The sequence below is a fragment of the Populus euphratica genome, unplaced genomic scaffold, assembly GCF_000495115.2.
Source record: "Populus euphratica unplaced genomic scaffold, PopEup_1.0 scaffold58.1, whole genome shotgun sequence".
Lineage (NCBI taxonomy): Eukaryota > Viridiplantae > Streptophyta > Magnoliopsida > Malpighiales > Salicaceae > Populus > Populus euphratica.
Window position 1 is genome coordinate 788723 of NW_011499864.1, and position 63501 is coordinate 852223.

A 63501-nucleotide genomic window follows, 5' to 3' on the forward strand; every position below is an offset into this window, starting at 1 on the left:
TGAATGAAGACATGTCAATAATCTACTTTGATGGTCCTAAGGTAGCGAAATTCGTTGTCGATTAAGTTCTGACCTGCACAAAAGGCCTAACGATTTGGGCACTATCTTGGAGAGAGACTAGGTGAAACAAACATGTCTGTGAAGAAGCGGGCCTGGACATAAAGACCCTATGAAGCTTCATTGTTCCTTGTTGTTGGCTCCGAGCCATCAGTGAGATACCACTGATCTATGGGTCAAGGGACAGTCATGAATGTGTATGTGTGTGACTGTGTGGATGCATTTGATTGGGTTGTAGAGAGATGATGGCTTTTTTTGCCCAGTTTTGATCCGGGTGCCAGAAAATTATCTAGTCCCGGAGAATGTGCATGTCTTAAAAAATATCCGTTGATCAAAAGCCTTGTTGAGAAATGAAATTTTATGTGCTCTTCAATTTTCACTGTTATACACTTATACTCTTACAACCATCTGGACAAACTGTTTGTTTCTGCCAGGGGGGGGAGGTTGGTTGGTTTTACTGAAGCGTGTTTGAGCAGTATGTTTTTAACGTTGTTAGGTATTGCTTTCTTCTTGAATAACAGGCTACGATGGGACTCGTATACTTCACATTCATTGCCTTGAACAAGGACCAAGGGCCAAAAGGAGGTGGTGGTACCACTTTAGAGGACCCTGAAGAAGAAGCAAGAAGAATAATGGAAAAGTACAAGTGAAGGTTTTAGGAGTAAGTGATCCAATCATCAAGTTTCTATGCATGAAGCATGGCGCTCTAGAATTGGGCATGCGTTTAAAATAGGAAGAGATATTATATATAAATGCAACCGAAATTGTTCTTTTGTTTAAAGTAGATTCAATCCTTTTGTTTTCTAGATAGGCTTCAAAATTCCTGAGCGGTGAAGTTCTGGTTTGGCTTAAACCAGTACCCCAAGAAGTGCTTTTTGAAATTAAAAGAAATTCTATAGATATGCACATTTCTGCATTCATAATAGCCTTCTGTTTGCTTATATTTATGCAGAAAGCGACACTGTTAATGTCATTTTCTGCCTACTTGGAAAGGCATGGACTGTATTTGATTCTCCTGGAAATAGGCATATGCGTGTCCTTATCGAGTCTTAATCCACTGTGCATTTCCTACCGGCCACCAAATTATCTTCTTTTGAGCCTCATGGCTGTTCCTTTTATTCTTTGACTCATGATGGCACATGAAAACTCTTCTTTCTTTTTTTCCAATTCCAAATTCTGCGGGACCTTTTCCTCTGTGGTTAATGATGTTACTATAAATGAAAGCCCAAAACCTGTGACAGCAAGGGAGTTGGTTACCTTCTGTGTGCACGGATGGGAGGTCAGTCCTTGGTATATAATTCCCAAAGAAAGCTGCCCTCCTCAACTGTTCTTTCGTTGAGCACATTGATGGTCTTAGTCATGAAGACTGCACCTTTCCTTGGCACACCAACAAGCACTGCCGCTTCTCATCCCCGCATAGTTAAATCCATGTTGCTTGATGAGTTGATAAATGCTGCATCTGAGTGAAACAGGACACTATAAATTATGCTGGACTAAGATTAAGGTCCAAAAAAGAGTCAGGCGTGACTTAAACTGAAAAATTCAAGTTTATTTGATCGGGAACTACATATTAAACTGTTGTTATGAATCAAATTGATTTGGTTTGCTAATCAAAATTTCTCTCCCTCTCTTCTCATCACAACATCAAATATGCACGCAAGTGTTTTAGCCAAATTCGTGAGCCCAATTGCTGCTCTTGGAATGCTATCATTAGAGCTTTAGCTGAAACCGATGATGATCATCTTCGTCATGTCAACTCATTACAGGCATTACTGTATTTTTTTTTTCCCACATGCTTACCGATGGTCTTGTGAAAGCCAATAAATTCACGCTCCCTTGTGTGTTAAAAGCCTGTGCAAAATTGGCCAGGTGGAAGAAGGAAAACAGCTTCATGGGTTTATTGTGAAAGCAGGATTGGCCAGTGATGAGTTTGTTCTTAGTAATCTCTTTAGAATGTAATTATTTGTGGAGGTCTTGAAAGATGCTCAAGTTTTGTGTTTCAAGCATTTCTTTGAATTTGGTTATTATAGCAAGTTGGTGAGAGATAAGAGGAAGGTACACGGTAATGGTGTTCTATGGAATGTGATCATTGATGGGTATACGAGGATGGAGGATCTTATAGCTTCCAGGGATTCCTTTGATAGTATGCCTAAAAAAAGTCTGGTTTCATGGAATACGATGATCTCTGAAATGCACAGAGTTGACATTTTATTGACCCAATGGAGATGTTTCGTTGTATGCAATTGGGAGATTGTATGTCTTTGGTTAGTGTTCTTAATGCGATTTCGCTGTTAGGGGCTCTTGAATTCTAGGCGAGGCTGGGAAGCATATGCTTGACATACCTCTTAAACCAGATGATGTGACCATGAAGGCCTTGCTTAGTGCTTGTAAAATACACGGCAACATTGAGATTTGATCTTGTATGGCTCTCTCCAGTATGTTTGTGAAGACATGAATTGGGAGGGGATTGCCGAGGTGCGGCTTAAAATGAAGGAAATGGGTGAAAGTAAAGTCCCTGGATTTTGCTGGATTGAGCTTGATGGGGGTGATATACTTGGATTCCTTGTGGAAGATGATAATTCCGGAATCTTTTTTAATAGCACAATTAGCAAAAATAATTTGCAAGTTAGCACGGTTTAAAAATAATTAAGGAACACGGTTTAATTGGCTGTGTTATTATAAAAAAACAATAATATAGGAGCGTTTATAATTGCATTTCAATTGATGTTTTATGAAAAAAAAATATTGCATTTCAATTGATGTTTTATGAAAAGTTTTTTTTTGCTTAAAATTATTTTTTATTTTTGGATTAGATATTTTTTAATATATATATATATATTATTTTGATATATTTTCAAGTAAATAATATTTTTAAAAAATCATTCCTACACTTTTAAATACTCTTTTAATAATTTAACTTTTTAAAATTTTAAAATTTTAAATGATTAAAATGTGTTATTTTTTAAAATAAAATCTCATGTTGTACTAGTTCGTTACAAAAAAAAAAAAAAAAACAAACCTGCTCATTGTATTATTTAGAAAAAACAAACAATTGCGGTGTTTTTTAAAAAAATTAATACTTTTTTACTTTTTTTAAATTAATATTTTTATTATTTTTATATTGTTTAAACATATTAATATAAAAAATTAATATTTTTTTAAAATAATAACTCTCTGAATTATTAATAAGTTTGTATATTAGTAAATATAGTTGAGATTTCTCTTAAAATATTTTTTACTTGACAGTTTGTTAAAATAATTTTTTATTTTTTAAAAATTATCTTTTAAAAAAACTTTTAAAACACAAAAGAATATGCTAATAATGTCACTCTTCAGTAAAACTTATCTCAAAGAAATATAATCTTGTCAGAGACGTCATTTCCAGAACGTTCATGTTCCTGTATGAACTGTTGGTGAGCCGCTGCCATTTTCCATCAGCAGTGGTTCACTAATTACTAGTACTAATTAATAAATACATCTGTATAAATGATTACATTCCTTGAAAAATACAACCAAAAAAGAAAAAAAATGAATTTTTCATTTTTTAGTCAAAAACTTGTATACTTTATTGATACATGCATAATCTATTAGGATAGTAATAACACAAAAAACACGGTAATTTTAATGTGTAAAAAAAATTAAGATGAAAATCCTAAATTTGCAATTTGTTTCTTTAAAAATAAAATTAATAAAATTTGTCTTTCTAAAGGATAACAAGACTTATAAATATAACATAAAATCTAACCTCTGCTAAAATACAATTAGAATTTTGTAAGCACAAAGAATATTAAAATAAAAAACCTCAAAAAAAAAGTCTAAATAATAATATTCAAGCTTAATTCTTCATTATAAGAGATTTAGCGGACGGATAAACAAAATACCCACTTCTAATATGAAAATTACTTATAAAATTATATTGAAAAATTTAAATTTAAATTAATAGTCAGATCTTGTTTTAAGTTATTAATATAATCTAGCATAACATGATCTTGTTTTAAGTTACTAATATAATCTAGCATGATATGATTTTTTTTAGATTAAACTTATCTTATTAACTTATTTTTTAGATTATTTTTATAATTTATTTAGGTCAAATTCTTATTTAGTCGAGTTAGATTTTTATTTAAATGTTTAGAGCTTTTAATTTTTACAAATTAATTGCATTATTTATTCTTTTATTTGGAGATGTGATAAATATTAATTTTTAATGTGATTTTTAATTAAAGACATATTAATATAATATATTTTTTAAGTTTATATTTTACACTAAAATATTAAAAAACTAATTAAAAACTAAAAAGGGAAAAGATTTTTAAAAACATGATGAGATTGGCATTGTACGGCATCAAGAACTTCCCAATCAAGTTTTTTTTTTTTTTAAACTCGCACTAACTTTTCTCACAATTCTTTTTTAAAAAAAAAAACAAATCACAGGGGACGGATAGGGTGACCAATGATTTCAGTGGACCGGCGTGAGTTGAAATAGTAAAATGTCAACAAACATGCTTCTTCCAAATCCTACCTAAACACGGGCATCATTTCATGATAACTCAACATCTCCTTCCCCATTTCCCCCTTGGCTTCATTGATGAAGCTCTTGAAAAAGGCTATGCATTGGCCCTTTTTATCTAGACTCTGCTTGTCAGAATAGACCAGCAAAGGGGCTGAGATGAACGAAGAGAGGGAGTCTCGATATATATATATATATAAATCTTATCCTTTCATTCCTTTTATTTTTTTCAAACTTTATAATATGGATTTTTATATTTCATTTTGTTTTAATTTGAAATTTTATTTTGTTTTAATTAATTTGAAATTAATTTATCTATTGTTATAACAGGAAAGGCCCTTTTATTTGAAATTAATTTATCTCTTGTAATTAAATTAAATAAATTGAATTTAAGTATTTTAAAAAAATACAATTTAATTCATTTTGTTTTATGTATCACCTTCTTCGTCCCCTTTATATTTATTCTTTCAAATGTCTAAAAAAAAAGGGTTAATGAATATTTTATGGAAGCTAGTTTTAATATTAATCTCTCATATTTAATGCAGTAAATCAGAGAAATTGATATATAATTTATTTTCACACTATTTTTAGATACTAAATTCTATTTTAAATTCAATTTTTACGACATGAAATTATACTAAAATCTCATACAGCATGAATTTGACACCCAACATGGAAATATGAACACAAATGTCAAGAAAAGCAGCCGTAGGCAGAGAAAATTTGGCAAAAAGCCAAGAACCATTTATTGAAAATCCTCTCCCTCTCAATGAACACTGGCTCTGCATAGCTGCGTAGCATTAACATGGGAAGTCTTGCACGCCATTAAAAAATTAGGTCGAAGGGGAGATTTTCTCAGGAGAGCTTTGAACTTTAATGCAAGCATGCTGTTACCAAAGCTGGTCTTGCTTTTTAACCTCATACACCTGCAAAGCATTAAGACTGCCATTAAAGAGAATAATTACCGAATTTCAGTGATATAATCACTTTCTTAGGGAGACCCACAGGAGGAATATACATGATTAACCTGTGGCTCTCGCATGAACAGAGCTTTTCATCATCATTTCACTGTTTTATTTACAAATTACAAAAAAGAAAAAAGAAAAAAAAAGTTTTCAAGATGTTGCCTCAAGGGCCCCCCCACTTCACGTCTCAGCTTTGGACCGGGCATAGATTCACCTTTTTCTTTCTTTTCCTTCCTCAGCTTGCTTTTCTAGACTGCCCCCCCAGGCATCTGGGCCTCCACATGGAAATCTCCCCTACGCACCTCATCAGTATCAAGGCTTGAGCTTGCTCGTGTGATTTTAAATGTAATTATCAATTAAAATATTATTTATTTATTTTATTTTTAAAATAACATTTTTTTATATTTTTTACATTAATATATCTACACCATCTAAAAGCATATAAAAAAATCAATAAAAAATAATTCACTACAAAAACAATTATTATAAATTTGAATCATGGATAATTTAATATCAAATACAGCTTGAAATCTAATAATTTATAAATTCAAAACTATATTTAAATCAAATTGCAAATTAAATTGAGTAGAGGTTACATGGCAAGCAACTCATAATCTAGTCAAAATTTGATTTTATTTTTTTAAATAATTCAAAATAATATTAATTTAAATTTATTTTAAAAAATTAAAATAATTTTATTTTAAATTAATATATATTAATCTATGTAACTCATAATTCAAGGTTTAAATGGTGGATTTTAATAATATCTATTATTATAGTAAAAAAAAATGTATTTTATTTTAACTCATTCGGTTTCAAAACTTGAAATTAGCATTAAGGATAATTTATCAAGAAAATCTTAATTCATCTGCTTGATGCAAGAACATGTTTTTTTTCTTAAAAAACATCAAGCTGCCTCGTCATCTCCCACCACCAATGGTTGATCGTAAAAGATCATGTAACATAGATGTAGGGTGATGATCAAAGGTGCACAAAAACTAAGGTAGTCCTCCCCTTCAACTTCATCACCTTGACGAGACAACACTCGGTGGTTCCAGCCTAGCTTTTCCACTTGAATGCGAGCCTAAGAAGAAAATAATAATAATAATAATAATAATAAAATAAAAATCTGGCAATTCCAAAGCAGAGCGTGCAGTGAATTGATAGACAATATAGAAAGAGCAAACACAATAATTTATCCATGCAGCATGCTGTTTTTGAGCTCTACCTTTTTCCTATTGCCTCCACCGTTTGTTCATCATATTGTTCTTGTGATATCAACGGTCACTAATAATAAAAAAAAAAAGAAATTAAACACGAGAATAATTTAACTGTTAAATTTTAAATTTATTTTTAAATAATCACAAGTGGGAGTCTTTTATAATCACAGAAAGCTTACATAATTATGATTTATAAGATTACAAACTAATGCATTTAAAATAATAATAATAATAAAATAAAAGAAGATTATATCATAGGAATTTCGAAAATCAACTTCAATCTCATATTTACAAGGAAATAAATCTTGACCGTAGAATTAGCAGACAAAGAGCTTACTCATAGTCAACACTGTGTCAGCTTTCCCAAAAAGAGGACACTTCTCCCACTGAACTCCTCAAAAACCACACCATCACCCTTACCTTTCTTCTCCATCTTCTTGTCTGCCCTCTGCTTCGTTCATGGCGGTTTTGAAACTTTACTCCATCTACATTTTCTACACCTTAATAAGCATAAACTTCTCTGCTTCCCCCACTCAGTCTTTGTTACTTTCTGCTTCAACAGATGTTGAGCTTCTGCTTGGAAAGATCAAAGCTTCACTGCAAGGTAACACTGAAAACCTCTTGCTCTCTTCATGGAACTCCTCTGTGCCTTTATGCCAATGGAGAGGCCTCAAATGGGTCTTCTCTAATGGCTCTCCTCTCTCTTGTATTGACCTTTCAGCGCCACAATGGACTAATCTTTCACTCTATAAAGACCCCTCTTTGCACCTTTTATCTCTACAGCTACCATCTGCTAATCTCACTGGTTCACTTCCTAGAGAGCTCGGTGGCTTCTCTATGCTTCAAAGTTTGTATCTTAACATTAATTCACTGGGTGGAACCATCCCTCTTGAGCTTGGTTACAGCTCTTCACTCTCAGATATTGATTTGAGTGACAATGTGTTTAGTGGGACTCTAGCTCCATCGGTGTGGAACTTGTGTGATAGATTAGTTTCACTCAGGCTTCATGGTAATTCACTTACCGGGTCTCTTCCTGAACCAGCATTGCCTAACACAACTTGCAATAATTTGCAGTTTCTTGATTTGGGTAGCAACAAGTTTTCAGGGAGTTTCCCTGAATTTGTTACTCGCTTTCAAGGTATAAACGAGCTTGATCTTTCCGGTAACATGTTTTCGGGTCCAATTCCTGAGACTTTAACTGGTTTAAAACTTGAAAAGTTGAATCTTTCACACAATAATTTCAGTGGAGTATTGCCTTTTTTTGGTGAATCGAAGTTTGGTGTGGAGGTTTTTGAAGGGAATGATCCCAGTCTTTGTGGGCTACCTTTAAGAAGTTGTAGTGGAAGTTCTAGATTGAGCCCTGGTGCAATTGCTGGCATTGTGATTGGATTAATGACTGGAGTTGTAGTTTTGGCCTCACTGTTAATTGGTTATATGCAAAACAAAAGGAGGAAGGGGATGGGAGATAGCGACGATGACATGGAGGAGGAAAGCGGAGATGATGGAGTTGGTGGTGTTGGTGGCGTAGGTGGGGAAGGGAAACTAATTTTGTTTCAAGGCGGTGAGCATTTGACTTTGGAGGATGTGTTGAATGCGACAGGACAAGTTATGGAGAAAACAAGTTATGGGACTGTTTATAAGGCCAAGCTTGCCGATGGGGGGACAATTGCTTTGAGGTTGATGAGGGAAGGCAGTTGCAAGGATAGAAGTTCGTGTCTTCCAGTGATAAAGCAATTGGGGAAGATTCGGCACGACAATTTACTTCCTCTGAGAGCTTTCTATCAGGGGAAGAGAGGGGAGAAGCTACTCATTTATGACTATCTTCCAAATAGAACCCTACACGACCTCTTACATGGTAAGCACATCTTCGGCCTTTCCTCTGATTTTATATACTCATGTTCCTTTGTCATGCACTTGTTGAAAGCACAGCTTCTTTTGGCTGGTAGAAACACAGTTCATTAGGACTCAGGCCTTTTGTCATTAAGGCCTTGAATTGTAAGACAATTTTGTTCAAGCACAAAATTCTGTTTGTTCCCAGACATTTCTCCATATTACCATTTATATTTATACTAAATCAAGAAAAAATGAGTGATTACATGGTTTGATGCTCTTGCCGACACCGATTAAAAACAAAATTTGTTTCAGTAAGAATAGCCTCCTTACTTGTAACACACCCCTTTGAGGCACCCTCAACATTGGAATGGTGGATCTTCTGCGATCCTCATGTCATCAAAAATTTTGTAATCTCCCAAGGGGCCTTTCTAAATAGATAATTGTAGAAACAAGAGCAGGAAAATGCATTACTTTGTGCATTATTAGATATGTTAGTGCTGTTTGAACATTAGGAAATACAGATCCATTACTCTTGTTTTAAGCATCTGGTCAATTGCAGAGGCCAAAGCAGGAAAACCAATGCTGAACTGGGCTAGAAGGCACAAGATTGCATTGGCTATAGCTAGAGGACTAGCATACCTTCATACAGGTCTTGAGACACCAATTACCCATGGGAATGTCAGGTCAAAAAATGTGCTTGTGGATGAATTTTTTGTTGCCAGGCTTACCGAGTTTGGACTTGACAAGCTAATGATCCCCACAGTAGCTGATGAAATCGTGGCACTTGCGAAAACTGATGGCTACAAGGCACCGGAGCTTCAAAGGATGAAGAAATGCAATTCTAGGACAGACGTTTACGCATTTGGAATCCTTTTGCTGGAGATTTTGATAGGCAAGAAACCTGGAAAAAATGGAAGAAGCAACGATTTCGCAGACTTGCCTTCGATGGTTAAAGTCGCAGTCTTAGAGGAAACAACAATGGAGGTTTTTGATTTGGAGGTTTTAAAGGGGGTAAGGAGTCCAATGGAAGAAGGGTTAGTTCAGGCACTGAAACTTGCAATGGGGTGCTGCGCTCCGGTGGCGTCGGTTCGACCAACCATGGATGAAGTTGTGAAGCAGTTGGAAGAGAATAGACCAAGAAACAGGTCTGCTTTGTACAGCCCTAATGAAACGAGGAGTGAAATTGGTACTCCCTTCTAAGCTCTCCTCTTACACCATGTTTTAGCTCCTTTTTTAGCTGTTTCTCATTAGCTGAGGCAGTGTAGTGGATTGATTACAATACTTTTCTGTTATATTAATGTGTATTTTAAGTCATTATTTAGCCACTAATTCTTGAGTATTTGTCCTTAAATATTATGATAATTAAATATGCTGAAATTGTGTTTATCATCAGTCCTTGAGAACAGGCCATTTTTGTCTCTAAAGAATTTGTGCTTTGTGGCGTTACTTTTTAATAAATACAGTTAAACCTCTATAGATAGATATTATATAAACTTCAAATTTAATTCGTTATAAAATGATTAATCATATTTTCCTGATGTTTATCATTACTGTTGAGAAACCGAGTTATTTATTAAAGATTAATGCTTGAAGTTTTTTCTTGGTATATTTTCTTAATATTTAGCATGCAATTGTTTTTAATTGGAGCAATTTGTTCTTGCTTTGGATTATTATAATTATAGTATTTTTTAGATATTTTTATATTTAGATCATTAAGCACTTTATTTTCATATGCATTACAAAAAGAATTTATTGAAAAAAATAGTTTATTTTTCTTTAGTTTGATGAGCTTTTCTTGAAAGTTGTTGCTCTATGATATGGTTATTAGACCTAATTTTGCAGCTCAAGTCGGACCAAGGATGTGACCTAAGCTGAGAATTAAAAAAATCAGCCTCGAGGTAGTTAATATACTTTTGGTTTTAATTTTAAAAAATAAAATAAAATGATGATTTTTTTAACTAATTTGAGTTAATACGGATTAAATTATTATCTCAGTACTTGCATTTTAATTTGGGTTATGGCTAAGAGCGCACCATGTTTTAAAAAATAATTTTTTTATATATTTTAAATTGTTTTGATGTATTTCAATACTAAAAACATTTTGAAAATTATAATATATAGAATTTAAATCTAATTTAATAATTTAAAAAAAAAAACTAAACATTTGTTTTCACAAAAACTTAATATGTTGTCTACCCAGCCTCAATTATACAAAGAAATATTGGAAGCTGAGATCGAGAGTTATTATTTATTTGCAAGGATCTCTTTTAATTAAGAAAAATAGATTTAATGCTCATAATAAAAGTGGGCAAGAGCTACTGTAGACATGTAATTCTGACACCCAAATTCAAGACCTTAAATTATTCTGATTTCAAAAGAAGAAATAACAAAGAAATTTGCCTATTGTATTTAATTTTTCGACGGCAAAAGTTCAAGATAACAAAGAAGAAAAGGAAGGAAATAAAGCAATAATAAGAAAAAAAATAAAAAGAAAAAATAATCTGACCTAAAACCATCCTATCCTAATTAATTATTATGTCTTGTGTTTTATGAAAATGTGGGTTAATTAATGGTTTTTTTTTTTTTAAATCCAACATGTAGTAGTCTATAACAAGTTTTCATAAGAAGTTTCACATCATTAACAGCTTAAATTTTATATTGGGATGATTTTTTTACATGATTTTTAAATTTTAATAGCTAGTTATATGAATATGAGTTCGGATCACAGTCGTTTTCTTTTCTAGTTAAACTTATTAATCACATAAGACACCTTGAAAATCTCAAATTCAAATGAATTTTACTTGAAATCTCAACTCACAACTTAATATAACTAAATCAGAATATAAGAAGATAAAAAAAAAAGGGGTTAGGAACTGAGCTCGATCGAGAATTCATGAATGATTTTTGCCATATAGCCTAGAGAAAAACAGTGTCATATGAAAATCATGTTCGCCACGAATAGAAACGTGGTCGGCTTGGAATCCTGAGCTCACAGCTTCTCTTCCATGCCCAGAAACCCGATCAGAGAACTTTGTCAACTTGGTGCCGGCGCAGTTCAAGCACGTTTATGTGGTTAAAAAAGGCAACCCATTTTCCAGGACGCCCGAGTAGAGGCTAGAAAGCATGAAAACAACTTTAGAGGTTTTACAATCTCACAAGTGCACTTGCTTTCTCAGCTCAGCAAAATTTGCCCTTTTAAATGGTTCCAGTTCCTATAATGTCATACAAAGATCTTTGCAACCAAATACACAAAAGGATGGGAAAAGATCAGCAGGAATGTATATATATATATAAGTTCAGCATTTGGTTGTTGTCTGTTCATAGGTTCCCATTCTCTTCTATTGATGATTCAGAGGCAGAATCATCCAACGTTGAATTTGAGATGGTCTCACTATCAGAAGTTCCAGATGATTTATCTTGATCAACAGGTTGTTTCAAATACCAATACATAATGCTCGCTGTCAACGTAAGAATCATCTTCTGATTTACCTGAAAAGGAAAAAAGGGCAAACTTGATATCCATGTGCTTATCTGAAACAAAGTAGGAGTTCCAGGGCAAATGAAGTTTCCAGTTGCAACAGTTCTGCTTATAAGCTGACTCTAGCCCTATGGTGACAGAGACTTTAAATGGACATCATCAGATGAGACCAGTGTTCCATCCACAAGATTACCAACTTACATTGATCCCCGGTGCTTGTGCATGTGTGTGAAAATGTCAGCTGAAAATTGCATCAAATACTGTCACTTGCTACAATTTGGCTCCTATCTAATTTCCAGACCGAAGATTTAGTGCAAGTCTTGCAGATTTACCCTTTAGTTTAGGCACACCACTGCTGTAGTTAGACATGAAGCATATGCCTAATGCAAACAAGTACTGAAAGATAAGAAGGAAATTACCTCAGTTAGGTCTTCGGGAAGCAAAAATATAGAACATCCTAGCTTCCTTGCAATGCTGATGATGTAGGTGGCATTCATCTTTTTCTCGTCATCTGCATCGCTCCCAAATTTTTGTGGAAACAAAATACAATGAGTATTATTTGAGTATAATCACGCCCTAAAATGTATTTCATTGAAATTAAACCAGTGAAGTGACAGAAAAGAGGAGTAAAGATCATTTGAAAAACTTCAGCAACATACAATTAGAAGAAAGCTTACCAGTTACTCCTTTCGTTACCAGACTCCAATTTACTGCTCTAGGCTGAACAGCGCTCAGCAACTCAAGGAAGAAGATGCCATCTGACAGACTTTTATCCTGAAGAGTTTTGAAAGGGAAAGCTTGTAACGTCCAAGGCAAACATGTTTTTCTTGCATCTTTGTATAATCCAGTACTAGATCTTGCAAGTAAATTATCAGTTTTGTGCTGCAGCTATAATTCCCTAGGATGTCTATGGCACAATCTTGTTAAAGCAAGATGCCGGTTTCGCACACTTAAAATAGAAAGAGTTGCATGAACAAAAGTAACATGCAGAGTACACGCAGCAATAAGAAAAATGGATCCGTACTCTATTCAGGACTTTCTTAACTAGGGGGAGAGAACAAAAAAGATGTAGCAAAATTGCCTCCAAATGAACCGAGCTAAAGCAAGTTCCTTAGTTTCAGGTCAGACGGGTGCCTTCGCCTTCGCCTCTATCTCGAAAGAGATTGGTAAGGTGAAAGGTCGTAGCACTTACCATTCTTTGTGATTGCTTATTCGAAGCAGGCCGACTTTCAAGTACATTGGTTGTCACATAACAACATCCAATGTTTCATATGTGCAAGAGGCTCCACAGCCAAACTAACCAATGATGTACTACTGTAATCAAAACAACCTAGCAGGCCTAGTTGAGCCTTGAAAAAGTAGCTAATTCAAAATGTATCTTATATGCAATGAAATCAGATATAGAATCACACCTTAAAACTTTTCATGCGACTTTGGGTTCCTGAGTTGCTGACTTTCGTGTTGGCCCATTGTAAAATATCTGCATCTGTAATTTCCTTTCCATGGGAATGGAATCTCAAGTTCTTTAGAAGTTGGAGAATGTTGTATCTCATCAGCTGCCACAGATAAGCTAAAGAGAATTCCAAGCATTAGTATGAATGAAAAAAAATGACTCAGCACACTGGGATTCAGAACAAAAATGGAGGGGAAGTGTAGAATAGAGTACATACCCAATATTAACTTCTTATTTCCTTGCACAATGTCATTTCCAGCAATGTTAACCAGGGAAAATTTTAACTGTTTTCCTATTTTTACAACTTGATTACAATTTTCTACTTTTCTGAAAGGCAATTTGATAGGTGGTTTATTTGCAACTTTCCAATTAACGATCCCTGGTGAAACCTTGTCAAGGGTCTCTAGAAGTAGCCACCTGCAGGGCAACAAATAGTTTCACTTCAGCTTCTGATTAAGGTGTTACAAAAATATTTCGAACTTACTATTTGACCAAGAAATTCTGATAAGAAACCATGGATATTATTAAGCCAGAATCCAGGACAGTTGAATAAACTATAACCTATTTGTGTCAAGAGATTTGGATGAGGAACCTTGCCATGATACTTGTGATTAAACGTACTGTATATATTAAGCTAATACTAACCCATTTCTGAGATCTTCAAACACATTGTCAATGTAGGTTGAATTCCCAAGACTATTCATCCAGAAGCGAAATGCTCTTTCTTCTCTAGAGATTTGAGCGTCGTCTGGTAAAGTTTCGAGAAAAGATATCTGTTTTGTCTGTGTTGACAGCCCATTCCTGCAGGAAAGAAACAGTAATTAGAGTATGCTTTTTTGGCTCTTTAAAGGTGGTGAATAGTGAGAAAACAATCCAAATTTCTGCTGGTGAATTACAGCCATTTGAAATGAAATTCATTTCTTGAGGAAGGGCCTATATTCTCACCTGTGTTGGAAAATATGAGCAACAAAGGCAAGGTTAAGATTCGGGGAACCTTCAACAATGTCCTTTGCAGTTAAGTATCTCTTGCAACCCATCCTGTCTGCATGTTCAAGAACTAACTTTGCCCTTGTCAATGGATCCTTTACTGTCAATGTAGATGGATTACTGTATTCAGGTGCAAGAACGTTGAGAAGGTGAGCATAAGCCTCTGCATCCTGCAGAAACCATATCAACGGTCAAGTATCAGGATAATTGCAATTGCATAAGCCTCCGAGTTGATTATTTATGTCATTCTACAATTGTATAATTTTTATTTATGTCATTCTGCAATTGTGTGCCAAATTAAGGAAGAGAACTACTGACATCTATATTAGCATCAGCAAAGAGAGATGTGTCAGAATAAAATCACACATGAATTCTAGAATCACTGTTTCTACAAGTTCAGGAAAAACTAGGATACTTGGCAATTCATCAGAATTTTTCTGATGAAGAACTTCACCTGTTACACAGCAACTTCACCTTCTTTAGATTCAACCATGAATAGATTGAAAACCATTTCAACTTCAACTCAAATAATATACTAATAAAATGTTATTTTTTCTAGTCAGATCATACTTGTATGGACATGAAGTTTTCTCATATGCAATCTTTCTAAGAAAATACATGGCACTGACCAACATATGGATCATCTGGCCAACTTCTCTTTTCATGAACATGATCAGAATGTAGTTCCTTGAAGATACCACAGAAGTGAAGGCAGATTAGGACTCAAATACAGTAGTTTTTTACTAATCTAGCGCTCATAGAAGTTTGCCGCTATCAAAATATAAAACTAATCTCTTTACCTTCACATCAGAAGAGAAATTTGTGACTATTTTCTTGTACCCTGCTTTTTTCAGTAGGAAGTTCATCCACCTGAGTAAGATCTTCTCTGGTGGTAGACTCATCAACTCTTCTACATCCTGTTTTTCAAAAGGAGTATATGTCATCCAACTTAAACCGATAGTTGATGAAAATACAATTTCTAAAAAAGACTATATACCTTACTGTCATCAACTAATTCCAGCAACTGAGGTGTTCTCTTCAAGTTTAGGTCTGCCAAGAGTTGTATCTGAAAAAAAAAAAGCAACGCCATTGGGAAAGGTTAAACAATGCATAAAGAGGTGTAAAAGCATGCATCACTTTATTTATGATAGCAAAGCTGAGGATGGATACTTGCATCACTGGATGCACCTATAGTTCAAATTGTTGATCATAATGCATCATCAGTCAAAAAAAAATTAAATTAAATTCGGGGAAAAAGCTTAAGAATCTTACTTTAATTATTTGAGAAATCATCCCAAGCACGAGATGGCGCTGATGAAATTGAAACCAAAGAAGAGACTATTATCATCTATTAAAAAGTCATAAGATTATCAAGAAAATCCAGTTAAATAAGAGAAATTGCTGAATCAAAACGTGGAAATGGCACATACCCTTCCTTCAATAAAGTCTTGGGTGCCTATATTCACCACAGTACACCCAATTGCCTTTGCAGAATTGAGGCAGAGTGTATGGTTTTCATTCCTTTCCCATGGATTGAGTATCCTCTTGGTATTGATAGCTCTTTCATCAATTGTACCAGCAACTGCTACATTGATAAGCTTACTGCAATAAAAACAAGAATGCTTCAAAATCTTTTTGCTCATCATCATCACCAGTCAAGGAACCACCTCAATCCATAAACGTAAATATCATATACATCCCGTGCTTAATTTTATTAATTTAACCAGATAGAATAGAGCTGGTGAGATTCAAATTCTTGATCATTTGATCAACGAGGCTCTACATCTCAATCCAAAATCCGATGAGGTCCCGATAGTGATTTTATATTAATTTTGAACAACAATTTTTTTTTTTTTCATTAATTTTGAACAACAATTTTTTTTTTTTGTAAAAAAAAAAGAAAATGTTACCAAAGAAGCACTCCGTCTTTCGCAATCTCGAAGAGATCATTAGTTGAAGGATCGATAGGGAGGTATTTCTTCAAGAAATCATCTTCTCCAAGATAATTATTGATATGTGCAACATAGGATGCCTTCTCCGATTCACTGATGGTGTGAAGCAACGTAGTGGTGGCTGCTTTAAGGAATGCGGAAGAGTTCTTTGCAACACTTCCTGTTCTTGCACTTGCATGCGCATGCAGTTTCAAATATACCTGCAACAAAAAAGATCATCTTATCTCTGTCTCACTCTCTCATCTCAGCCCGGATACGCATAAAGGAAGTAGAAATGGAAATGAAAAGACAAACCTTGAGAAAGAACTCAAAGTCAACCTCTTCGTCGAGATTCTGATACAAATCTTGAATACAAGCAGCTCTGTCTTCCTCTGTCAGATTCTCTCCAACTACTTTCAACCTCGACATCCTCGAAGCCAAGTCCCTTAGCGTCAGCTTCCCACTTTCCCTCCTCATGCTCATAAACTTCAAATAAAAAACATTGATCAGATCAAAGAAAACAGAGATTACAAGATTTGATCCAAACATATACACATAAACAAATAATACATGTGTTTTTAAGCTGCGAAGCTCGACTTGGGTGAACTGGTTTTGCAGCCATGGATCTGACACAAGAATGCCGACGTAACCTGACATTTTTTCTCTCTAGAATTCAAACAAACCTCAAGATTTCTACGTAAAAAGGAAAGGAAGAACGTTTTCTTCTCTTTCTTGAGGAGGGGGAGGGAGGAAGAGAGAGTGAAGAAGTAGTTGTCAGAGTAATTCAAAGAATTCAAATTAAGACTAATATGTCCTTGTTTGCTAGTTACTCTCTCTTCCACTTGCCCATGGGACCTCCTTCGGTGTCGTTTACCTGAACTCTTTTCCATTTGAAATTTGAAAAGAGTCTCCTTTCCTTGCGTTCCCCTTTCTTCTTTCCAAGCAATTAGATAGAAACCTTTTAGTTTCTAACCAATTACATATTTTGCTTCCATGACAGATTTTAAAGTGTTTGATTAATCAATGCATATCATGGTTTTAAATATATTCCCTTAAAGGTTTTTTTTTTCAAAATCTTAGTTCAAAAAATACTACAATTTATAATTTTTAAAATCTATTTTCTAAAATTACAACCATAAAAATTATCAAAATACCAAATAAGCTAAATGAAAAGATATTAGATTATTAATTTATTAAACTAAATCCAACATCATTATATCAATTATTTTAACTAAAATTAATTTTTTTATTTATAAAAAAATTATTAGAATTGATTTAACCAGAATAATTATATGTTCTTATAAATGACAAAAAAAGAATTGATTTGAAAAAAATATATGAATCATCAAATTATTGAATTAACTTGTTAATTATCGAGTTAATCATTTTAATTATGACAATATTTTTTTATTGGAAAACAAATTGAGGAGGTCCAAGTTTAAAAATTGAGTTTAGTTGAGTTATTATTTTTTTGAGTTATGAATCTGGTCCAAGTTTAAAAATTGAGTTTAGTTGGGTTATTATTTTTTTTAGTTTAATTTTTTGAGTCATGAATTTTCTAAATTAACTCATATAACTAAACCTGGTTTATTATTTATGATTATTAAAATTATTATTTATTTTAATTTAGTATGTTCATGAATAATTTGGTGCGGATAAATTTGCGTGAAAAAAGACATTGTTGCTTTCTAATGGATTACGTTTTAAAATTTTAGTTCTTCCATGATGTATTTCAAAATGGAGATGACTTTTTAATTAATCTGAGAAAACAAATAAATAAATAGAGGTAGGTGGTGATGGATAATAAAGTCATTTGATACATGAGAGGATGATTTGGTCATTTTCCAAATTGCAAGCCCCACCATGGGAAAAGATTGCTTGCTTTTAAAAAAGTGTTTTGAGTTGATAACACAACAAGACACGAAGAACAGAACATAACAGAACGGTCGTATTTGAGGTTTTCCTATGCAATTTATTAATTTGAACGTTGAAGTTCAAAAATGTCGAAATTATCCAATTGCCTCTTTGTATCGAACCTTTCTCCTTAACCCCCTTCTTTTTTTTCTTTTTGTTTTAGATTTTTAGTTTATTTGAAAGTGTTATTATGTTGTTTTTTAAATAGTTTTTTATGTTGAAATATATGTTAATAATATTTTTTATTTTTAAAAAATTATTTTTAATATCAATACATCAAAATAATTTAAAAACACTAAAAACATATTAATTTAAAATTAATAAAAAAATTTAAATTTTTTAAAAAACGTTTTTGAAATCCAGAAATAAACTGGGAAGAATATTTTTAAAAAATATTTTTTAAATTAAAATAATATATTTTTTAAATTTTTTTAAATTTTTGATGATAATATTTCAAAACCATCAACAAACATTAACATAGTATTTCTTTTTAGACGAAAAATAATTTAAAAATTACTTTGAAAAATAAAAGTTGTTATTGTACCAAACATGTTCTAAAATTGTGTTTGATATCACAAAAATGTTTGTTTTTTAAAGTGTTTTATATTTAAAATAATATTTTTTTATTTTTTAAATTTATTTTTGATATCAACACAGCAAAATAATTTAAAAATACTAAAAATATTAATTTAAAATAAAAAATTATTTTTTCAAACATGATCACACTACACTACCAAATAAAATCGAATAAACTTTCCTTTTTTAATTGGGCTAATACAATTATCAATGTACAAAATTGATTCACATAATATGCTAGGTTTGGTGATTTTGAAAAATTTGTTGGGCAAGAGTTTTTTGTGGAAATCAAAATTTCTTATCTTGATTTTTTATGTTAAATCTTCAATATATATTTGGTAATATGATGCAATGTTTTTTTATAAAAATATTTTTTTATTAAAATAGTGTAGAATGAATTTATTTTGAAAATAAAATTGATAGAAAAATTACTTTGATAATATACTAGCAATTAAAGTTATATTTAAGGTTTAGTGACAACAAAATGAAGTTAAAAATGCTAGATTGAGATTGAGGGATGATGATTAAAGAGCCTTTACAGGAGAAATATTTTTATCCACGATTCAGTCTCTCCACCTAAACAACACTATCAAGGAGAGAAGGAGCCATGTGATAGAGGGACCGGAGAGGGATAAAGGAGGAGACATGGGAGCTAAAAGGGAGGTGTTTATGATAAAGATTACAGAAGGTGGTGGTGCTGCTGGTGGTGGTGCTCTTATGACCACCTTTCACATACTTAATTACCCGCTCCACAGTAGATGAGTTAGATGCCATTAATTATGGCAACATAAATCTGAATTCAGAAGTCATATGGGGTTATTTATTGGTAGGATTAATTATGCCCATCCCCAACACTTTTGCATTAATTACCATTCACGAGTTGATCGAGAAGATGCTAGAAAAAGAAAAGCTATATTTCATAATTGCAAATTGACTGAAATATGTGTCTCTGAGTTATGGGTCCATGATTTTTATTAAACGATACTGTTTTATTGGTTTTTTACAAGGTATTCTGGACTGGATTTGATGAAATGTATCAAATTATTAAGAATCTAATTGATTTAAATAGATTTAGTTAGATTGATATCTTATTTAATCCATTTAAAACTTAACTGAAATCAAGCTATAGACCATAAGTTTTTCAAATGAATCTACAAAATAAATTCATTTCGACTGGATTTAATAACTATATGTCTTCTTCTTCTTTATCAGAATAGTTAATTTTCTGTCCTTGAAAGGAGTTTTGATTACAATCTCTTTCTTGTCGATGGACCACACGAAGAAGGATTGTAAGTAGGACCGACTAGCGACGACCCTGGAATTCGACTAGCCATGCACTTTGTAGTCATAAAATATTTAACAAAATACAGAGGAAAGGTTTGGAGCTCATTTGCAGAAGAACATTGATCAAGAGCAATGAAGTTACAACCAAAAGGAGAAATATGTTGTGACAAACCAAACATCAAAGTTGATAAGAATGCGTATAAGATGAAATACCGACATACCGTTGTAGAATGCATAATACTGAGTTTAGGTTTTTCATTCTCGGCTATCCATTCAAGTTTGAATAGGTTTAGTCAGATTATTGTATTACTAGAAACCTGCAATGGTTATTCAGATTTAATCAAATTAATATCTTATTCAATTCAACTATAAACTAAGTTCGAATCGGGTTTTGAATCCGAATTTTCTAGTTCAAACTATGCTAAAACATGTAGCATTGGAAGTTATAATTTCACATCCTAAGATGGATACAAAAGGTTCAGGCAAAGGCTAAGATAGAAAAGATGATATTTTTCGTTTTCAAGAGAAAGAATGTGAACCAACAAGCATGTGGGGGAGTGCGGTGGGAACAAGAACAAGGGGACGAGGATGCAAAAATGCATATGCAATGTCTCCAACAGGAATCCTATTTAGCATTAAGGGCTGACATCAGATTTTTTATTTTATTTTTTTCACCAGAAAGCCAACCCAAATACTTGTTTTCTTGGCATCTAAAAACCATATAGGAATTTCATGTCTTCTTTAACCATAAGATAAAATCTAGATGTTCATTTTCGCATTACAGCTTATTTATTAAAATATTTTTTATTTTAAAAAATATCAAATTAATACATTTTAGATGGTTTTGATGTGTTAGTATAAAAACATATAATTTTTATTTATTTTTAATTTAAAAAATATTTTTAAATAACCCTAAAAAGATGCTTGGAACAATAATACAAATTATTTTTCAAAGTATTTAATTTAGCTACAGCAGTAAAAATCACAAGAAAATGGCTTGAAATTTGAATTTCTAACGTCCGTACACTTAAATAAAACGACTAAACTCTTGATAATTAATTAATGAAGCATCATCAAATCACATCACATATGGTTGTCAACTAGTAATTAGCCCCATGTTAAAAAGTATAGTTGTTAAATCTTTTCCGAACTGTAGATTGATCCAGAAAACTTGAAGTCTAATCAAGCCGTGTTTTAAATTGAATTTTAAAAAAAAATGATTCCATGAAACCTAATTAAACCGACAAGATTGAGTTAATTCAAATCTAATCAGGTCTCACTCTAACGAATTTTTTTAAAAGAACAAAACAATGTTGTTTAAAAAAATATTAAAATAAATTAATGTAATTATTCGCAAATTGATCCAATAATTTAATAACCATCCCAAAGGCGAATTCGACAAGCATCGTTAGATATGGAGGTTGTGAGAAGGACGGCTCACGTGGCTAATTCAGACCACCTCCTTTTCGACTATTGTTTATTTTAATGGAGAGGTAATGGAGAACACCAGGAAGCTAAATGGAAGCAGCGAGGACACTCAGGTGGGGCAATGTGGGCCGAGCTAGAGAAGCCGAGGTGGCGCAGATACACAGTAGACAAAGCGTGGTGCCAAATCCTTGCCGGTGGGAGGTTCAACTTTTACGCATCGCATACACAAATTTGCTTAACCGAAAAGGCGAAACCAGGCCAAGGCATGAGATGAGATGAGATGAGATGGGAGGGGAGCTTGTGGGGAAAAGCTGAGGAAATAATTGGGGGATTTTACGCATCGCATACACAAATTTGCTTTACCGAAAAGGCAAAACCAGGTCAAGGCATGAGATGAGATGAGATGAGATGAGATGGGAGGGGAGCTTGTGGGGAAAAGCTGAGGAAATAATTGGAGGAATATGTAGCAATCCTTGCTGTGTTTGCTTCTACTCCTCACAACATTCAAATCATTACAAAGGTCTACATTGATCCCTGTATACCACATTGGCATATTGTGTAGGTCCATTCCCCACATGCCATTCCCGCTATTATCTGTCAAACTGGAGTTAGAACCGTCATCATTGTTTAGCTGATTCGGTATGTGATAAAAGCATGATTATTGCTACGTATGGCTTTGATTTGTTTAATCATTGAAGATCCGATTAGTTTATAATCATGATTACGGTTCCTTCTGTACCGAAATCGTTACCCCAGGCTGCCCGCCGGTTAGACAAATGTGTAATACATACGTTCCAGGAAATACATCAGATGGTAAATCTAACGTAGTTGTAATTGACTGATCTTTGTTTGATGCTCTGAATTTGAGACACCTCATTCGTCACTTCAGCTATGAGTACCAAAAGCAGCCAGCCACCATTTTCCAGCAACTACATTTCCATGCACAACTGGCTGCCTAGCTTTTTTACCTCATCAGGAGTTGTACTGGTGTTACTGATTTCTTTTTCTATCCAACAATCACTAAACCTCCCTCGTGATCCATAACTTCACGATATTTCTAACCAGAGGGAGCAATAATATCCACTAGGTTTAACCGATATAGATGTCCATCCAATTAATTGAGCTCTCAGTTTGATTCACCATCCCTGCGTATAGTCTTTTGTATATATAAATATCAGCATCCCTGCATAAGAAAAACTAGTATGCTATTTCCTGGAGAACTTGAAGTGTCTTTTGATGAACCTGGATGCAGCACAAACAGACAAAATGAGTAACAGTAGGGAGATTAGTATGGCGGCAAACTGAAAATGTTGTGTTTTGCTAAGCAAACTACAAACCCTTGCCAGTAGGAGAGCTAATGCAGAATAATTTTAATTGTGGATCAACTTTAAACATCCAATACACTAATCAACGAATACAAAACCTATTTGCTATCCCATTAGGCAGGTCTTCCTTAATATGAAATGAAATTAAATTGTCTTCAAGTCAGTCCTGTATGTAAATTAGAAATGAAATATATATATATATATATATATATATATATATATATATAACCACTCAAAGCCTCAAAGACTTGCGGGACTACAAAGGCTTAAGTTGTGCTAGGGAAAAGAGAATTTACCCATTCCAGATGTTGTGCAGTAATGCCAGAGATATTTCCTGAATATACACCGCCTAAGACCTAACAAGTCCAAGGTTATAGATTCATCAGCATCATCCAAGCAAATTGCGTTTTGTTTTAGAAATTGCACAGGACACAGCAACAACCAGCAGACTAAAGCCCTTATTGACTAAGAGAATATGAGAAATATCAGCAGATGGCTGTGTTCTAAAACACAATCACACACCAATTTCTTTTCTGGAAAATTAGAGTAACAAGAAAAAACACTAGAATTTCCTGTTCAGCTGCAATATTTCTCCATCTAGAGTTTTCAAGATTTATACTTTGGAAAATACAGGTTTTACGTTTTCCATAGTTTACCTTGATAAGCTTTTCATTGTTTTCCAAAAAAAATGATGAAAATATTATTTTTATATATACAAGCACTTTTATCAATACAAAACATTAAATTTATTTTCTGTTTGCATTTTTATATTTGGTTAAAGATGAAAATCTAATTTTTATTATAAAATATTTTTTTGAGTTAATAAATAATATGACTTTTTTATGATAACTTTATTTTGAATGAAATAGAAGTAATATTTTATAGTTAGATTATTACAAATGCAAAAAATTAAGATGCATAACTATTATAAGATATAGTTTCAATTTTCACGAAAGACAGTTATAATCTTAAGTATTTCCTATCTTTTTTGGTGGAGAAATTCTTCTCCATTTTTTGACAAATGAATACATTTTCCTTTAGAAAAGGAAAACTAAAAATGGAGAAGATTATTGGAAATGAGATGGAAAATGGTTTCAGAGGCTGAACAGGCTCGTCCTCCATTTTCCTGTGAAGGCAATCCCTTTCTTACAGAGCCCACTTTCTAATTGTGCTTAAAACCAGTTGTTCATTCTTTTTTCTTCTCTTTTTGTCCTGTTCTTTACCAAACAATACATTCCTTCAAAATCTTTAAAACTCGTAGTATCTACAAGGACAGGTACCTTGGTGACAGTCTCAAGAAACATGCCAGGTCGCACAGGAAGTGGTTTTCGTCCTGTAACACTTCCCTGCAAACCATGCAAGCAGATTAATAGAGCTCATCTAAAAAATAAGGAAAGACAAGTGGGTTGATATCATATGATACCAATAATTGGATGTCAGCATGCATGCACACAACCACAAATGCTCATACAAGCACAAGCATACACGCACAGAGATGTCTATAACTCGAAGACTGTTCATGTTAAGTAAATCAGACCCTTCCAGCAATTCCACTTGAAATCCTTTCACTGTTAATGTTCTCTTCCTCACTGGTAGCATCTTCTGCACCTTCATCTTTCCCTAGCATCACATTTTTAATCATTTCCTGGACAGTTTTCCCTGGTTTCAAAGCTACCAGTTTGGCTATGAAATTCACCTGCATTGACAAGCACACAATAATGTTTTGACATATATTTCTTCAAACTGTAGAAAGAACTCATTGTGATTCTGTATCATTTTGACAAACAAACACAGGCCAATCATTATCAGCCATATACATTGTTATTTGGTGTGAAAATAAAAAAATGCAAAAAACTGACCTCGGATTCAGGAAGCGTCTTAAAACCACGGTCGTTTCTCTCATCAAGTATCCCACCTCCCATCAAGTTCCTGGCTTCCTCTCTGATTAAAACTAGCCTTGCAAGTAGTTTTCGATCTGGAACAACTGGTCGGGTTTCCATTGTCTGAAAAAGTAGGACCATTGTACAATGGTTAGTTAAGCCAAAAAAATTCCTGTCAGAAAAAAGGAAAAAAAAAAAAAGATGAACAAACAAACAAAAAATTCAAGAGCCAAAATGACCACTTTGAACAATTGATTCAGCCAGCATTTGTTTCAAAATTGAGACACAAGTGTACAAAAGATTAGATGCTTTAAGCAGAATAATTCAGCTAGACCAGCTTAACACCTTGTCAAAAAACAGTAACCAGCATTATGCATAACAAACAGAAAGAAGGATCAGTGAACTAAATAGCAACAGCTTTAAAGTTACTGTGAACTAAATAGCAACAACTTTAAAGTTACTCTAACTACATAATTTGAGAAGATAAAAGGGAAAAAAAAACCTTTAGAGTGTACATGATATAATGGACTACAAACCAGAAAGTCATTCTATTTGACTTTCCCTTGGGAGTGTTATTTAATAGATCCTATATGCCAAAACTACTAAAATAAAGTAAAGGCGTAGAGGGAGGAGATCTGAGACTCTCAGTTAATTTTGAAGGAGGCATCCCAGATATCTTAAGATCTGAGGAGGAGTAATTTTAATGATCAAAGGAAACTAGAGACAAAATTAGAGACCAAGCTGCCTGCTTCATAATTACATTTCTAATGTTGCTCTGGGACAGTTTGATCTTGAAAAATTATGTAACCATTTAGTTCTAATCAGTAAATCCTTCATCAGGTTTGAGAGATGCAGTTTGCAAACCTTCTACCTGACAAGAAAAAGAAACGGACATCAACTTTAATTTCCTCTAGAGACTTAATCATTCACCATTATCACTTGCAGATGAATTATAGAAATTTAAATCCCAAGATCTGATTCTTTTAAGTGCAAAATACAATAACAACCTCATCAAATTTAATGAGAGAACCCACGAAAGGAACAGAGTCCATATGGCAGTTCCCCAGAAGTAGCTTGGTAAAGGTCTATGTTCATGTTGTGCTACATGTCAACACATTGCCGCACCAAGGGCTTAGGATTGGAGACAACAATTCTACACCAATGGTACACATGCCAAGGCATTTATCACAATACTTATTCAAAAGTATTTTTAAAAGATCAGACATGAAAGGACCACAATTACAAGACAAGAGAACTTCGACACCTGCATTTGAAAGACTTGGTATATGTCAAGGGAAATAAAAAAAGACAATTGCAAGCAGGATTTTTAGTAACTACCTCAAGTATATCATCAGCCTGATTAGCTATATCGTTCAGGTTCGCCCCCGGAATATGAACTTTGGTGCCTTTACCACCTTCAAAGACACCACCGCCTGCAGCAACTCTACGTAATAATTCATGTCTGCTTTCTTTCTGTGGAGTTCTACAAAGCAAGCCAATCACTTGAACCTGAAGGAGAGAATTCAGAATTTCATTGCTTGGTAACAAAGGAACTCCCTTTTAACTAGAACAAGAATTATATATGCATTTAGGTGGCATCTTTACATGCGGAGGACATTTTTTTGTAAGATGGGACAATACGGTTTCCTTGATGACTTCCAACAGTGACTTGCGCTGAAAAAAACCAATTAAGAATCCGTTAAACCTCCATTTCTGAATCTCAGAGGTCATCACTACAGTCAAACAAATTTAATCAAGCAACAAAAAGCATGATAAAAGGTATTCCTCGATTTGCTAGGGTGAAAGAAAAGCTCCTAGTTAGCTGCCAATGAACAAAATATGCCACGAAGAGAAGCAACTATTAGAAACCTCAGCGGTAGACCAAAAACAACATGGTAAAAGTATTTAAAATCATTCATACAACTTATTACAGAAAAAAATAATGACAAGCGAAAGCTGCTTTATTAGACCGTGTAGGGTCTGAGTTTCACTCAGAATATGGGTCCTAATTAGTCCTAGGGCCAGCTACCTCCTGTTGTTATAAACAATAAGTTTAATAAAATGACGAGTCTCAATTCAATCAGAGTGATGGTGTTAATGTGATTCACTCAAGAAGGGATAAAACCTGAGAACCAACTGGACCAACATACACATCAAGAAACCAGCAGACCAGGGCGTCAACAAGATTCTCAGTAACAAGTTGGTTTAAGATTTTCGGATGAAGTACCGCTTTTACCAATTAACAAGCATCATCGAAACCAAAAGAATTACAGTTCATTAGGAAAAAAAATATATATTCCTGTCTCGTACTGCCTATATATAGGATGTCCATTGCAATTCCTAAAGAAATTGCATAAAACTCTTAACATTATCTCAATTCCAATTACAGCGGATTCAGTACCTAAAAAACCATTTAGAAACTACATTGCTCGTATCACTCAAACAAATAGCTCAAAAATAAATCATGAAGCAACCATAAACAAGACAAGATCCATAAAAACCATAAAGTCCAAAGTAAATGTTACACTATTACCATTCCATCTTGGTCCTTTTCTGCAAGTTGAATCATATAATCTAGGGCCATCATAAACCCCGCTTCCATCTCATCAACTCTTTTCCCTATCACTCCATGCGCAACCAACTCGACAGCCACCTTTTCAGAAGCGTCATCCATGTTCAGGTCTTCCAACTGTCACCCCGTACATACATTTCGACCATCAGTACGTAGACTCTAAATTTCATCAACAATCAAGCTAAGAGTAAAAGATAAAACATTTCGACATTTTCAAAAAAGAACGAGTAAAAAAAACCTAAACACATAGCCTGATAGCCACTAGATTTATCATTCAAGAGCTTGACAATTCAAAGCACTGCATTAGACATTTGACAGGAACGTCTTGTTGTTTCCATATATGTTCAAATCAAATACCCAAGATCTTATTCTATAATAAAGGAGGGTAAATTCATTGTGTAGCTCAAGATTCAACGGACCTTGCAATGAACCAGAAAAAATGAAGAAAAGGGAGTGAGAACTTACGAGGGTGATCATCTCTTGGAGGACAGAGACGACCTGTTCACCACCTTTAATAATAACTTCATGTTGAAAAGGGTCTGGTTTCTCGTCCCATTCTTGTTGGGTTCTTCCACTTTTGTTTTCTTCTTGTACGCTTGATTCCTTGTCTGAATAACCCCCACCCACCTCATAGCTGCTGGCACACAGCACCAGCAACTGTTTCTTGGGCTGCTGCCGCCGCCGCTGCCGGTAGTGTGTGAGTGAAAGTGAGGGGAAGATGAGGAGTTTATGAGAAGAGAGAGGAGTGTGTGGTAGAGAGGAAGGGAGCATGCTGAAGAAGCTGCCCTGCAACATTTTTTGCTGCTTGCTTTGGGGTTCTGGGTTTTGCAGATTGGATTAGATTTAGGTAATAAAAAAATCAGAAAAGTGTCTAAAAACCGCCGTCTGTGGGAATCGAACCCACGACCCCATGGTTTAAAGCCATGCGCTCTACCGGCTGAGCTAAGACGGCACGTTGAAGGTGTGATATATAATCAATATCTAGTCTTTTATTTAGTTCTTTTTTCTTCATCAGATTTGGTCATAAACCCTCGATATAAACCCTTGGATAATTATTTACTTCTTTTATTTAATTCATATCATTTCATGCTTCAAACACCAAATCAAGCTCCTAGTTTTTTATTGGGTTTTATCTAAGAAAATCCATTCACCTTGAGATGACAAGTTCCAAGCCTAGAAATTTCTAGTTGAATCTGCACCTTAACATGTTTTTGTCAATGCCCGGGATCTAAATGTATGGGACCTTTGTGTTCATGTTTTACGTCCTGAATAAATCATCCCATGAATTATAAACTATCAGATTTTATCATGGTTTTAATAAGCTCGTATTATAAATCTCATATTTTCATTTATTTGTTTTTTTTTCCTGTATGTATTAACGTGTTTGTTTAGCATTGAGATTGAATCTACTTTTAATTTTCAATTTTACTTAGTATTTTTATATTGTTTTAATGTGTTGATGTTAAAAATAATTTTTTTAAAAATATATTATTTTAATATATTTAAAAATTAAAATATTTTAAAAAATAATTACTACTAAAATTTTAAATATTATATTAATCTTTGCTCATTTCAAGTATAGTTGCAAAAACTAAACCAGTCAAGTGGTTGATTCAAGATTTGATCAACTGAAATACGACTAATACAAATTTAAAAAGAAATAAGAAAAAGACTTGTTGATGTAGTTAGAAACCACAAGATGACCGATTGACTCGAGCCTAGCATAATCAAAACTCAACCCTCGACCTGCTGGTTTTTTGTTAGAAAAAATCAATCAAAATTATATTATTTTGATTATTTAAAAAAAAGAGTTGGATTAGATTTTTAAATCTTGTTTTATTATTATATTTTTTAGATATGTGACAAATAATGTTTAATTATCTATGGGATGAGATACATGGCTGTTCTAGTTATTATTATTATTGTAGTTACCATCAAATTAAAACCAAAAGTGTAAAAGCAAACAAGACCATAATTCAGAATAAATAAATTAGAGAAATATATTTAAGATTGCAAATATAAATCCAACAACAACAAATTAAAATCACGAGATGACATGCCTATATATTACTGCAAGTTTATAGAATAAATATATTTAATAATATTATAATTTTAAATCGATGTTAAATAAATAATAAAAATTAAAAATATGGTTGAATTAGTATTTTATAATGAAAAAAATTATGTTGAAAAATAAATATCTAGAAATTAAATAAAATAATAATTCACAGTATTATTCTATGAGAAAAAATATTCCAAGCCTAGAAATTTCTAGTTGAATCATCAATTTGTTTTTCTTTTTTCTGTATGTATGTTATTGTCTATTTATCATTGAGTTTGTATCAACTTTTCATTATTATTTTTTTCAGTTTTATTTTACATTTTTAGATTGTTTTAATATATTTATGTTAAAAATATTATTTTAATATATTTATAAAAAACAAATTAAAAACAATAACTGCTAAATTTTTAAATACTATACTGGCCTTTGCTCATTCTAAGTATAGTTATAAGAATGAGATCAAATAAGTAGTTGATCTAAAATTTAATCATTTGGGATTAGATCGATACAAATTTAAAAAGAAATAAAAAAAATCTTGCTGACCTAGTTAAAAACCACAAGATAATTTATTAACCTGAATTTAATATGATCAAAACTTAATTCTTGATTTGTTGATTTTTTATTAGAAAATAATCAAATAAAATAATATTATTTTAATTATTTTAAAAAAGACTTGAGTTAGATTTTTATATCGGGTTTTATTATTATAGTTTGTAGATATATGACAAATAATGTTTAATCATTTATGGGACGAGATATATGGCTATTCTAGTTATTATTATTATTGTACTTGTAGATATAACCATTAAATTAAAACCAAAACTATAAAAGCAAATATGACCGTAATTTTAAAAAATAAATTAGAGAAATACATTTAAGATTGCAAATATAAATCCAACAACAACAAATTAAAATGATGAGATGACATGTCCGTATATTACCGCAAGTTTATAAAATAAATATATTTAATAATATTATAATTTTAAATCAGTATTAAAAAAATAAAAAATAAAAATATAATTGAATTAATATTTCATGATGAAAAAAATTATGTTGAAAATTAAATAAAATAATTTATAATAATTCACAATATCATTCTATGAGAAAAAAAATAGTAATTTCTCTGCATAATTTATAACAATCGAACTGCGAGTTTTCAGTTTTCAAGAGCTGAGAGAGGCAACAAATGGTTTTTTAACAGGTTGGTTAAGATCGGGGGTGGTGGCTATTGGAGTGTTTACAAGGAAACAACCAGACTAGCGGCTAAGCCGATCCCGCAGTGGTTGCCATTAAAAAGCTCAGCAATTATGGCTTAGAGGTACTATCTCTTTCTGCCTTTTTTCCGCTGAGAATTGCAGTCTCCTTTTTTCTCAGTAACTTTCGCCCTTGGTTTTTCTCAGTCCTCTGTTTATCTAGTTTCTACTTTTGTTCGACTGCCTTTATTGCATTTATTATTGCATTTCCAGGCAGAGCCGGTATGAGGTGAATATGTCCGATTGTATTTAAGGTTTTTTTTTTGGTTAAGTGGAGATTATTTTTATTTTATTAAAAATAATTAATTAATATATGATGGACCAATGTATTAGCATACCCATTACTGTAATGATCACAAAATGGTAATATACTATAGTTTTGAGTCACATAACTACCTTACAGAGATACTAAATTTGAATCGGTTGGGGGGAGTTGGTGTAGAAATCAAAAGCCGACACGACCATGTGAATAAATGTTTTGACTTCTGATGTCAACAGTGCCTCTGCCCAAAGGAGCCTAGACGATCCCATTTGGATATGCTTAATAATTATAGAATAACAACGTTGGAAGCGATGAATTGGACTGTGTCTCTCTCGGTGATCGCCAGATGTGTGGGATGCAAGGGAGATAGCACCGTGAATGAGCAGAATTAAGGTGGCGCTATCCAAAGATTTTGCAAGAGAAATTAAAAAAAAATAATTTAAAAAATAAATAAATCATGCAAGTCAGCTAAACTCTCCAGCTTCGATCATACACTAACAAGATAATCCGCCAAAAATAAACTAGAAAACATCATGCAACATATTTTATAATATAAAATTATAAAAATAACCCTAAAAAAATCAAACCGCCAGCAAAATCTGCAGTTAGAGTGACAAGACTAGCAATACTAAGGTATATATTAAAATATAAAAATGCCGCTAAACTACCTCGCCGCTAACCAAAAAAACGTGAGTGGAAAAGTCGGAGAAGCGAGTAGATTTTGTTTTAAAACGCAATGATATCATCTTTACTTTTACACTGTGATAACAAACTTAAAAGACCAAAAAGAGTCGTTTTTAGGGGTACATAAGTAATTTAACCCTGAAGACAAACTTAAATGACTGATGTGCCCATTGTGTGATGTTGAAAATACTATTTTGCCATCATCCAAGGGTAATTTCATCATAACACACGATTTGACATTGTAGTTGTTTTCAAATAATTTTTTTATTTTTAAAAAATTATTTTTAATATTAATATATCAAAATAATTTGAAAATATTAAAAATATAATAAATTAAAAAAATTTAAATATTTTTAAAATGGAGAAACAAACCAGACGAAAGTAAATTCTTTTGTTCCTTTTTTCTTTTTTCTTTTTAAAGAAAAGAGGAAAGCAGTAAAGTGTTTTTCTTGGAGCTAAAACCAAATTAATTGAGACTCGGAGCGGAGCATTCAGATCTTGAAATTGAACTTTGTTTTGGAATCAAAAAGTATCAAACAAAGTTTTGCCCGAAGTTTGGCACTTCACGTCCACGTCACAAATCATGTCATTTTGCTGTTACCATTAGTTGTACGTACAGATATTTTAAACTATATGCACACAGTACACAGTCTCAATATGGCACGTTGAGATATTTTAGAACCGAAATATATCATTTCAATAACAAGAAAAAACAAAAAAAAACAAAAACAAAATATTAACCGAAACCGAAATACAGCTTTGTCATCGTTTAACCTTCTCCTTTTTTAGTAATCTATATACAAAACCATAATTTTAAACCACACCTCCGAGTGCTAGAAAAAAAAATTAAAATAATTTTAACAAAAAATAATTTTTTATTTACTTTAAATTAATATTTTTTTGATTTTATCAAATCATTTTAATATATTGATCTTAAAAATAATTTTTTGATAATAAAAAAAATATTCTAAAATGTTTTTAAGTGAAAACAATATTTAAAAAAATTACAAATATACTTTCAAACACCTTTTAAAATAACTAATGAGTTTTTAATAGAAATAATACCTATTTCTAGAGAGAAATTGAATCGGATAAGTTATTTGAGTTTTAAGGTGAGTTTTCAAAAAAAAAATTGCATTTTAAAATTATAATAATAAATTAAAAAAAATATATTAAATAATCTTTTATCTCTGGTTTGTTTTCGTCCTCGAATGGGGAAATGCGTTTAGTTTCGAGAACGTAAAAGAAGATAATTTAAGTTATGGGCTAACACGCTTCGGTCATGGGTGTGACCGAAGCGTGTTTTTGTAATTTTCTTTTTTTATATTAAAATATGTACTTGAGAGTTGAGACCATGAATTATTTTTTATTTTTCTGTCCTTCTATTTTTTCCTGTCCTCGTGTCGGACAGCCAAAACATGGACGGCATGTTGTAAAACGCACAGTGTTGGCCTCGCTCCAAATGCCCCTGACCGTCATTTAAGAAAATACCCCCCACGTTGGCATAAAATTTCACCCATGTCCACTTGCCGTTATGGCCCGATGTAAATCGCAGGGTGATTTTTAAAAAATTATTACACTGTTACCGGATCCAATAAAAGTTATTGCAAGGTGATTTTCTTTTTTTTAGTGGTTTTTAAGAAAGCAATAATTATTATTTTTTAAAATAATTATTATTTAAAAATATATTAAAATATTTTTTATTTTTTAAAATACATTAAAATTTATTGCGAGGTGATTTTCTTTCTTGTATGTAATTAGTGGTGTTTAAATGTGTTAACAATTATTTTTTAAAGTAATTTTTATTTAAAAATATATTAAAATATTTTTTATTTTTAAAAATTATTTTTAATATTAACACATCAAAAAATTTAAAACCCACCCGGTCTTATTTAAAATACAATATCAAATATTTATTTTTAAAAATTATTTTTGATATGAACACATCAAAAAAATTCAAAACCCACCCGGTCTTATTTAAAATACAATATCAAATATAAACTTAAAATAAAATTAAAATAATATCATTTTAGCTAAAAAAATTATTAAAAATAAAACCCAACTAAAGCTAGACTTTAATTGATGAGAAACTAAGTTTTATAATTACAAATAATCAAATCAAAATAATTATTTATTATGCTTTTACAAACTATATATTTATTTATAGTTTGATACTTTTTATCCATTTCCATGTTTTGTTTATTTGTTTTGAAGATACACGAGAGGTAAGAGAAGAAAAGATAATATGAGAAGATTGGAAAAAAAAAGATATTTTTTAATAAGGTATTGTTAAATTAAGCATGAATAACACTGGTCACCCTTTTATGAACTTATATTCTTTTAAGATTTTTTATCCATTTATGAACTTGTTTTTTGTGGTTAATAATATATATTTATTAATTTTCCATGCACTCCGGGAATCGAACACGTGTTGCCATTTACTTGCATGCTCATCTTCACACGCGCTGCAACCGTTTTGAACGGTGAAGATTCACACTTTGAAGTCCACGATTACTAGAATATCACAAGAATTTCACCTAACATTCACACCACAGTCTGAAACGCAGGAGTCCACAAGTTTATTTATTTTTCCTTTATCTAGGCTCTTCCGTATATATATGAAAATACTTATTTCTATCTTCTATTCACATTTCAATGTGTTAATACATGATAAATTTTATTTTATTTAAAAAAAAATGAAAAGACCTCAACCTTTTCTACAAACATAGAAACATCATGCATCAAGACTTGTAGTACAGTAATTTTGATAATGTTTTTCTATTTATACATTTTTTATTAAAATCTTAACGTATATGTTTGTCGTTTTTAAAGATATTTTATTTATTTATTAAGCTTACATGATGTTTAATAAATCTAAGGATTAATTATAGAGCTATTAAGCTAATCCAGACACCTTTAATTATTTTTTTAAAAAATATAGAAACAGATTTTCATGGTAACCTTACCTAACATGGCTTTTCACTATGTTTGCAACTATATTTTATTTTTATTTTTTTTAAGATGTTACTAGGAAAAAATATAGAAACAGATTTTCATGGTAAACTTGCCTAACATGGCTTCTCACTATGTTTACAACTATATTTTATTTTTATTTTTTTAAGATGTTACTAGAAATTAATATTTCATAAATATTTTTTTTGTCTGGATCTAAATCTATTTTATTAAATTATTTTTTAAACATATAAGATAAACACTAGTACATATTTCATGGAATCTAGGGGTGCTTAGAGCGTGATCAATGTTATTTTTTGAAATATTTTTTATTTAAAAATATATTAAAATAATATATTTTTATTTTATAATTTAATTTTAATTTTAATTTTATCACACTAAAATAGTTTTAAAAAAATTAAAATTAATTAAAATTAAAATTAAAATTCAATCCCAAACATTCACTCACCTGAAACATGCACACCGCAAGTTACAAAAAGATGTGCACCACAAGCTAAAACCAAGTAGTTGAGAAATAAATTGCATTGACTTTATCTTGACTCTGTTTTAAATTTTGCATCTAGACTTGTACATGATGAGAAATGGGCCCCACTTTAACCTAACCAAGTTAAGTTTTTGATTAAAACAATAAGATATTAATATAATAAAACATGATTATTTATATGAAATTTGAGTGCCTCGTGGTTGGATTAACACCAATTTTTTTTAAAAAACTATTTTAATAAAACTATTTGATATTAAATAATTTAATAATATAAAAACTACAGCGTTTTTCTTTTCTGATCTGTTCCGGATCGATTCTTATATTTTGTCCATTAAAAATAATAAATAAAAGCCACGTCAAGTGACGCTAAATTTTGCGTGACCCATCCCTAATTGTTCCAAATCACTCGCTGATTCGCGAGAGTAGAGGGTAAATTGGTAGTGTTCCTTTACAGTAAAAGCACTAAACATTAATTACTCTCAAACCATCACAGTTTAACTGCTACTGACTGCCCTTGTTTCTTGTAAGGTAGCGTGGTGAGACACGCTCCGAGGGCATTTTGGTCTTAGTATACTAAGGACAAAAATCACAAGGCCTAGGACCCCAAGAATGGCATTAATTCGTAAATCATTGCAAATTCTCATGGCAATAGAAAACCATGACCAAAATTATTTTAATACTCGCAAGTAACAAACGGCTCCGCTTCCCCGCTTCTATAAAAACCCCACAGCACCCTCATGGTCTTCATTTTCTTTATCCGTTTTGCTACTCTCCGATCTCTCTCTCTCTTAGGGTTTCCAACCTTTTTACTCTTTCAGAGACTTAGTGATAAGCATCGATGGCGCTAGAAGAGGGTCAGAACGGAGGTGCTGAGAAGGTTGCCGTGGAGGTGACTTTCAAGTCCTTAAAGCCACAGCTGGTCGTGGAGGCACCAAAGGCTAACGACGCCGTTCAATTCTACAAGACCGCCTTTGGTGCCGTTGAAACTTGCCGTACTACCCAGCCTAAGCGCAAGGCAGACCAGGAGCTCCCTCACATCGTCTCCGCTCAGCTTCAGCTCGCTGGCTCCACCTTTCTTGTCTCTGACCTCTCTGATGACTCTGCTTCGTACGTTTCCCTCTCACTCGCCCTCTCCCTCTCCATCTCCCTCTTGACCTTTATGCTTCTGAAAATGGCTTCTGTATTGTCAGATCTTACTGTTTGGTAGATGCTTGAGTCTGTTTAATACTTTTATACTGCTGTATCCGTGTCTTCTTTGCGTTTTCTCTTTGTTTTCGCGTTCTGCTGTGGTTTGTCGACCGTTTTCTGATTCTCTGATGTCTGTATAGGAGGCATGCAAGTATTTTTTTTTGTTTTTTGAAACTTCTGTGTCCCGATGTTTTACTCTTTTACTTTTTATTTTTTTTATTTTTTCCGGATTTTTTTCATATTTTTATTTATTTTTCTGATAAAAATCCCTTGGCTCGGTTTGTTCAATTTTTTTTATACCGGATGATTCTGTGTCTTGGCGTCCTATTTTCTTTACCATCTCAATAAAATAATGATTTTTTTAAATTCTAAACGCTTCTTTCAACTTCTTGTCGTATATATCTTGCAGTGCTGAATCTCCACGTGTAGACTATTATGCCTTGTGCCTTTTGATTTTGTATTTCTAGTTTACTATCCACCTGTTTGTGATTTGTTTTATGACCCCCACATGAACATGATATGACCAGGACCAAGGCCGGGGGCACTCTGTTTGCGATGTGCCTAGAGACTGAAGACCTTGAGGCTGCGGTGACCAAGGCGGTGGCCGCTGGGGCTGTGGCTGAGGGCGGGATTGTGGAGGGTGAAGGCGCGTGCTGTTGTGCTAAGCGCGTGACCACCGTCAAGGATCCTTACGGCTTCGTCTGGCAATTCTGCTCTCCTGCCGATGAGTGCGGTGCTAGCGTGGAAGCTTAAATGCCGTATGATCTTATGATATTGGTTCGCTTTGGTTCTTAGTGTTGTCTGTCTTTCATATTTTACTTTGTAGTAGTGGGACCCTTATTTCCGAGAAGTTCTCTGCCTATTTGGATTAGGTGATTCGTAGGGTTAGTCTCGCCTAGTAGTGACATGACTATGGTTTTTTGGTAATTTCGAGAACACCTTGGAGGTGATATGGATGAAATGTCCTTTTTATCCTTTAAAGTACTGCTATTTCCCGTTACAGTATTGTGGTGCATATTTCTCTTCTATTATATCTGCCATGGTTGCTGCAAGAATCTCTGGATCTGACATGGCTAAAATCGTAAAGTTAACTTGGGTTCAGCTAGCTTTGAGTCGGTAGTTAACCTAGTTAACTCACTGGATCAATTTAAGTCGGGTTTAATGGCTGATTTTCACCATGTTTTTTTATCATATTTTAACACCTTTATAACAATTTTAATTTTTAATTAAATCTAAAAGAATTTTCAATGGCTGGTGTAGACTTGAGGATGGTTGGTTTTTTCATGGAGCACCTCGGTCTGCAATAGAATATTCTGATTGGTGTGACTGTTTTTTCAATTTTTGAGGAGTGTTTTTCTTTTGAAGAAATATTTTATTTTAATTAATGTAAAATACTATAAAATACACCATTCATTCATTTAAGTGCGGCGGATAAAGTTAAGATAACGGTGGACTTCTGCTTTTTCACAAGCTGTGCGGTTATAACTGGTAACCTGACACGCGTACGATACTCGTGCTGAGAAGTTGCGATTGCATGGGTGTGGGGGGAGCGTGGTCCCCGGGGCCTATTACACTAGTGGTTGGTGGATTGCGCCGTGGTCGTGATGAGGGAGGGCATCAGTCATCCATTGTTACTGGTAAATTAAATTTCGAAGCTTGATTCTTAGTTTTAATTAAATAATTTCGCAACTTGGTTAGCTTTTAATTTTTATATATCTAGGTTACCTCGGATTAACCAAAAAGTTAAAACTATAACGATCACTGTGAGATAAACCACTGGCCCCCCCTCCCATCAGGTGACCGTTCTTAAGTGTTTCCCCAGGCCCAGGCCCAATCTCTTCGAATCCAAACTCTCTTCTATGTTTGAATCTTTTCGAAGAAGAGGCCTCATCAAGGGTTTATAAGATGTAGTCTTTAAATTAAATTAAATTATAGGATGGCTACCGATTTTTCAGTTGAAGATTTATTAAAATGATATTTTTTTCAACATCAATATTTATTTTTATTTTTTTGTTTAGGATTAGTTTTAATTTCTTTTTTCTCTTCTAAATTTTCTGTTATAAATAAAGTAAAGTATTTATGAAATGTAAATATTAATTCAAATGGCTAAATTTTAGTGTTTGATTAAGTAAATGTTAGCTATCAAGATCTTAGCCACCTGATTTTTTTAAGAGTTAGATTAAGAAAATAATCATAGCATATTGAAGAGATCAAATGTTTAAATAATCAAAGCTTTGGAAATTGATTTATATATGTTCCCCTCGTGTATAATTTAATTCTAATTTGCAGATAAATCGTTTAGCCTTTTCATATCAATTTTATTCCAGCATAGCTATTAAACTTCATTTTCATCGATTTGTTCAAAGATTAATTTAGATTATATATCAAGTAAATTAACTTGTGTTAATCTAAGTCAATTATTTTTTTATATAAAAAAATAAATTAAAATGATATTATTTTAATTTTTTAAACAATTTTTTTCCATTGGATTTACCAGATTGTGAAATTGGCATGCTAGATTTATCTGATCAACTCGAAATTTGCTATCTTTTTAAAAACCTGACCAACCAGAAAGCAAATTAATTAAATCTTGAATTGACCTGCCAACACAAGCCGGTTTAATAATAGGCAGGAACCACAATGAAAATGTCCTTTTTTCATACGAGGCTTATCACACTACAAAGACACCCACCACACAGTTACAATGGAAAGAGACCATATTTCCTCCATGAAAACGAACAAACGAGCATTGTTTCCAAAGCCAACTAAGCTTTATCCATAGCTTCACCGTCGCCTGAAAGTTCAACAAAATGGTTGCCAAGCAACAAAGAAATTAGCAATTTATAATAATAATTAGTAGCATATAGCAACCTAATTACATGTAAACGTTCCTAATTTGACGAGTATAATGACTATTGCATCTCTCGTACCAAAACACTTCCTCTGATAAAATGCAAAATTTCTATTTCGGGTTGGCCTTTCTAAGGGCTTAATTGAAAAGTTTCGAACAATAGGAGGGTTTTGGATTTCAAAAAAAAACTCTGGAAGTGGCCAAGGTCACCCTTGGCCCCCTTTAGATAAGTCCCAGATCAGTTAGGTGATTGTCTGATTAATCAATTAAACAAGATGATATATAACATAAAGAATAGAGAATAATTGACCCATGGACTCGAATAAAAACCTAGGTCAATATCCAGTCAAAACCCTCTTAAATTTATATTAATTTTTTTCAAAACAAAAGAGAATTGGATTAGCCCAAATTCGACTCCCGGAGCCTGCTGCTTTAATGCATTCATGCGTGCAATAAGAAAATGGCTGTGAGCATGGGGTGGATGGGCAGACCTTAGCAGCTAGGCACAGGAGTGCTGAGGTTGCACTTGGAAGGCAAAGCCATGGCAAGATCAGGATCGATGCCGAGATAAGGCAACAGGTATGAATTCTTGTAAGAGCAAAGGCATGTGAAGTTAGCCCCAGAAACAGCCTTGCAACAATCAACTGATGGCGGCTCAACTGGGTCTGGTTTGGTCACAGATGGCTTGCAGGCTGCGAGACCATCCTCACTAATGTCACACACACTCACTGCCCGTGAGCCCTCAAACAAAGCAACCACCACCAATAGCAACACCACCAGCTGCCTCTTTGCCATCTCCATCACAAAAAAATCCCACCAGCTGCCTCTTTGCCATCTCCATCTCAAAAAAAGCAGCAGCAGCAGCAGCAGCAGTCGATCTGTCCACTTGTGTCTGCACGTTGTATATATACTATCTCAGAGTAGAACACTTGTTGGTAGATTTGCGGGTTACCTCTGTTATATAGAGAGAGTCCTTGAGGCAAGAACCGCAGGTTTAGATCCCGTGAACAAGAATTGGCAGGATGCGGGATCACGGGGCCAGCTCTGCTCATCTATGTTTTCCTTTTCCTTTTCCTTTTCTTTTAATATATAAATATATAGAACTATTTATACTTTAATGCTCCAAAAGTGAACATCCCATCCAATTTTTTCCATTCCAAATATATTATTTGTTATCCTCTTTATTTGCTCGATATAATATTCTTAAAATAAATACAATTTTAAGTGATGTGGTGTATGTATTATTTACTTTTTAATGTATTTAAGTTTTAGCAATAAAACTTTGATATCCCTAAAAAAATTTAACATGGACCCATTTTTCCATGCATGCATATAAGAACATGTAGACACCGAATTATTCAAAATCAAGGTTAAATATTTTTATAGACACCGTATTTATTAATATTTCTATTCAAATATATATATATATATATATATAAAATGCTGTTTCTTATTTATATATACTGTTTTGTTGGCCCATTGGATAAGAAGATCAGGCCACCCAAAGCTAAAATGTCGTCAAATGGATTGGAAGGAATCCTTCAACTTGTCTTGTAATGGGAAACCCAATTATTAGAAGAAAGGATTTCTTGTTTAGTGCCATGGAACCCTCATTCTATCCTTTAAAAATCACAACACCCTACCTCCAAATTATTGAAATTAAATCATTTTTAAATGCTAATATTAAAAAATTATCCAAACCATCCTATAATTCAGTGATACGAACCCGTGACCCTAATTCTTTAGAGATTACAACATGCTACCTACACTTTTATAATTAAATTCACTAAACTCCTTAAATTTAATCCCTTCTTATATTTGATTCCCATTAATCTTCCTTCCATGAAAGATGGTGAAGCACACATCACATAATTATCACTGGCCACATGTACCTCAATTCACAAGATTCGTGAAATAATTAAAAACAGAAGACCACAGGAAAGAAATTATTGTTAATTACACAACTTGTCTTGAAGGACTGCTTCCCATCCCCACAGATCACGTACGGTCCACCATCGAAACGTCTAGACATCTTAAATCCTCGACTCCAACGTTGTACTTCGCTGCATGAAACTAAAAAATTACACTCTAATCTAAAATGATCAGTCTTTCACTACGTGAATCATAAGAACTTAAATCATAAGAACTTAGTTGATTTTACTTTATAGTGGGCAAAATAAAATAATATGCTTTGGGTTTAGGAATGTAATGGTGTTTTCATGAGACGCATTGATCATTACATTAAAGGAAAGGGCTAGATGCTATTTTTCATAAGGTTGATTACTTAATTGTTCTTGGAAGACAAAAAAAAAAAAATCACTTGGGTAAGGAACTTTTTAATCTTTGATTTAATTTTTAAATAAGTAATTTACTTTATTACTATTAAAATTTAAAAATAATTATTTTTGACTTAAATAACTTTTTGTCATTTAGATATGATAATTTAATAGTTATTAAGTGTTACTGAGGTAGAATGATAATTTGATAAATAAAAAAAATATGATAAACAGCATTAGTCGTCTCTAAACGGTGAATACAGCACCATTCAATGGCCAAAATCATGATTACAGGCCTGCTTCCAAAATATCTCAGCGTTCCCTTCAAAGATCAACGATGCATGTAGTATTATGGTAGCCAGTATTGCTCGTATGACCTTTTCTTTTTTCCTCTTTCCTTCTTGATTTTAATGGTGGATTTTAAAAAAAAATAATCAAATTAGCCTCTAAAGTACTTGAGATTTCAATACTAATCTCTTTATTATATATATATATATATATATATATATATATATATATATATTTTAAAATTTAGAATACTTTATGAAATGAAGAGGTTTTTTTAATTTCATCTATGTTCTCTTTGTTGCAATTTTCTTTATTTAGAATAGTTTATTAAATTAAGAATTGTTTTCAATTTCATACCCAATCAATATTTTCATCTATCAAATTTAATTTTTATTTTTTTAATTATCAATTTTTTATTTTAGATGGTGTTTGCAAAAATTTTTTCAATTTCATTATTTTTCAACTTTTTTATCAAATATGTTTTTTATTATTATTGTATTTTCTTGACCTTAGAAGATTTTTTTAGGTTGATTTGTATCACCTTTTTTTTTCCCTCTCTTCTACTCGATTTTTGTGCTGAAATTAGAAAAATCAAATTAGCCTCTAAAGTTTGTTGTACTTGAAATTTCATTCCTATTCTCCTTATTATAAATTTAAAAATTTCTTGTACTTTATGAAATTAAGTGGTTTTTCAATTCCATCCCTATTTTCTTTGTTACATTTTTTTTAAATTTAGAATAGTGTATTAAATTAAAAATTATTTTCAATTTCATCCCCAATCATATTTTCATTTATCAAATTTAGTTTTTATTATTTTTATTATATATATTATTTTATTTTAGATTGTTTTTGCTTCTTTTTTTTTACAGTTTCATCATTCTTTAGTTTTTTTTACTGTCATTATCTAATTCTTTTCTTATTATTGAATTTTTTTGATGTTGAAGATTTTTTTACATTTATTTTTTATTATTTAATTCTCTATCATTTAATTAGTTGGATGTTTAGCTTCTTAGTTGAATTTGGATTTAAATTTAAAGGTTTGTGGGTTTAAGAGACCAACCTTAATTTACGAAGTTGACACAAGCTTATTTGGGTTTCTTTTCTCTCTTTTTAGATTATTTTTTTCATCCTCAAACATTTTGTTTTTTTTTTAATTCACTTTCTATTGTATTTTTTAGTCGTTTTGAAAATGACACGGGTTGCTTTGATTTTTTTCGTCTTTGTTGAATTTAGCTTTTTTAAAGGACTTTTGTTTTTAAATTGAATTAAATTGATTGATTTTCTTTTCTAACATTTAATTTTTTAAGTGTTGAGCTCGAGTCAAGAATTTAATGAATTATGGATTTTAATGTTTAATCTGAGTTTACAGGGTTCACTTAGGCTTGCTAGGTTTTTTTTAAGCTTTTCTCTTTAATATTTCATTCTCTAACTTTTTTTTTTACTTTTTTTCATAAGATTTATTTTTCTTTTTAAAATAACAAGGGTTGCTTTAGGGTTTTTTTCGATCTTTATTGATTTTTTCTTCTTTAAAAGAAATTTTATTTTTTAATTAAATTAAATTTATTGATTTTATCCTTTTACATTTAATTTGAGACAATACTTGAAGGAATGATTTTTTAATTATTTTCTTTGAAAATTGATATTCTTTGTTTTTTTTACCTTTTTTATCTATAAAGTTATCCTGAAATTATATTTCGGATCATGGATTCAGCAAATTTACTAGATTTGACTTAGATATTTTTTTACTGCTTTTTAATATTTTTTGATCTTGATTCATTTGCTAAAATCTTAGATTTTTTTAAAATAAATTTACATAGTCTTAATATCTTTTTTGTGAAGAAAAAAATGATAGGCCTCCAATATAATACGAGCCATCTATTTATTATTTTATATGCAAATATATTTTATATCAAATGTTATCAAATATGTGGGGGGTATGCTTGCATTCTCGTACTAGTAGAGATATTTATTTGATAAGCAAAAAAAAAATAATCTCTACACTCAAATAGTAAACATAAAAGTTAAATAGAGAAAATAAAAACAAAAAACTCACATAAAAAATATGCAACAATCTCATTCTCATTCATATAAAAATATCAACCAATGATCATAACATTTAGTGTTGGTTGTACACAATACTTTTTAAAAGTATTTCTCACTTGAAAACAATCTATTTATTTATTTATTATATCAATATATCAAAATCATCAAAAAAAATTAAAAAAATTAACTTGATATCTTTAAAAGCTAAACATATTTTTAAAATGCACCTAAATAACATAGTTTCAAACACAAAAGCAAAATGGAATCTACTCTATTTTTGGTTAAAACTTTATTAGGATTTAATCTTTAATATAAGCTCTCTAACATGAAAAAATAACAAACAAAAATTGAGTGAAACTTAGTTCTAAACAAAAATCAATCAATTGTTGAAGAATAAAATTTAAAAAAAATAATTCTAAAAAAAAAACTAAAAAGAAACGACTCAAGTCAACTTGTGTTAACCTTCTAAACTTGCGACCAAGTTCTTGAGACCAGGATCACCTTATAGAAAGCAAATAGTAACTTTGAAAGATAAAATTAAAAGAATGAGAATTAAAATTGATATAATAAAAAATTAACAAAACAAGGTATATATAAATTGATTGAAAGAGAGAGAAATGAGAGAGGATGAGAGAAAAATATTGTCATTGATATATCGCCACTGATACCTTGCCATGTGTCAAGCCACGATGGAATTGATATATCGCCACTGATACCTTGCCACATGTCAAGCCACGATGGAGATCCCACTGAGATGATTTAGGTGAGATAACAAAAGACCTCATTTAGAGGTTGAAGGAGATTGTAAATGCCTTTAAAGCATGACAGAGCTCCTCACATGCTGGCCCGTGCATTGTACGAGCTATCCATTTCTCCCCTACTAGTTCCTTTTCATCTCTATTATTGTTTAGGTTGCAAATTTGGTTCCTCAAGCTTAATTGTTTTATGAAACTTAGCATCAAACGAGCAAGAGAATTTTCCCTTGGCATCACGAAACCCCTATACATAAGCAATCAAAATAAATCACTATTTCCATTTTGAATATATTGATTTGAATGGATCAATTCAAAAACAAAATGTTAGGTGATCAAAATAAAGAAAAAGGATTGAGCTCTTTCAGTGTCGATTCAATCCTTAATTGTTGAATATTTGTCCTATCTTCAACTTTGATATCAAAATCTTTAATTGCTTTAAATCAACATAATTTATTTAATCTCGATAAACCAAGCAACAAAATCTTTTCTTGAAATTACTTAATCTTATAATCTAGATAAACTAGACAACGACAGTAAATTATCAAATCTAATACTAAATACAAAAAAGATCAAAGAAGCATTTTGAAAAGAAAAAAGAACCCAATGGATCAAAATGTAAAAATCTAAAGGATAAAAGGTGTTTTTTTCTCTTGTGCTACGATACATTTGCCACCTCTATTAGTTTTTTTCTTTACTTATGAATGTGGTATTATAACGCAAGACTAGAATCTCGAAGGAGCATAAAATATTCCAATCCCCATGCTGTGGTGCTTCATCGTTCCAGTATAACGATGAAGATTTCTCAACCAACATATACTATATATGGCTCAGCCTGGCATGGCACCCATGGCAAATCAATCCATCAAAAACAGCAGGAATTTGCACTTTGAAATGACATCCTAACAAACAAAACGAACCCTACAGAGAACATTCACAAGGGAGTGGTCTTCGTTAAAGCACGAGCACTGCGCCTTTGCTTTGCATATTTTCGTGCTCTCGGACCCACATATAATTCCTCATGGCTCGCAAGTTGAGCAGATCTGCCCACTACATTGTTGAAACGTGGATTGGAACTGGTTCTTGTTTAGTAAAGTTCTTGATTATGGAGTATATTGGCATATGATCACTGCTTTTCTTATCTTTTATTATCCTCCTGCATCTTCATGTATTCCTTGCCCTAACTAAGTTGGCGATGATCGGACCTGTTATAGACTGTTTTTTACATGGTAATAAAAAATATTTTCACATCACCTAGTTCGAGTGTTTATATACATTTTAAAAGTATATTTTGCTTTAAAAAACATTGAAGTAATATTTCTTAGTGTTTTTTTAATGAAAAAAATATTTTAATATATTTTTAAGCAAAAGATATTTTTAATTGAAAAGTTTTTTTTTCCAAATAATTCTAAAAATATACATCCCCACTTAATATATATATATATATATTAATATATATATATATATATTAAGTGGGGATGTATATTTTTAGAATTATTTGGAAAAAAAAACTTTTTAATTAAAAATATATTTTTAAGTAAAAGATATTTTTAATTAAAAAGTTTTTTTTCCAAATAATTCTAAAAATATACATCCCCACTTAATATATATATATATATTAATATATATATATATATATTAAGTGGGGATGTATATTTTTAGAATTATTTGGAAAAAAAAACTTTTTGATTAAAAATATCTTTTACTTAAAAATATATTTTTAAGTAAAAGATATTTTTAATTAAAAAGTTTTTTTTCCAAATAATTCTAAAAATATACATCCCCACTTAATATATATATATATATTAATATATATATATATATATATATATTAATATATATATATATATATATATATTCAAGACGCTGATCCCATGATTAACACTGAAAAGTATTTATTATTGTTGTTGATTTCATGGGTTGAATGAGAAGTTTACGTGGATTTTGGATTACATTAATATATATTGAACAATTCTCTTTCCATTCTAAATCGATCCGGTAACTCCATCTCTATTAAAGATTGAAACTCGAATTTTCTAATGGAATTCTTAATTTTTAACGCATGGGAATCCCCTTGAAATAGAGTACATTAATAAATCTTAACAAGTATCCTTAACATGTATGATTAATTAGTAGTTGGATCGGACTCCTTTCCCTTGACCACTAGCATTCTAAAAATGAACAGAATTCGATTCCAGGTTTTCTTGGAGGCTTGCTTTCGAATCTAGAAGTTCGATGTATGTAGTTGAGGGAGCATAGAGTATCATATGGAGAGCATATGGATGCTTGGCATGCATCCTCTGCATTATAAATAGCCCCAAACACCTTGCAAATTTCATTTCATCTCGTCCCATAAGCTAGCTGCTTGTGCTGCTCTTTCAAACCTTTTCCCGCCCTTCGCTAGTTGTGCTTCCTTGATCTCCAGTTTCCTCAATTCTCAATATGGCCTCTACCCAGGTGCTCCCTCCCTGCTATCAATTCTCTTAGAATTCAGTTGCGAATATTTTTCAGTATGAAATTGAGTTGCAGGAACTATGGAGTGTACAAAGAGTTTGAAGAAACTTCAAAATATGCTATCCTACGTACCATTGTACAAAGAGTTTTCACAGAGAATGATCTTCTAACAGTTTTTTGAGATAGTTTCTCTCTTTCGTTATATTCTATCTAGTTTCCTCACCTTCAAAAATAAAATAACTTTTATTTTATAATCTATTTCAAACACTTTTACACAAGGAAGCTTTAAACCCTTTTTTATATGTGAGCTGGCGCATCATGCCCACCCAACCACGGTCCAAAACCAAGGAAAGTTGACGAGTTTACTTTTAAGAATTTAGAGGAAGTGATTATATATAAGAGCCAACTCGAGGCAACATCTGAGAGTAGTGGATCAACCGGGGGTTAATCCAAGTTTTTTTTTTTTTAAGAAAAAAATATGATTTAGTTTTCATTTATTAAAATCCTGAATCGCGAGTCAACAAGTTAACTCATCAGGCTAGATCGAGTTGGTTCATATACAACTTATTTTCATGTGTGTCCCATAAAGGGAGTATAATGGACATGGTATTTCATATTTCAGGTTGAAGCTGAGCCAGTCACAGAGGTGACCAACAAAGCTGAAAATTCATCACAGGCATGTCCAGTTATTGAAGAAAAAGCTGCCACAACTGAAGAACCCGAAGTGGTTGTGCATGATGCTGATGACGAAGAAGAGGAAGTGAAAAATGAATCGGATGAAGAGCAAGCAGAGGAGAAATTGGAAGAATATTCACCTATTATTGGTGAAGATGAGCCAAACACTAATTTTGATGACGAACTAGAAGCTGAAGATGGTGACTTGATTTAAGACATGGAAAGAAATCTTACATGAGGAGAGGTTGTGGTGATCACAATCTTATATGTGTGTTTGGTTTTTATCATTTATGTGTTTTTATTATTTTTTTTTCTTTACACCTCCCATGTTTTATATTGTGTCGTTCTGTTGCGTGTAGTATCTTGAAAACTATATTATAAAGTGTGCCTAAGATTATTAGTTAATTGATTATTTGCTAATTATATATTAACTACTTGATTGTTGAGATTTCTCTCTAATGTATTTATTACCTAGCTAGGTTGTAATCAATCCATAATGGTTAGGACAAGCGGTAAAGCCTACGCTAAAGATATAAAATAAGGTCTTAGGTTGAAGTTCTACCCTTTAATAGAGGATTAATGTAAAAAATACCTCTAGATAATCTCAATTTATAACTAAAATATCAATTTTACTCTTAAATCTTCAAATATTCTTAAGTAAAAATCTTCTTTCATTTTAAAGATCTCTTATATATAATATTTTCATCTAAATTATATTTCTTTTAATAATAAACCTGATTCCATCAGCTTAGAGTCGAAACTAACTAATAAATTTAAATATTTTAGATCAAAATTGAATAAATTAAAATCTAACTAAAACCAGATCCACTTCTGGCTTCCTAGGTTGTGTTTTAACCATTGGATTAGCATTTTATTGTCCCTTTTATTTCTCCCCGAATCATTTTCATTTCACCGACTATATAATAAGTTATTAGCTTAAATCAATTGGCCAGGAGCAACTCTCTTTTTCCTTATTTATCCAATGCATGCAGCTTTGAATCGGAATTAGATCCCAAGTCATGGAATTGATGCCTCGCGACTTGCTGCGTAAAGGAATTAGTGTAATAAGGAAGGTGTTCAGAAAGAGAAACAAGCAGCAACAGAACCTTGGAATCATGCATACTATCTTAAGCCTTTCATTGTGCTAAATCAGAATTTGTATAATATAGTAATAGCTAAGGTCTAGCCTTCAATATGGTCTATATTGTATCGATAAAAAAGTGTGAGCAAAACTTTCTTTGATAGATCTCTGCAATAATCTCTTCTCTTTATATTGTATAGTAGATACGTGGTTCACGTTATGTCCCCTGGAAGCATATTCAAATTTTCTGAATACAAGAAAATAAGATACAATGTATGATAATCTGAGATAAATCAGATTAAATTAATTAAAGCATAATTTATAATATAAAATCAAAATAATCCATAAAAAATAGATAAAAAAAACAACTTGCAGAATTTGTACAATATAGTAATGACTAAGGTCTCTTAGAATAGTGCAGGGGATGATGCGCCTACGCGTGTGCAACATATGTATGCCTACTATATTGATTTATTAATATTATAACAATACAAGTTACTAAAAAAGCTCTAAGAGCTTTGAATATCACAAAAAAATTATGATGCAAATATGAAAATAACCTCCTTAGGTAACCTCTAATTTTTGAAAGTCATTCGGCAAATATGAAATTTTATGGTGCATAACAAATACAAAGACATAATAACCTTTCCTTTAAATGCTAATAATTTTTAGTCTTGAAAGACACAAACATTATTTAATTACGTAAATAAACATGCAAAGACACAAAAACTTCTAAACCGGAGGCCAATTATTTGAGCTCCTAAAGCCAATGTAATATTTTTATTATACATAAAATATATAGAAAAATAACTTTGTCCTGATCAATTCTTAAATAACATCTGAATTCCATGAAAAATATAATTTTACTTTTGGTGTAAAGACAATTGTTAAGAGTAATGAAAGGTAAAATTATAATTACACTACTTGAACTCACAATAAATCTTCTCATATGTTTAGTAATTCACTAAGGCCGTTTAGGTTTTTTGTTAATGTTTGATAATCATAGTATTTTTAATGATTGTGATTTAAAAATAATAAGTTTAAAAAAATTATAAATTATATTTTTTTTAATCAAATTTTAAAAGAGAATCTTATATAAATTATAATGCGTTAATTAATTAAATATTTTTTAATTTATAATCTAATTAAAGTATATATAGCATCACACTACACCACACACACTCCACCGCACATCAGCAAATGAAGTCCTTGTAATTAAGAAAAGCACAAAAATCAAATTACACTTTCTTTCATTGGATTATAAAGTGAATCATATAAGTGTGTACATTCATCTCAGCCCTTCTTATAATTTCTTTTTTATATAGAACTTAATGATGATATAATTATACAATTTAAGTTGTTAGGTGAAGCCCACCTCATATCAAAGCCAATTAAATTTGAAACTTGTACAAGTTTATATTATTTTATATTTAATTTTTATCAAATAAATAAAAATAATAAAATTTAAACTCGTGACCGCTTGATCATTAAGATTTTAATAAATAGAAATAATAAGATTTAAACTCGTGATCACTTAATCATTAAGGTTCTGATATCATTTCAAAAAACCATTGCAATCCAATAATTTAAATTGTTAGGTAAGACTTTAAAATATAATTTATATTATTCATTAATATACAATAATAATGCCTTAATTTTTTTTTAAAATAATAAATCCCTTCATATTTAAGATGCAGCTTCATAAGCCACAAGAAAATTTTAAAAAAAAAATCGAATATTTTGATAACTCTGTCAAGAGGCGGAATAAAAACTTTTTGTGACTATCTTTTTTCCAAAACTAAATCAAAATACGAGCAAAAGAGAAAGAGTCATGGGATTGCAACCTAGCAGGGACGATGGCCATTCTTCCATTCGTGTTAATTGTAAACGACAAACCAAGAAGAATAAAGAACTTCCTCTGTATCCATGTTGGCATAGGCGAGGAGATCGAGAGGGGCCTCTGAGATTCTTTATTCTTCGTTTCTTTTTCAATCCTGGCTTAGGTTTAAAGGCGAAGTAGCAATCTAACAGAATGGCTAGAGCCTCCATGATTCACAGGGTAGTGAGCTTAGATCCCTTCTTGACTTGTAGAGAATGGCTAGAATCTCCATGAATAAATAGAGGAAATAAATCCCATTTTCTCTGTTGCCACAGTATCCTCTCACTCTCTTTTCTTACTTTTAAATGATTAAAGCAACCTCGATTCTATTAGATTTTTTTAATGGTAATTCTTGCTTTGCGATATAAAACATTATTTGCTATATAAAATCAAAATAACCCGTAAACGAAAAACAACAAATAGCAAAACAACTTGCAGAATTTGTATAATATAGTAATGGCTAAGGTCCTCTAAAATGATGCGGGGGATGATGCGTCTACGCGTATGTAATATATGTAAGTCTACTATATCGATTTATTAATATTATAGTAAAACAAATTATTAAAAAAAGCTCTAAGAGCATATGAATATAACGGACAAATTATGATGCAAATATGAAAATAACCTGCTAAAGTAACCTTTAATTTGTCAAAGTCATTTGGTAAACATTAAATTCTACTGTGTATAAAATATGCAAAGGACATAATTACCTCTCATTTAAATGCCAATATTTCTTAGACTTGAAGTGTACAAATATTATTTAACTATGCAAATAAATTTGCAAAGACACAAAAACCCTAGACCATAGGCCAATTATTTGAGCTCCTACGACCAATATAGTAATTTTGCTGTACATAAAATTTTACTCTTGATCAATTCTCATATGACACTTAAAATTCCATGGAAATTTTTTGCAATGCAAAGATAATTCTTAAGAGTAATGAAGACCAAAATTATCATTATACTACTTAAATCCACAATGAATTCTCTCAGTAATTCACTAAGTCTTTTTATCTTTAATTTTTTTTTTGTTAGTATATGATAAATGTAGTCTTTTTAATGATTGTGATTTAAAAATAACAAGTTTAATTTTTTAATATATAAATTATAGTTTCTTAATCAAATTTTAAAAGAGAATCTTATATAAATTAAGTAATTAAATATTTTTAAATTTATAATTTAAGAAAAGTATATATGGCGTCACACTGCACCATGCACACGCACGACACCACACATCAGCAAACGGAGTCCTTATAATTAAGAAATGCACAAAAATCAAATCACACTAGTTTCTTTCATTGGATTATAAAATGAATCATATAAGCGTGTAAATTCATCTTAGCCCTTCTTATAATCTCTTTTTTTATAAAACTTAATGATGATATAATTATACAATAACGATGTCTTGATTTATTTTTCTTAAATAATAAATCCCAACATTTAAGATTCAGCTTCGTTGGCCACAAGAAAATTAAAAAAATATATATATATTTTTTTTTTTGATTTACGTAAGGTGTCCGGGCCAGCTTACGCGCACCACGACTAATCTCCACGGTCCACTGAACACCCTGCAAACCCAGCAGGCAGGTAAAGCAACGCGGGGTTGACAGGCATGCAACTTCAAGGTTCGAACCCGTGACAGCAGAAGACGCAAGACACCATTCCACCGTTGGGCTGTTGTCTTGGATAGAAAAAAAAAATATATATTTTGATAACTCTATCAAGAGGCGGAATAAAAACTTTTTGTGACTCTTATCTTTTTCCCAAAACTGAATCAAAACGCGAGCAAGAGAGAGAGTCATGCAACCTAGAAGGGACGATGGCCACTCTTCCATTCGTGTTAATTGTAAACGACAAACTAAGAAGAATAAAGAAGAACTTCCTCCATATCCATGTTGGCATAGGCGAGGAGATCGAGAGGGGCCTCTGAGATTTTTTATTCTTTGTTTCTTTTTCAATCCTGGCCTAGGTTTAAAGGCTAAGTGGCAGTCTAACAGAATGGCTAGAGCCTCCATGAATCACAGGGTAGTGAGCTTAGATCCCTTGACTTGACTTGGCTTTACTTGTAGAGAATGGCTAGAATCTCCATGAAAAAATGGAGGAAATAGCACTTGATGTCTTTATCTAGCGGTGAAGTAATTTGTTTTTTTTTTTTTTTAATTTAGGTTTGATTTTTTTTAATTTAGAGGAAATATCCTTGTAGTGCTTTACTTGTTCACTGAAAATTAATTATAATAAATATAAACCGATTCAAATATCCTAAATTATCAAAAAAATAAAAATAAAATAAAGGAACTAAATCCCATTTTCTCTATTGGCATAGCATCCTCTCACTCTTTTGTCTTACTTTTAAATGATTAAAGCAACCTCGATTCTATTAGATTTTTTAATGGAAATTTTTGGTTTTCAATTTTTTTAACAAAATTAATTTATACTTCAAAAGGATATTAATCTGATGTTTTTTTAGTTTTAATAAGTTGATATTAAAAATAAAAAAATAATATAAATTATTTTAAAAGGTACAGTACACTACATTACCATAATATCATATCTGCACTTATTTTTCAAAGCATTAATGTCAAATCATATAAAAATCAAAATTCATATAAACAGTTAATTTATCCTCGCAGTGTTTTTTCTTACTTTTAAATGATTAAAGCAACCTCGATTCTATTAGATTTTTCTCAATCCAATTCCAAAATCAATATAGAAGTTTCGCTTTTTGTACGGTAAATTTTATTTTTTACTTAAAAAATGTTACTCTGTATATTTTATAATGATTTTTATTGATTTTGATTAAATAATATTTGAAATAAAAAATTATTTTAAAAAATATAATCCAATGCATTACTATATTACATAATACTTTAAAAAATTGTTTGGAATTGTGGTTGCTATTATTTTTCAAATAGCTTTTCATACTAAAATGCATGCTAGTAATATTTTTTTATTTTTTAAAAATTATTTTTGACATTAACATATTAAAATAATTTAAAAACATTAAAAATATATTAATTTAAAATTAATAAAAAAATATAAAAAATTTAAATTTTTTAAAACAAAAAAAAACAATCCTTTAATTTCCTGCACGTTAATGTCAAATCATATAGAAATCAAAATTCATATAAGCGTATATAATCACCACACTTGTGCCTCCAAAGCTAGCACGTGACGATGGAGTTTGAAGGAAGAGACGGATTCTAAGTAATTAAGCTCTCGTAGTTTTGGATTTTAAAAATATATTTTTTAAAATAAAACTTTTTTACTTTTTTTATTTTAAATTAATATATTTCTAATATTTTTAAATTATTTTGATATTCTGATATCAAAAATAATTTTTTTTTAAAATAAAAAAATTATTAATATATATTTTAACATGAAAAATTATTTTAAAAGTAATTATATCCACGTTTCTAAATAAACTGTAATTATTATCGGTTAAAATTCAAACCTCAACACTACAGTTATACTCAAAGATATTTCAGAGAAAGACTTTAATTGAATGGGAAGGCAAGAGGTCCTTTGCTTGTTGCCATATTTCTTTTCTTTTTCTTTATTTATTTGTAAATTAAGGGAAAGAAATGCTGGTAATGTGGGAAAAAGAGAAGTTATTTTGTTCATTTGATTTGCAAAATTTAAAAGATGCTATGCAGTGTATTACAAGAGTGTTTGTTATTGCTGTAAAAATCATGTTTCATAAAATTTAATTTTTTTATTAATTTTTATATAATATTTATGTACTGATATTAAAAAAATTAAAAAAAATATTATTTTCGTTTATTCTTAAATAAAAACTATTTTAAAAAATAATGATAGCCATTTACTCCAAAATATCCCATGGAAAAGGTTGTGGCCGCAGGAGTACTTTTCCTATTTGGTTATAAATCCATTTTGTCCTAGTGACTTGATGCAGAAAACTCCTATTTCATAGTCTCACCGGTGTGGAGTTTTAACTAATAATAAATAAAAAATTGAATTTGTAAAATTTCATTAATTCAATAAGTTTTTAATGATAAAACTAAACACGAGTGAAGTTCTAAATTTAAAAAAATAATAATATTATTATTTTAATAAAAAAATTGACTCAAATACTCAATCATCCATGTCGAGGGATATAGCCATGATTCTCTGGTTACTTGTGTGTTTAATAATGTAATAATGTTGTTTTTTAAAAATAATTTTTTTATTTTTAAAACCAACAATTTATAAATGTTAAAAAATTAAAAAAACATGTAAAAAACTTACCACACTTTAGTGCAATTATTAAAAAATGTTTGAAGGTATATTAATAGTTATTTTTTAAAGTGTTTTTTATATGAATATATTAAAATAATATAAAAAAGTTAAAAAAAATTAATAAAAAAATAAAAAACAAACTGTTTGTTAATTCTCTGATGGTGCTTGCTAATAACACATCGCGAGAGAAACAATGGAGCATCAATAATGAGGAATTGGAGTTGAGAAAAACCATAACGAGAGTTAAAATCACCGGTGCTCTTGTAGCGGTAAGAATTCTTTTCCCTGGTCATGTGATTCATGTCAACTGCAATTTCAAGAAATGCTCCCTGTTGGACGTTGACCACTTCATCAGTGATTAACCCATTAATTGATTCATCTTTACTTTTCCACAACCTACAACTTTGTCTACAGAGGCTTAACGTCATCGGTTATCGCACAGAAATAAAGCTCAGCGTCCATTCACAAAAATGGCTACGCGTGTGGGGTTAAAAGAGTTAAAAAAGCTACCCGATACGAGTACCTAATATGCCTGTAGCTGAAGTCGTACGTGATAGACTAGACGAGAGGAGAGGAGAGAGAGGCTCTGCTTGCTTAATTGCTTGCAGAGTGGTGAACCCCAAGAAAGGAAGAGACCAACTCAGCTTTATCGATAAATCTTGCATTGGAATATACACTCTCTGATGATCTGCGACAAAGTAGCCAGGCAAAGCAAAAACCCTGAAAGAAGTTAAAGATATATAATAATATAAAAAGAGAGAACCCAGAAGAAAAAGCAACCTCACCTTGTTGCCCCATCATTCTCTCTCTCTCTCAAGTCTGACCTTACCTCTTTGTTTTCCTGTCTTCTACTGTGAAACTTCGTTATCTGAGTTGTTTTATCCTCCCTTTTTACCTCTCAGTTCAAGTTTTCTATATGCCTTTTACTTTTTCCACAAGCTCAGGCTTCGTTTGTTTATGAGTTTATGGGGTCCGTGTTTTGTTTCAATGATAAACTTAAATATATTTAGTTAATTAATATATATTATATTCTTACACGATTCCATTAGAAACTCTCCTTTAGCTAATAAAAAAACATAGTTTATATCTTTTATTAAACTTAATCTTTCAAACTGCACAGCAAAAACTAGGACGATGCCAAACAAGCCGCAGAGCTCAACCTCTTTTCCCCTTTTAAATTGATGTTTTGCACCCACGCTTGCACTCACAAGACTTACAGTCACACCCCAGAACAAAACAAACTAGAAAGAGTACGATCCAAACATCTCCCAAGATTCCAACGCTTCTCTGCTCCAACACCATTAATGGAAGTAAGTGCAGTTTGTTCTACTTTGCTCTTTGTTTCACACATTTGTTACAAAATATATAAACTCTCCATTCTTTCTGTCTCTTTGCTCTTCTTATAAAGTTCTCTTCTCTTGCTTATTGCATTATGCACTGACTTCTTGGTTTTTTTTTTGGTGGGCTAGGATTATTATTATTCAAGGAGCCATGTGCCAGCATTTGGAAGCTGGGACTGGAACAATGATACGCCTTTCACTCAGTGCTTTGAATCAGCCAGGCAAGCAGGTCTGCTTCGTTACAGTTACTCAGAAGATCGTGATCTCTATGTTGCTGGTGATCTCTATGAGAATGATGTTGTCACTCCTACCATGATCGTGGTTCCTCGCCGTAGGGTATGTATATATATGAAGCATATCATTGTATTTCTTCCATCTTTCGGCCCTCGACAATTTTTCTAGCCTTGTTTCAGAAAAAAAGACATTTATTCTTAAAATTTTATTATTAGATGATTATTTAACATCATCAAACAATCGTAAAAAGGGAGCATATTATTTTTCCATGCCTAGTTTCCGGGTATTTTTTTGTTTTCTGCTTTCTTCATCATCTTTCTTCATGCTCATGAATGAAGGGATCATGAAAGGTGGTGGTGGGGCTAGAGTGACAAGCAAAAGTTCAGAGAAGAACGGGGAAGAAAAGAAGATTCATTAAAAGAAGTTTAAGTAAAGGGGGCATGAACTAGGGGAAATAACCATATGATGTGTAGAGGATGCATTAAGCTTTTATCGATTGCTTTTCATTCATAAATTTGTTTTTAAAAAATTATGGCGTGCGGGTCATGTTTCCAAGAAAAAGAAAACAAAAGAAATATTAAAAAAAAAATCCTCCAAACTCTTATGACAACGAGGGCTAGTCTAGGGCCTAGGCATTGATGGATGCCATGGCTAAGCTAACTGGCAACACATATAAAATTAATTATAGTTCCATTGATAGCTTCATTCGGGAAATGCTGGTTACAATCGATGTATCTTTCAGGAAAAAATGCGCCGCCCTCGTGCCAAAGAAGAGAAAAAGGAGCAAAACTGGGCGGTGACAAGTGATGTAAAGGAATCGCCAAGCCCACCTCCGATGTCGGCCAGGCCGACACCTAAGCCAGTTGATGAGGACTTGTATAAAATCTCACCGGAGCTCCTTTATGCAAAACGCAAAAAGGTAGGGCTCACGTTACTTTTCTTATCCTTCTTTCAAATTGAGATCCCATTACTACTTTGCTTATAAAATATATTTTCTTTTTATTTACATACCTCACAAAGCTATATTAGTTTCTTCTTTTTTGACTTTCATTAAGTTTTGATTTTTTTCTCGTGCAGAGGGGAGGGCTGTGCTTCTTTTCAAGCTGCTTGATGCCCCCCTGTGCTCTTTGAAGGCTGTAGGACCGCGTAAATATATTTATATTAATTATATATTATATATCATAGTAAGGGGATGAGAAGCACATATTATTTAGTGCCCGTTTGGTAACGCTGTTAAGTGTGTTACTGGCCGCATTACCAAACGTAACCTTAATGTGACAGAAATCATGTTATATTACTACCTAGTTAGCAAGCTAGCTGAGACTTGTGGCCGAGTGGTGAAGGGTTGTTTTTCATTTCCTTTGTTTCGGGTGGTTCCTTTTTTTCTTTTGTTCTTTGAAAGTCCCTATGGCATTTGAAAATAGGGACGAATTAGAAAGGTTTTAAAAAGATAAGGGGGGGTTATTGATGTGGGGTAAGTTTGTATTCCCTTTATGTGGAAAAGAAAAGGAAAAGGGCTCTCAAGCAATTTCATCCTCTGCCTTTAGTTCTTTCTTTCTCTCCTTTCCAAATCCAATTTAGAGTAACTCGTGCGTGGACTGACTGGCTGACTGATCAAATAATTTGTGTGATATCAGCATACCAAAGTGCTTCTTTTACCATCAAGTGTACCTCCATGGAATTTGAAACTTTAGAAGGAAAAGATGTACTGCTAAATTTCTTGTTCGGTGTTGCTATGATTTTAAAGTTCAACGGTTATCTGTTAACCTTCAATTGTTATTCGTCACAGAAAAAATTGAAAAAATATTTGTCTGATATCACCTTTGTCTTTATTTAATTTTTGAATAAATAATAAAAAATAAATGAATAAAAATATATTTAAGAATTGAATTGGGACAATCTAAAATTTAAAATTTGAAGATGAAATTATTAAATTTAAGAGCTTATTGAAGAATTTGAGGAGTTAATGAAATTTTAATTTAATTAATTAAAAGAATTAAAAATTTAATTGAAAAAATACCAAAAAGCTAATTTAAGAAAAAATTGTTAAACAATTAAGGATCAATTAAATAGTTTACAAACCCAGGACCGTTGTGTACGTAACTCAGGGATTCAAATTGAATTTAATCCAAGGGTATAATTAGAAATTAATTATTACATATTAAGATCCCAATTGATTGAGTTTCAACGTTTAGGGGCCAAAGTGAAAAATAACCATTTCCAAAGACCAAACGGTGCCGTTTGGAAGCACTGTTCATCATCCCTTTCGTTTCGCACGGAGAAAGCCGATTCAATAGGAAATTTGCAGCAAATCATGGACCACGTCTTCTGCCCACGATCCCATTCGTGATTTGAAAACCAAGTCTTGCAAAGACAGGACTGGTTTTGAAGCTCTCGAGCTCGATCAAAAGGAGAGCTGAACTAGAGAAAGGAGGGGGCGCAGAGACAAAATATGACGACGGGAATTGGAGAAAAACAAGGAAGGAAGAACCGGTGGACGAGAAGAAAGAAACAACACAGGAACCAGAGAAGAAAATGGAGAAGACGGACAGAGGGGAGTGAACTGGAAGAGGGGGAGGAAAATAGAGAAAAGCCCAAAAAAACAAACGAGAAAAAACCCAGAAAACAGAGAAAAAAACACAGGGAGGAGACACACAGACAAAGAAAAAGAGGAAGAAAAACAGAGAGGGGCGAATAGAAAAAACCAGAGAGAGGGTATAGTGAAGGAAGAATAAACAAACAGTATAAAAAACACAACACAAAACCCAAACCCAAATTTGGAAGGAGAAGCCAGCCCCGTTCTCAGTTCTTCATCACAAGGACTGAGAAAGCAAGAAAAAAACAATGAAGAAGAAACAGAGGGCAGGAAAGCAAAGGTAAAAGGAGGAATTCCAGTTTCCTAGCAACGAGGGTCTTCACTGATCTTCGCCCAAAACTCTAACACTCCAGCTGAGCAATCTTTGGCACTGTAAGCTTTCTCTTCCTTTTCATTCTTTTTGAATCTTTAGTGCATTTAGCACTGTGAGGAGGTAATTAATTACCTTCGACAAGTTCACGCGTGCTTTGCCCAGCCGGGTCACTGGCCAAGCCAGTGACCGGGCTGGGTTGATTGGATCTTACCTAACCTAAAAAAATAAAAAATAAAAATATGTATATACATGAATAAAAATAATATAAATTTATTTTATTAATTTATTTATTGATAATTGGGAATAAAAATATTAATTTATTTTTATTTTTATTGTATTTTATTTCATGTAGCTAAAAAAATAATAAAAAATATGTACATGCATAAAAATAAATTTAATTTATTTGTTTATTCATTTATGATAGGGTTAGTAATAAAAATATTGATCTAAATTTATTTTATAGCTACATGATATTTATCAATGTTAGAGTTGGAAGTATCCGTAGTTGAATATTCACTAGTATTATAGTCAATAATATTATAAGTAAATCATCATAGCATAAATTAAAAAATATTTAACAATTTAAAATAAAATCAACATTTGTAGTTTGTCTTAGACAAAACATTTAAAGGGTGATAATATTTTTTTTTTATTTAATCAATTCTGAACCATAAAATTTTTATTAACTAGTTAAGGTTTCTAGTGATTATTTTTTTCTATGAAAAATTTTAAGATAACTATGATATCGGGTGTGATAACCTTGTTAAATCAATAATTTATTAACTTTTTTTAAAAAAATTTAATTAAAATTAAGTTGTTTTAATATTTTATAAAAGAATTTTTTTAAGCAACAACTTGGGTTGATCTCTTCCTAATTGTTTTTTCCCGTTGATTTCCCAGTTGATTTTAAAAATTATTATGGTTTTAAGGTCCTGTTTTATCTAACATCAGAACATGAAACCAAAGCCCATAGTCAAGTGCTGTTGAAGCCAGAATACAAAATCTTTTCAAATAAAACTTTTTTTATGATTTTTTTTTCCAACTCTTTGTTGAAGTCAAGTGATCTAGCACGTAGCCTAGCTAAGAATAATAAGAGGTATATTTTATTAGTTCATCGTTATTTTTTTTTTATATATATAAAAAAATATACAGTAGTTAATATAAATATTATAATGTAAATATAATAAACATTTTATAAATATATACAAGCCTACAATAATACTATATCTAATATACCATCTAAAAAATAATGGTTGAGGTTCAACTCGGAACTTGAACTTAAAATTAGAAAAGAGAAGAAAAGGAGGTGTGGTAAAAAAATCAGTAAGATAATTCTTTAAAAAAAAAATATTTGAATGATTTTGGTAATAACTTTGTCACCTACAATATGATAATAACCACAACATGCTTAATACAGATATGAAAAGATTTTACAGATATATAACTATTAACCTTATTATTATGATAATAATTTAATCATATATTTCGATGATAATATAAATATTGAATATAATAAAGCATTTATTTGATATATATATATATATATATATATATATATATATAAGCAAAGTTACAACATTTAAGAAATCATAAAAAAAAAAATAGAATTCACAAGGATTAAGAACAAAAGACTTTTAAAAATTACAATATCAATTTTGCCAATCAAGAATTTGTAATATGACTATCAATAATAATAAATAATTTTAAATTCTAATAAATTATAAATTAATTTTTTTAATAAATGTTATATGAATATAAATTTGAATTCTATTTAAATAAAATGAAATTAAAATTAAAATATATAAGAATATTATATAAATTAAATGTATTATATAAATATAAATGTATTATATAAATATAAATGTATTAAATGTAGTCTATTAATTAAATATAATAGGCAATTAATTATAATAAGAATATTGTAGATATGTAATAGGAATATATTAGGATTGGTCATGAAAAGAATGAAAAAAATATCTGATATAGTTAAACATGACAAGAAAAAAAATACAAATATAGTTGAATGATAAAAATTTTCTTTGTTAAGAAGAAGATGTGATAGTAGTAGTAGTAATAATAATAATAATAATAATAATAAAACTGTTAAAAAAATTCAAACACAAGAGAGTTTAAGAGAGTTTTAAGGGAGTTTTTTTATAGCCATATGAATAGTTAATTATTTACTATAATAGTCAAGTGATTTCTAAAAGCTTTTTTTAAAAAGAAACTCTTGCATTGTAGTCAATGATGTTTTTATGTTTTCACATAATTTAATTATTTTAAATTTGATTAGGAGTATTTTTATATATTTAATATTTTTAATTATAGTAAAATAATAAAAATATTCTCGAGGATAAAAGAATCAACATAGGAGAGGCAAGGGTATCTGCAATTTTTTATAAATAGTCAAATTATATATACACTAATAAATCCAAGAAAAGTAAGTGATTGGGGTCAGGGTATTATGATCTCTTAACTTTGTTTTTTTATTGTTAATTGTAGGTTTGATTAATAATAATAATGTAATTTAATATTAAAATAATATTTTTAAATTTGAAAAAAATCCCAGACATGTTAGGGCTATCACGAACTTTGGACAACATATAAAATGATTTTTAATGGTCAAAAATAGATTTTTAGCTTGTTAGTTTATTCTTTATTATCTCCTTCCATAATGAATGGATAACGTGCATTATTCAAGATTAAGCAGTATTCTCTTAACCTTAATTAATATAATTTTAGATTTATTATTACCGGTTTTTAATATCATTTTTCGAAGCGAAAGCCAATAGCCAAGAGAAAAAGGAACAGCCCCCCGCGGGAGAAAGAATAGTAGGTAATTGAAGGGAAAGAAAACCCAGTAAATGCCCTGTCTTTTGGTTGAGGCGTGCAAGAGTTCATCATGACCAGTCTTCTTCCCTTCCTTGACACCATCATTTATTTCCTCTTTGAACGTACTTGTCGAGTAATCATATTCTGAAAAGTCTCGAATCCCTTAATCAATGCCATGAACCCGAGCATAGAGCTTGTATGGTGTTCAAGATTCAAAAGCAAAACCAGAGGAATCTGAGCGAGGTGACTGCCTGACGATACTCTTTCACTTGATTAGATGTGTATGGTCATGGGTTCATCGAGGGGATCGATCGGACCTCTAAACTCGAGCGTGTGTTTCTTCTTTTTTTTTCTTTGGTACTAAGGAAATATCCTTGAGCTGTTTAATTATGTAATTTTTTTTAAATAAATTAACATTTTTATTTATTAATATTTTAATGTTTGAGTAATTTTGATCCTTTTATTTCTTAAAACACTTTTTGCAGTTTTAAGCAATTTTCCTATTACAACCTTATATACAATTGGATGGATTGTACATGTTTTATTTTTTTTAATTTAATCTACTAATTCAAAAAGAAAAGAAAAATCTTCCTTGTACAATAAGGAAATAAAATCAAACCGCCTCTCCACGTCAGTTCCTTGTATATTGTGTTGACAAGGAAAATTCTGTGTCTGCATGTTTTACTTCGCTTAGTAGCACTACAAATCTCTGGTTATTTCTTTCTTTTTGAGCGATTCTTACGCTTATATTATACACATTCCCTCTTCCTTCTTCTTCTTCCAAGGTTAATTCTGGTTTCTTGATCTTTTCTTGGGTATTGTTCCTTGATCATCACTGGTCTTTGTGCAATGACAACGATCGTAGCTGCTGATGCCGACGCTGGTTTTCCCAGTTCGAAAGATTCTGGCCCAGCTTCGGCAATGACTTTTTGGTACGTGTTCTTGCTCTACATTGATTCTTTAATCACTTCTTGGTTTGATATAACTCTTGAGAAGAGAAATTATATTCCTTCTTTCTTGTTGTTGATTGTTTTGGGTTTTTACCTGTTTATCAAAATTAAATTGAGGAATCAATAGGGTATATGTTCAAGCATGTTATTAGCAAGGCACCATGCCGCCAATTCCTCCTCCTCCTCCTCCTGCCCGCATGGCATAATCTTTCACACTACTCGCCTCTTCTTTCCTGGGTACCATGATTTTGAGTTGAAGATGTTATTTAGCCACTGTGGGGTTTACCAAGATCAATAATGATTAATGGGTGCGGATGGATTTTGGGTTTTTTTTTTTTTGAAAAACAATAACAATACCAATAAGTTTTCCTTGAGAACATAG

General features: G+C 31.6%; 6 protein-coding genes and 1 non-coding gene across 9 annotated transcripts in view; 4 read left to right on the forward strand and 3 right to left on the reverse strand.

Moving 5' to 3' along the window:
* The window catches only part of LOC105125688 (uncharacterized), a 2895-nt gene extending 805 nt beyond the window's left edge, over nucleotides 1–2090 (forward strand). Inside the window, exons 4-5 of one of the 3 annotated variants that reach the window (XM_011026250.1) lie at nucleotides 579–718; nucleotides 1824–2090. In XM_011026250.1, coding sequence (XP_011024552.1) covers nucleotides 579–707 — 129 coding nt within the window. In that variant the 3' untranslated portion in view covers nucleotides 708–718; nucleotides 1824–2090. Of the gene's footprint in view, nucleotides 1–578; nucleotides 983–1009; nucleotides 1252–1823 lie in introns of those variants that run through there. The other 2 variants (XM_011026252.1, XM_011026249.1) reach the window with 2 other exon arrangements.
* Nucleotides 2091–7068: 4978 nt separating this feature from the next.
* On the forward strand, nucleotides 7069–9977 carry TMKL1 (transmembrane kinase-like 1). The gene is made up of 2 exons (XM_011026253.1): nucleotides 7069–8607; nucleotides 9145–9977. Exons 1-2 carry the CDS (start codon nucleotides 7212–7214, stop codon nucleotides 9783–9785), a joined length of 2037 nt encoding a protein of 678 aa, XP_011024555.1. The 5' UTR covers nucleotides 7069–7211; the 3' UTR covers nucleotides 9786–9977.
* Nucleotides 9978–11621: 1644 nt separating this feature from the next.
* LOC105125690 (Actin binding Calponin homology (CH) domain-containing protein) lies at nucleotides 11622–17222 on the reverse strand. Its single transcript, XM_011026254.1, has 14 exons — nucleotides 17005–17222; nucleotides 16750–16920; nucleotides 16414–16655; nucleotides 15934–16105; nucleotides 15776–15814; nucleotides 15501–15569; nucleotides 15304–15420; nucleotides 14462–14673; nucleotides 14162–14317; nucleotides 13734–13933; nucleotides 13476–13633; nucleotides 12741–12837; nucleotides 12483–12574; nucleotides 11622–12074 (listed from the first exon to the last, which is right to left on the reverse strand). Exons 1-14 carry the CDS (start codon nucleotides 17089–17091, stop codon nucleotides 11904–11906), a joined length of 1983 nt encoding a protein of 660 aa, XP_011024556.1. The 5' UTR covers nucleotides 17092–17222; the 3' UTR covers nucleotides 11622–11903.
* A 5060-nt stretch (nucleotides 17223–22282) lies between these two features.
* Nucleotides 22283–28306, reverse strand: LOC105125691 (uncharacterized). Its single transcript, XM_011026255.1, has 9 exons — nucleotides 27879–28306; nucleotides 27375–27530; nucleotides 26447–26515; nucleotides 26180–26350; nucleotides 24821–24964; nucleotides 24499–24657; nucleotides 24242–24307; nucleotides 23258–23317; nucleotides 22283–22878 (listed from the first exon to the last, which is right to left on the reverse strand). The coding sequence occupies exons 1-9, from the start codon at nucleotides 28206–28208 to the stop codon at nucleotides 22834–22836; spliced, it is 1200 nt and encodes a 399-aa protein (XP_011024557.1). The 5' UTR covers nucleotides 28209–28306; the 3' UTR covers nucleotides 22283–22833.
* TRNASTOP-UUA (transfer RNA ochre suppressor(anticodon UUA)) lies at nucleotides 28293–28365 on the reverse strand. Its single transcript has one exon. It is a non-coding gene; the product is annotated as a tRNA-Tyr (tRNA).
* A 7496-nt stretch (nucleotides 28366–35861) lies between these two features.
* On the forward strand, nucleotides 35862–37324 carry LOC105125692 (Lactoylglutathione lyase / glyoxalase I family protein). The gene is made up of 2 exons (XM_011026256.1): nucleotides 35862–36238; nucleotides 36847–37324. The coding sequence occupies exons 1-2, from the start codon at nucleotides 35970–35972 to the stop codon at nucleotides 37070–37072; spliced, it is 495 nt and encodes a 164-aa protein (XP_011024558.1). The 5' UTR covers nucleotides 35862–35969; the 3' UTR covers nucleotides 37073–37324.
* An 18629-nt stretch (nucleotides 37325–55953) lies between these two features.
* Nucleotides 55954–57978, forward strand: LOC105125693 (uncharacterized). The gene is made up of 4 exons (XM_011026257.1): nucleotides 55954–56164; nucleotides 56324–56530; nucleotides 57171–57347; nucleotides 57506–57978. Exons 1-4 carry the CDS (start codon nucleotides 56036–56038, stop codon nucleotides 57557–57559), a joined length of 567 nt encoding a protein of 188 aa, XP_011024559.1. The 5' UTR covers nucleotides 55954–56035; the 3' UTR covers nucleotides 57560–57978.
* The last annotated feature ends 5523 nt before the right edge of the window (nucleotides 57979–63501 follow it).

Bases quoted from the DNA above. Each gene is read 5' to 3' on its own strand.
- LOC105125693 (XM_011026257.1), top strand. From the start codon at position 56,036: ATGTTTTGCACCCACGCTTGCACTCACAAGACTTACAGTCACACCCCA. The intron at 56,165-56,323 runs GTAAGTGCAGTT...TTGGTGGGCTAG, and splicing joins CTCCAACACCATTAATGGAA to GATTATTATTATTCAAGGAG. The intron at 56,531-57,170 runs GTATGTATATAT...TGTATCTTTCAG, and splicing joins TCGTGGTTCCTCGCCGTAGG to GAAAAAATGCGCCGCCCTCG.
- LOC105125690 (XM_011026254.1), bottom strand. From the start codon at position 17,091: ATGTCAGGTTACGTCGGCATTCTTGTGTCAGATCCATGGCTGCAAAAC. The intron at 16,106-16,413 runs GTAACATTTTCT...TTTTTATTGCAG, and splicing joins AAAGACGGAGTGCTTCTTTG to TAAGCTTATCAATGTAGCAG. The intron at 12,838-13,475 runs GTGTGATTCTAT...AAAACTCTTCAG, and splicing joins GTCGCATGAAAAGTTTTAAG to GATAAAAGTCTGTCAGATGG.
- TMKL1 (XM_011026253.1), top strand. From the start codon at position 7,212: ATGGCGGTTTTGAAACTTTACTCCATCTACATTTTCTACACCTTAATA. The intron at 8,608-9,144 runs GTAAGCACATCT...GGTCAATTGCAG, and splicing joins CCTACACGACCTCTTACATG to AGGCCAAAGCAGGAAAACCA.
- LOC105125691 (XM_011026255.1), bottom strand. From the start codon at position 28,208: ATGTTGCAGGGCAGCTTCTTCAGCATGCTCCCTTCCTCTCTACCACAC. The intron at 24,965-26,179 runs GTAGTTACTAAA...CTACTTTTTCAG, and splicing joins AGGCTGATGATATACTTGAG to ACAATGGAAACCCGACCAGT. The intron at 23,318-24,241 runs GTACCTGTCCTT...TGGACTTGTTAG, and splicing joins TTCTTGAGACTGTCACCAAG to GTCTTAGGCGGTGTATATTC.
- LOC105125692 (XM_011026256.1), top strand. From the start codon at position 35,970: ATGGCGCTAGAAGAGGGTCAGAACGGAGGTGCTGAGAAGGTTGCCGTG. The intron at 36,239-36,846 runs GTACGTTTCCCT...TGATATGACCAG, and splicing joins CTCTCTGATGACTCTGCTTC to GACCAAGGCCGGGGGCACTC.